Source organism: Protopterus annectens, chromosome 11.part0 (genome assembly GCF_019279795.1).
Source record: "Protopterus annectens isolate FY-2018-M chromosome 11.part0, PAN1.0, whole genome shotgun sequence".
NCBI classification, from domain to species: Eukaryota; Metazoa; Chordata; order Ceratodontiformes; family Protopteridae; genus Protopterus; species Protopterus annectens.
In genome coordinates this window covers 668,735,321-668,807,409 of record NC_056745.1, presented here as the reverse complement: position 1 = coordinate 668,807,409, position 72,089 = coordinate 668,735,321, and positions in this window count along the sequence as shown.

The following is a 72,089-nucleotide window of genomic DNA, read 5'->3' as shown; positions in this document are numbered from 1 at the left end:
AAAGGTATATTTTACAATATGTTAGCTTTTGAGGAATGGGTTAGTTACACAGCTGAATTAGTCCGTTACTTTAAAGTCTGAGGTTAATACAGAATTAGAAATGACACAAGACATCAAGGCTCAAACTTAATTTATTAAACAAAAAAACTTAATAAACGGGAAAACTAATACATCATGTATAACTAATAAATCATGTACTTACAAGCATATGCATAAACAAAATCATCTTTGCCACTGATAGGGAGACTTCAATCCTATTCAGTGCAGCCATCTGTTCAGTCAAGGCAGGGCCAACACTGGCAAAATGGTTCTATGCTCAGTTCAGGCTGATGCTGTGATCAAATCTGGATGATTATGATTTCAATTTTAGCCTTTGAGCTTTTTACAGTCTTGAACAAACAATAAGGTCAATAGGTTCAACTAATGACATATAGATCACAAGCTCATCATGAGTTGATGGAATATTTTAGAAAATTACAGTTAATTTCCTAAGTTGTTGTAATGTCTGGTCTTATGCCTTACTTCCCTTTTCTAAAGAACAGTTAGCTCACAAACTTGTGATATAGTTCCTCACTGGAATCCCCCATATTCTGGTAAACATCTTTTAAGCTGATACAGGTCAACAAAAGTTCAGTTACACCAGTAATCAGTGAGAAAGGCCTGCTCTTAAGCATATTGCATTGTTACAATATTAGCAGCATATAGTGAGGTAGATAATCAAACATACACAGTGGTATGTGGCTCGAGGCTTAGCAAAAACCAGGTAGACTGTGCGGATCCATCACAGACCACCCCTTGCATCGAGCAACATACGCTGTGTATCCCTTATGAGAGTTAAAACTGACATCAGTTTGTATCTTTTCATTACTTTACAGTAAATGCAACATGACACTAAGCAAAATAACACTGAAACTATTGTGGTCAATAGTAAGGGATGCAACAACAAATTAAATCACACTGAAGCTTTAGATGACCACATAAAATATCATACCAGTGTGAAACAGTTATATCCTGTATTTCGTTTGCAATTTTTACAATGGTACCTTTATCTTTAATAATTTTAATCACTGTTTGATGCGCATCATTTAGTGTTTTATTTAATAGTTGCAATACTATTTGTCCTCCATGCTTAATTTGTAGAAAGTCCGGGTGGACTAGAGATGGCTATCTAAAAGTGTGTAATGGTTCTATGCTAGCATTAAATGTGATGTCCATCCATCTAGTCAATCTAATAAGTTCTCCAGTACAAAAATCAATAATTGCATGGATATTACTTTTACAGTATGCTCCACCGTTTGTGATTATCCCATTACTCTAGGCTAATTTACAGGAGGATATCACACAAACTGTGGTATCATTATTTGGTAGATGTCCATACCATTTACTATATACCTGTGCCAGGCACATTCCCCAGATTCATTATGTAAGCATGGGTGAGGCTTTCTTTTCACCATCATGCATACCCACCCCCGGGGCCAGGTCTCACAACCTACCAAATCAATGGGTACATCATTATAATCAATCAAAGTAGACTCAATTTGAGGTACCCACCAATTATTTCCAAATTGCAAGGGCAATGTAACAAATGGACAGACCTGCTTTGTTCCTTTTTTACTAGCAAGATAGTCAAAAATCAGTATACAAGACTTACTTTCACATGCAAAGTCTATTGGCTTTAACCAATGATATAGCTGCAGTTCCCTTTGCCAATGGGCTGCCTTTTTAGCCCCCCCCAAGTTTGAGTAAATTGAAAATACTGTTGATTAGCAGCCAATTGAGATAGAATACAAAAGGTTTGATTTACTTCTGTTGTGAGGTTATTTAAAATCTGTTCTGTATATGTATTAGCATGTTTAATCCACCTCCACATGACAGTTTGAGCTAAAATACTGTCTACTGTTCTTTGTCCCAGTTTGGGATCATGATCTGCTAGTAGCTTAAAGGCCATATTTAGGTCAGTACCCAAACGGCCTAATTTGCTACGTAGGGTATCTATATCTACATTGTTTAAGAATCCAGTCCCTGTTCTGGCTGCACCTAGTGCAGTACCAAGAATACCTGTAACATCACGCGTGTTCCTTTTATATTTGTAATGTCTATATTTGATATGCAAGGAATTAACTGGCAATAATTTTACAATTTTACAATGTGGATACCTGGTAGTAATATCAACTGCTGTCATGTTAATTATCATTTTAATATGTTGTATAACTCTAGCACTACTTACAGTTTTACATCCTCTTGTATACCTTACCACATGTCCCAAACCATCAAATACAGTTGAGCTATTGTCCATGGCATATATCTCCAAACTTGGAGATTGGGTTTCCGCGGTGTCATTTTTCCTTTGAAATTTAGCTATGCAGGAGGAATCTAATGGAGACTTGGCCAGTGGAAATCCTGACACATTTAGTTTTTGGTATAAACCTCCAAAAGGTTTGGAAGCACACTTTTTAGGCTGTCTATCAAAGTTTAGTCTACATACAATTGTGATGTTCTCCATCTGAGTGATGCTCCAAGTTAGGGCAGGTTTTGGTGTCACCGCATATAGATCATCCCCCAATTTCTAATAAAAGTCACAGTCTGCCATTAGATTTGCAACATCTTCCTCATCAAATAGAGGGATAGGATCAAGACAGTCATATGGCCCATCTAAGTGTTGTCATTGGAAAAGGTTGGCACCTTCCCAAACAATGGCAGTAATCTATGGAGAGGAAAGTACAATTTTTTTAGCAGAATCAAGTAATACTAAAACAGTATCACCAGGTCCATCACAAATTACAGTCCCATGTTCATTTGGCTGATTGGGTGTGGTCACTATAACTTTTATTCCCAGCCATTTGCTTGGTTTAGTATCAGTCTTGTAGTAAAATAACAGCATCTTGATGTATACAAATTTCTACTAAAGGTTGTCCTTTTTGAACCATCTGTGTCTTGTTATCTAAATTGATAGCCTTCACTATCACTTCTCGTTCTGGCTCCCATAATGTAAAAACCTCCCAATTTTTCCCTAATAGTCCTTTTTGCCCCCAGTGCCAATTTTCTGGGAGATAGAGTTTCTAACCTGTCTCAACTAATACTATATTTTGTGCTGGCACTCTTTGTTCAGTCAATGCGCATAGCCAGGACCAGGTTTGATCAGCATTTATCAAAAGAGGGTATATGGCATTTGGGTTCAGCTTTTCTAATTTCAAAATACAACAGTTGGACCGAATGTCATTCATATGCATTTGCAAAGGGGTTTCTTGATGCTTTTGAGGCCTATTATTCAGCTGGCTCACAGCTAATTTTAATACCTTTGCCCAGCCTCTTAATGTTCCATTACTTGTATTCTTTTGGATTTGTTCTTTAAGGAGCCCATTATAACTTTCAATCAAACCAGCAGCTTGAGGATGATATGGGATATGCAGCACCCATCGAACTCCATTTTCCTTTGCCCATTCTTGAACTTTTGCTCTGGTAAAGTGACTGCCTTGGTCACTTTGGATTTCACTGGGAACCCCATATGTCACACACAATTTATTCAATCCTTTTAACACTGCTTGTTGGTTTGCCTTTTTGCATGGAGACACCATTGGTAATCCTGAATAAGTGTTCACCATCGTTAGGCAATATTGCTGATTTTGATCCAGTGGTAAAGGACTATTTGCCAGATTTGTGCTGAACGACTGCCTCGGTGAATGTATCCACATGCTTCTGCCTGCAGTTGCTTTTGTTTATTTCTTTGGCAGATTTCACACTGCTTTATAACATCTGTAGTTATTTCCTTATTCAACTGCATACCATGCCTTCATGCCCATTCTATTGTTGCATCTCTTCCCAAGTGCCCACTCCGATCATGGGCCCATCTTGCCATACTAGCACTTTTGATCTTCTCTTCGGAAACACGTACTGCAACCATCTTGTCTACTTGCTGGTTATGCTTCCTTTTATTTGTCACAAGTGATGCATGGGCATCTACATGTCCAACACTGATTCTGCATTGTTGAGCTTTTTCCCAAATCTGTTGCCAATCTTCTGAGCCTCCCCACAAAGGTCTGCCATGGATCTTCCAATTTTGTTGTTGCCAGGCAGGTAACCAGGTTGTCAGTCCTTTAAAAACTGCCCAGCTGTCAGTATAGATGCACGCTTCATCTCCAGGCGATATACTATCAATGACTAGGGCAACAGCTCGTAATTCTTCCTGATTATTTGAACCAGCAATACCTTCATCAAACAACATGATTTTTGTTCGTGGACAATAAGCCACCGCAGTCCAGGTCCTGCCATTTGATCCAATTTTAGCAGTATCATCAGTAAACCATGCATGTTTCTGTTTTTCTGCATCTAAATTATCAAATGGTGATGCTTCAATGATTGGTGACTTCGGAAGCTCATGTCGCTGTTGTTCTATCGCATCAGCATTATCCAAAATTACCAGTTCAGCCAACTGTTGTTGTACTTGAGATACACCAGGTATGATGTTGGCCCTTTCCTGTAAATACCATTTCCATTTTTGTACAGTTGAAGACCGTGCTATTAGAGTTTTCATTAAATTATTATCTCATAACCACCCCTGGATTGGGTAGTCTATCTTAACTGTCACTTTTTATTGTTTAGTTATTCCTTCCACATGAATCAATGCTGTGTACACTGCCAGCACATGTTGCTCAAGGAGGCTATATCTCACCTGCGCTCCAGTTAGGGATTTGGACCAAAATTCCAATGGTCTCTTTTTCCCAGTGTCATCCTTCTGCCACAGTCCCCAAGACATAACATTACTGGCAACAGTTAGTTCTAGAATAAAGGGTTGCTGTGAATCAACTGGGCCCAGCCCCACACTCTGCTGTAGGGCCTTTTTTGCTTCTTCAAAAGCCGTTTGCTGCTTGGGACCCCATTGAAAGTCACACTTTTTCCTCGTTACATAGTGAATGGGCCACAAAAATCAGTCCAAGGTGAGGTACAAATGCCCTCCAAAAGCCCATTGCTCCTAAGAAGGCCTGTGCCTGCTGTTTCATTTTTGGGACTGCAATTTTCTGAATATTCTCTAGTGCCGCTGCAGGAATTTCTCTTTTCGCTCCATTCCAAATCATACTAAGGAATTTTACTGATGTCCCTTGTTGTGTTTTATTTTCATTCATAGCCCATCCTCTGTTCTGAATGTGCTGAATTACAGTTTTTAATGTGATATCTACATCAGACTTTTCTCCAGTAATCATTATGTCATCAATGTAATGATAAACAGTCACTTTGTCCAGTTGTAACTTGGCTAGATCTCTAGCCACCAGTCCATGACACAGGGAAGGGCTGTGCAGATATCCCTGTGGTAACAGTTGGAAGGTGTTCTGCCTCCTCTCCAAGTAAAAGCAAATTGAGCTCTGCTTTTTTCTGCTATTGGAATGGAGAAGAAAGCATTTGCTAAGTCCACAACTGCATGATATGGCCCAGCAGATGACGACAATCTTTCCACGATCGTAGCAATATCTGGAACAGCTGCCACTAAAGATGGGGCCACCTTGTTCAAACCTTGATAATCTACAGTCATCTGCCATGACCCATCAGGTTTCTTTACTGGCCACACCAGACTGTTGAACGGACTCACAGTTGACTCAAGTATGCCAACCCAAAGCAGTTCTTGGATTGTTTCAGTGATCTCGGTGTGCCCACCTGGGATACGATACTGTTTGATGTTTACTATTGTTTTAGGTGTTGGAATATAAAGTGTTTCCCACTTAGCACTGCCTCGGACAACAGCCTTGACTGCATTGACTGAACAATGCCGCACTCCAAACCTAAACGGCCCTACAGTGGTTTCCAAAGTTTTGACTTTTAACACATCTATTCCTAAAATGTGTTCAGGTACTGGAGCTATTATTGCTTTAATGAAAATAGGAACACCATCCCGGAAAGCTATCTTAACCTTAGTTTTGGTACCTAGTGTTTTTGCCCCCCATAACCATCAATCTGTACATATTGCCCACGAAATTATGGGGGTTGCCTGCAAAAATGGTTATTTCTGATCCTGTGTCTACCAGAGCCATTACATGTAGTTGTCCTCCCCTCCAAAAAATGGTAAGAGGTATGTAAGGGCGTCAGTCCCCAGGTGTAATTTCTCTTACTGTACCCCTAGCTACTGGGGACCTCCCTACTAGTCAATTTGTCTCCATTTTTTTCAATCGGGGTCCTGCATTCCTTTTCTCCCCAATCTCTCTCATCACTAAATTTTCCCTTTTGCCACTGTGCTAGCTCCTCATCAGTAGGGATGTCAGGATATAATTTATTCCACCCTACCTTCCCTTCAGTGGTTCTTCTGGTTGGACTTTTTGTAGGGGTTTGCTTTTTGCCTGCAGAGCTTGAGCCTTTCTCTTTTTGTTTTTGTTTCCATTTTTTATATAATTCCTCGGTAGTTATCCAATCTATTTCTGCAACTTGTACCCCCCACCTTAATAGATCCAGAAACATTTGCTTTCTTGTGACCTTTTCACCAGATTTATCTTTCAGTTTCTCTGCCTTTGCTTTTCTAGCTCTTCTCTGTTCCTTTTCTTCCACTAATTCTAACATTTAATTTAGAGTAACTATTACACCCCATATTTGCTGACCTACACAGCCTGCCAGGGCAGCCAACAACTGCCCTTTCCATCACTGTGGTGCATTTCTGATCAACTTACTTCTCATATTGCTAGTCATTATTTGTGCATCTGGTCCTTTCGGAAGCACTAATGCCCCATTCCTTGATTCCAATGAATAAATGGCAGCCAACATAGCCATTTCTCTTAACTGCTGTATTGCCTCTGCTATAGTTTTCCAAGGCTTATGTTCATCAGCTACTGCTGTAGCATCAGGCCAAGTAGCTTGGAAAGCCGAAGCTAACCACACCACCAGTGTATTTACCTGGGGATCATCATGGTTCACATTGTTTACTATTTGCTTTAAACATGGGTGGAACACCAAGCATGCACATTGGTGCATCTCTTCAGCATTTAGAGACACTACTTCTCCCCCTGTGTCCCAAACCCAAAGAAACCATGCTAAAACAGTTTCCCCCAGCTTTTGCTTATAGATTTGGATTACATTTAATAATTCATCTTGGGTATAACTCCGCACTTCAGCCCATTGTTGTGGTGCCGCCGCCCCCCCCCCCCAGAGTATTTTCCCTTTCTCTCAATAACTGGACGTGCCTCCACTGATGGGGAATTTACTATTTCAAAATCACTATCACCATCGTCAGTTGGGGGAGATCACCTTCCCACTTCTCAGGGTCAAACTCTGCCTTACACAGCAAAGCACGAACCCGGGGCCTTGAGGGCAGACGGCGTAGTTTTCTCCCATTTTGTTGTCTATGCTGTTGAATTATTCAAGTAGCTAGAGTCACTAAATTATATTTCCAGTGTTCAGCTTCCTTTCCTACTTTAGCAAGTGTCATATCTGCCTTCTCCAAGGCATCTCTATCCAGTCTGTGTGTATGCATGTGTCCTTTACATTGCTCTTCTAACTCTAGGACTTTTTCTTTTAGTTTCTCTACATCTCTATCTAATTCCTGAATTGCCTCAAAGAACAGCCATCTGGCTGCTCCCACCCTTTCCTTCACCTTTTTCTCCTTATCATCCAATTTTAGCTCTGATAGGGCCTTAGCTAGACTATCAGGGTCTGCCTTAGGTCTTTCTTACAAAGGTTTTGGGGAAGGAGGGGGTGAAACTTGACTTAATACCTTAGCAAGAGGATTCCATTTCCCAAACAATGCTGGCATTATAGAACCAGCACCCACTTTATTTGGGGTACCTGACACAACATCCTTCTTGCCTATGCCTATATGTTTTAAAGGAAAAAACATTGGTTGTTGTTGTGACATTTCTACTGCAAACCTCAGACCCTGCTCGCTGTGCCAAATTGAACTAGTCCGTTACTTTAAAGTCTGAGGTTAATACAGAATTAGAAATGACACAAGACACCAAGACTCAAACTTAACAATTTATTAAACAAAAAAACTTACTAAATAAACAGGAAAACTAATAAATCATGTATACCTAATAAATCATGTACTTACAAGCATATGCATAAACAAAATCATCTTTGCCACTGATAGGGAGACTTCAATCCTATTCAGTGCAGCTATCTGTTCAGTCAAGGCAGGGCCAACACTGGCAAAATGGCTCTATGCTCAGTTCAGGCTGATGCTGTGATCAAATCCGGATGATGATGATTTCCATTTTAGCCTTTGAGCTTTTTATAGTCTTGAACAAACAATACGGTCAATAGATTCAACTAATGACATATAGGTCACAAGCTCATCATGAGTTGATGGAATATTTTAGAAAATTACAGTTCATTTTCTAAGTTGTCGTAATGTCTAGTCTTATGCCTTACTTCCCTTTTCTAAAGAACAGTTAGCTCACAAACTTGTGATATAGTTCCTCATTGGAATCCCTCATATTCTGGTAAACATCTTTTAAGCTGATACAGGTCAACAAAAGTTCAGTTACACCAGTAATCAGTGAGAAAGGCCTGCTGTTAAGCATATTGCATTGTTACAATATTAGCAGCATATAGTGAGGTAGATAATCAAACATACACAGTGGTATGTGGCTCGAGGCATAGCAAAAACCAGGTAGACTGTGCGGATCCATGACAATAGCAGGTGCAGATGCATGGAATGATTGTTTGACCAAGTGTTTTTGGACATTTATTCCTAAATGTTTCAAAACATTTATTCAGCTAAAGAACTATCCTCTTAACACTCAGCTGCAACGTAGCAACGTATAGCAGAAGTGTTACAGGCATATGCACAAGGACAACCGTTAACCACTCAGTTATTAGATCATTTCAATATTACCATTTCAGACAAAATGCTAGAACAGGCAGATCACTTTTAGCTGGATTATCAAGTAGTGTTTAATAAATTTGATGAAGATATGATGGATGAAAACACTCAAAAACAGCTTATTCGCTGTTTCTTAGAGCAAGTGAAGGGAGTTGCAGGTGACATTAAGTGCATTTATCAAGACACCTAAAAGGATTTGCATGATTTAGTGCAAAAATTAATGAGAGGCAAGACAATGTGTGATGATGGCAATCTTTTTTCTCATCATGTCTTCATGGTGGATGAAGACATGGGACCTTTAAAGTTGTAAAAATTCATTCAAAAGAGCAGGGTAGAAGTCGTTGGATAGACAAAGATCAATAATGGCAGCAGAGAGTAGCTTCCGCAACTCCAGCTCCAAAGTGCGCCAAGGAACAAGGGGGAGAAAGGAAAGGTCTACAGTGTTTCTGCTGTAAGCAAAATGGTCATATTAAAAAGGATTGTCCATATTACAGGAAATGGAGGGAAGCACAGGAAAGAAAGGGTAGATTTATTAAGCAAGTTACAGATGAAAACATGGCAAAACAACAAGTAAAGGTGCAAAGGCCCTATAACCAGGGAAAGGATAATTATAAGGTAAAACAAATTACATCACAGGGTGACATATGTCTGGTAGATTTTCAGGATCAAACACCTGTTAATCCACAGTATGCAGAAAGTTTGAAAGCAGAAGTTACAAAGTTTAAGTATGTAGATGATAGTGAAGGGGATGACAATGAGGGTAAAGAGGAGGCAATACAGTTACAGTTGTGTGCAGTTGCAAAATCCTCAGACATAGATGACTGGGAAAATATGTAATTGGGGTGTGCCCCCACTACCCAAGAAGTTTCTTTTTTGACATCTTTTATGAAGGGGCAGGATGGAAGGCCCCTAATTGATATTTGGGCAAAGGGATCCCCATGGAAAAATGTGTTATTGGATATGGAAGGAGCTGTTTTGATTACTAGCCAATCACTCCCATCAGATCCTAGGAAAAGAACATGCATTTCAGGTTTTACTGGTACTGGCTGCATAGAAGTGGGTAGTAAAAATGTGTCCATACAGTTTACACCAAATGATGCAGGCATACAGGGATCTTTTTTAATGCACCCTTCGTGTGCATCAACCATTATAGGTATGGATATAATGAACGAAATTGGATTGGTCATAGATGTGCCAAATGGCATAATATGGAAGGATGCAGAAGGATTTTCATGCTGCACCATACAAATAGACGAGACATTGAAGAGACCACAAGGGGTGGTACACACAGATGCACAGGATGCATGGCAGTCCTTACAGGCACAGTTTCCGCTTCTGTTGTCACAAGGACTGACAGAGTGTGGAAAACTAGAAATCCCATTAGGAACAGGAAATTAACAGGATTTTATGCCACATTTCCAAAAGCAATACCCAATACCTAAAGAAGCAGAGGAAAATATGTAAAAGTACATAGCAGATTGGGAAACAGCAGGTATCATAGTAAAAGGTGAAATTCTGACAAGCTCACCCATCTGGCCAGTTAGGAAAAAAGATGGTAGTTACATGTTAGTCATAGATCTGTGAAAAGTAAATCAATACACTACCTCTAGGGTGCATCTAATTCCAGGAGTTCCTGAATTAGCAGCTAATATAAAATCACAAAGCCAGTGGTTCACAGTCATTGATTTGGCAAATGGATTTTTTTGCAGTACCATTGAGAAAAAGGGATTGGCCATAATTTGCCTTTACCTTTAACAATCAGCAGTATCTTATGACATGATTACCGCAAGGGTTTCAAAACAGTCTGGTAATTTTACATCAGACAGTCGGCAAAATCTTGGAAGGGCTAGAAATGGATGGATTGGTGCTTCATTACGCAGATGACATTCTGATACAGTCTGAAACTGTAGAGCAGCACTTAAAAAAACTAAAAGAGGTTTTCACAACATGTAGGAGGCAGGATTTAAGGTAAAAAGAGGAAAAATACATTTTTTCACAAGAAGTCAAATTCTTAGGAACCATTATCAAGCCCACGGGGAGATCTCCATGTGCACAAAGAGTACAAGGTATTTTACAAATGCAAAAGCCAATGACTATTTTGAATTTGCATAAATTTGTGGGTATGATGAACTATAACAGAAAGTTCATTGAGGACTATGCACAAACAGCAGGACCTCTGTATAACATGCTGTCCATGCAAAAAAAATAGCACTCTAGAATGGGGCATGGTAGGGGAACAATCCTTTGCAGCTATGAAGGAGAAATTGGCAAGGGCTACAGAAGTGATAGTGCCAACTCCAAAGTTACCATTTGTTTTACAAGCAGTAGCAGGGAAAAACACACTGTCAGTGGTGTTGTTACAAGAATGGCCACATGGGGGCGATAAAATACCACAAAAGACTTTGAGACCAGTTAGCTTTTGTAGTAGCAAAATGACTCCGGTGGAGAAGGGATATCACCCCTGTATGCAGCAATTGTTGGCTATATATTGGGGAATCAAGCAGACAGAATATCTAACAGTCTTTTCATCCATAATAGTGCAGTCACCGCATCATGCAATGCAGGTACTAGTAGACAGTTTTGAAATGAACAAAATTACCAATTGGTATCAGTCAGGCAGTATTTGCTAGGTGGATGACTACTTTCAGTACAAAAAAAATAATTTTTCAAGCATGAAAAAAATATTATTTGCGTGTCTTGCTGGGATATGAGGGAAAACAACATAACTGCATTGACAATATGACTAAGCCAACAAAATTCCCGATATCACCAGACTACAATTATTTTTTGCCCTCTGTCTTTGTAGACATAGCCAGGTACTGGGAAAATGGATGGTATGTGACAGGATTTGCAGTGACACCAGAAAGGGAAGACTTGGAAGTTCCAGAGCTGGTACAGCATCCGGGTCACATGTCAGCCCAAAGAGTTGAAGTGGAAGGAGTACTGTACATACTACAGCACTATAATCCTGTCAATATTTACTCTGATAGTGCATATGTAGTAAACTCATTACATTTACACATGACTGTTTGGGCTCGTAGAGGTTTTGTAGACAGTACAGGAAAACCACTACAACATGCAGAGGTTTTGCAAAGTATATGGAAAACATATGGCAAATAAATGTAGAAGGCCAATTCAAATTCTTAAAGGTAAAAGCCCATCAAAAACCGACCTCAGAAGTGTTCAAATTAAAGGCAAAAGCAGATGCTTTAGCCAAACAGGCAGCAAAGACAGGATGGCAGTTATGTCCTAATTTAAAATCAATTGAAGCAGTACAACAAGTTAGCATATTAAACCAGGCCAGGGGATATCACTGAAGATTTGGTTAGAATACAAAAGCAGCAAGGTTTGGAAGAAGAAACTAGTCAATGCATGATAGAAGGGATCCCACCTAGACAATTCTGAGTTTATCCCACTACAAAAGGATTAAAATTACCTTATGTGCCATATCAACTAGCAAAACAGTTGATAAAATACAATCATCAGGTGCTAGGACATGTATGTAGTGAAAAATTATGGCCAGTTGTCAAAGAAAAGTATTGGAATCCAGTTTTTAAAAAGTTGTGTAAGCTAGTTTAGATGAGTGCTTTGACTGTTTACAGGTTAATGCCAAAAGTAAAAAATATCAGTTACACAGGATCATGCCAGCAGATGAACCACAGTATGCTGTTCAAATAGACTATGCAGGGTGATTACCACCAGCAAAAGGATAGTATCGCTACTTGTTAGTAGTGGTAGATATTTTTTCAAAGTGGGTAGAAGCAATTCCTACCAAAAAGACAACCACTAAGGCAACAGAAATAGCTTTATGGAAAAACATGTTTTGCCATTGGGGATGGCCACTGGTTATCGAGTCTGATAACGGGCCACAATTTGTCAGTCAGCTAATCAAACAAATGTGTAACTTGTTAGGAATACAACAAAGATTTCATGTACCCTACCATCCACAGTCCAACGGAATAGTTGAGAGAATGAACAGAACCATTAAGGAAAGACTAAAAAAGGTATGCTTGGAGAAGTGACAGGACTGGGTACAACATTTGCCAGGAATTTTGCTAAGGGTAAGAGCTACCCCAAATAGCAAGACAGGGATTTCACCATTTGAAATCATGACAGGCAGGAAAATGCCCACACAACTATCTTTTGATCTGGAGGGCATAATAGACCTTTATTAGAGGTAAAATAACATCAGAAATGGTTAAAAGATATCACAGAATGATGTGATTACTTGGCAAGGGAGCAAGCATTCCACCTATGGAAAAAGGTTCCAATACTGCCACAGGAACAATGCCTTCCCTCTGGAACAAAGGTATTAGTCAAAACATTCCAGATGGATGGTCCATGGGATAGTAATTGGCAAGGACCTTTCGAAGTAATGGAACAAATAGGCCCTTTAGTCTATAAGGTCAAACAAAGAAAAACAAAACATTGCTAGTTCACAGGGATCAAATGAGAATCATTGTTTTTAGTGATCATCAGCAAAATGCATCACCTTTAAATGAAAGGAGAGCAGATGCTCAATAAAGTTTCTGTTTCTGTTTTTAGAAGCAACGTACAAGACTCAACACCAAGCGTTGTGCAAAGTTTGTTGCAAGTACTCCCAAAGAAGTTTTTGGACAAACCTGTTTTAATAAAAATGAAAAACGTGATTGTTATTGTAAGTATTGTACTCAGTGGACTCCTTTTGGCAGAAGGAATCAAGGTTGTTTATTACAACATTTCACGAATGACACTTAGTTGGGAAAATGCTTCACAAAATAGAACACAAGACAGTTTCAGTTGTAAAATGCAAACAAAGCGTATCTTTGGAAGCATAACATTTAACACAAATATAACGGCATGGTTAGCTGAACAAGGTCAGGCATACATAAAAGTAGAAGAAGAATCAAAGACTGACATAAACATTTCAATAAATGGCTCAGTCTCTATTAGATGCTGTACATTATCTCCTGAAGCTGTAACAATTCTGACAAGGGAAGACATCATGCAAAAATGTTACAATGTGTAGATAATAACACAAAAATAAAAATAAATTCAACAGGGGAAGAAATGTGTATAATTTCTACCAATACTCTATTTGTATAAACAGCACAAAAATACAAGGAAAAGGACCATGGGTCGGAATGCTTACCATTTTGGGTAACAAGCCAGTACTTCATACTGATCAAGTGGTAAAATTACCATCCACTTTTACCATGCTAGGAGAGCAATACCAAAAAACAATATTTCATTTCAACATCACGTTTCCAAGTTTTAAACAAACGAAATGCAGATTTAAAAGAGCCTGGTATGACACACTTTTAAGGGAGTAGGAGCAGGAGTAGGAACCCTAAATGTTGTGGATATTGAAATTTTACAAAATAAACTAAAATTACTAGGACAAGACATATCACAAATCATACATTTGCAAGCACGATGGAATCCTACCATTTGGTATGTACATAAACAAAATGTATGGTATCAAGAGGTTTTTTAAATCATTACATATATCATTAATAAACAGATTGCAATTTGATAGTAATGTATCTATAGCTGTAGAATAGACAAAATGTACTTTACAGTCATTGTATGTTAAAATGCAACAAAATGAGTTACAGACAAAGCTAATGTTAAAAAATGAGTACATATGGCGACAACTATTCAGCAGGTGGATTCTGCCTACTAGTTGGATAAGACTGTTCACAGAACAGACTCAATGTGAGCACAATTATTGCACCGGAAAACTTATGTATTATAATGTAACAAAACAAACAGTGATGTGTCAGTTTATGGTATTACCCATAATATTCTTGTCTACATATAATAATACTGAACTTTGGTTACCTCAACTTGAGGGAAATTACATAGATATGGAAAACAAAATGCACATGTTAAAACATTGTGCAGAAACCATGAATGGTCTCATATGTGGGCAGCACTCTCCCATCTATTAACTATGTTTTTTACAACATTCTGCAAATTTGTGCAAATGGACAATATTACCTTCAAATTTTAAAATGTTTGTCAAAGTGGCACCACAATTTGTATGTGTGGTTTCAAATAAACCAGAGTTAAAATACAAGCAAACACCCTTTGTGGGATGTATCGGCAATATCATGCATTTAACCTGGGAAAATGAGACTTATGTGTTTTCTACCAGTACTAAAAGAATGGCACAATTTCAGTGGAAATATGAAATGATTCAGTTTCCTAATATTACCTTGTTCTTAGACAAGTTGAGAAGAATAATACAAGACACAGACAATCTTAAACCTTACTTGGATCATTGTAACCGCAACATATTATGGCATGAAGTAAAAAGTATAATAGTAAAAGACAAATTAGTAAAATTGGCTGAAAAAACAGAAGCTGACACTGTCAATAATTAGAGGGACATATTCATGGGATGGTCATCATCTGGAACCAAATTGTTAAAATGGTTAGTACATTCGGTATTGGTAGTTTTAGGGGTCATAATAATAATGACAGCTTGGAATTGTATATGCTGCAGGTTGTGAAGAGTTGCAATAACTCAACAAGTCATGATTGTAAACATGAATAAAGGTAAAAGAAAAAACATATTGGTCTGTGTTAATAATTCAGTAATTATTAAAGGACAACCATGTTTTTATTGTCATTAAGTGATGAGTACCTTCAACATGTACAGTAGTAAAACAAAAATACCAAAAATACATTTTAATGTTTCAAGTAATGTAATTAGCAAGCTTCAGTTTAATACTAAGTTTGTAAACTGAACTGAATGTATATTACAGCCATGTATGTAGAAATGCAAAAACAATCTGTACAAGTAAGCATATGCTGTACAGTATATAGTAAATGGTTAAATATGTAAACAACATTCTTCAGTATATACCATGTTTTCTATCTGTGTAAATAGACAATTTTGCATTCAAATTTTAAACTGTTCACAAAAATGGCTCATCAATTCATTTGTATGTATAGTAACAAGTCAAAGCTTAATATTTGTGACTTTTTTTAATTCAAAAAACAAACAAGACTGCAATGGCTTTGCAATAAAAGTCTCAAGCATTGTCAATGTAAAACTGTACAAAGCATCACTGTATAAAGTCATATTCAGCAATAGCAAAATACAGCTCATGAGTGTAAAACATTTTTACAAAATGGTCTACAAACAAAACCTTAGTTAAATTAAATAGTTCATCCAGTTCTAGTAGTAATGTTTGTTATCATTGTGTTGACAATAACTTGTTGCATCAAAAGGTATTTTTAAAATAAAACAGGGAATTGTTAGATATGTTTAGAAATGTATAAATGTATGTGCACATCTGTTTGCTAGTTAGATGCATATACACATCTGTTGCTATAATATATGTAGGAATAATATAGTCAGTTAGATGCAGGTATTTCTGTTTGCTAACATACATATATTAAAGGGTTAAACTGTTCTTAGCTGAGAAGCAAGGAAAAAATCAAATAAATAAGTGGCATTCATGCAATGTAACATAAAGTCTGATACAGCTTGACACAAGCTGAATGGTCAGTGTCTGGAACAGCTTCAAGGTTTAAAGATAAGGACCAAGTTGGAAAAAAGAACAGCTTACGGAACTGTCGCGTAATTCACCTTGAAACAAGAACACAAAGGAGCTTATTAACAGAATGCATGAAAGACTCCCTAACTACCAAAGTAATGACTTTGAAAGTTCCCAAAAGACTGCTTTCATAAGAATGTATATATGTGAGATGTAATCTGATTTTTGGGAGAAATGTTAGAGCTGTTTCATGGAGAACATAATTCATGTTATATTGAAAAGAAACCTGAATGCATTAAACCCTGCAAGCTGAACAGTATTGTACATCTTGTCTGTTATATAGACAGTTACTTTAATAGTTATTGTGCACAGTTTAAAGGGTTAATAATCTGCAAAGGTTATCTGCACTAACTAGACTTTGTATTTTTACAAGGCACGCAGCATTTAGCACACACATCTAACCATCTACAATTAATTTATCACTCCTTCTGCTTCTGTGAGGTAATATTGAAGCTAACCCAGGTCCGTCTCCACTCTCCTGTATCAAGGGTCTATCTATATTAAATCAGCGAATGCTTAAAAAAGCGAACGCTGATCTATCGACCCTCTTTAAACGAAAGCTGAAAATCCCCAACACTCAGAACAGAGATTTTTTTCACGGGAAAAAAATCACTGGGCCATTTTTGGGACTTTGGCATTTCCTCCACTGAGGTGTGATCTCGGATTTGGTATATTTAAGTAGGGGGGGGGGCGAAGCCCCTCACTTTATTTACTGTTTTGAAGTTTTTTTTTTTGTTTTGTTTTTTTTTTGTGGAACAGCAATTTTTTTCCTCAGAAAAATAAAAATTGCTGTTCTGAGTGTTTGGGATGTTAAACTTTCACATAAAGAGGGTCGATAAATCAGCATTCACTTTTTTAAGCATTCGCTGATTTAACATAGACCCTGTATCAATGCACAAAGTATAACAAACAAAACTAACTAGATTAATGCCTTCATTTCCTTACATCAGCCTGATTTACTTATTATCACAGAATCATGGGTTAAGGCTAACAATACTTCTTTGCATCTACTTATAGGTTCACAGGTAAGTACTATGCTAGCTCCCTTGGTGGGCCATTTTAAGCTTAGCCAATTTCTCTTCGTGAGAATCAAACCTTGCACCTCTTGTCTATGAGGTAAACACATTATCCATTATGCCAACCTCTAAGCACAAGACAAATAAGTGGAACTCTCCTTCTGTTCAAGTCACACTTAAATGTCCAATTACTTGCTCAAGGAAATGCTAACATAAATAATTACTCTAATTGGTAATTTTATCCATTCCTTCCTACTACAATACCAAACTACATCTTGCTGTGTCATATCTACTCCCCAAACTAAATAACCTACTAAAAGAAATAATGTCCTCCACAAAAAATATCAAAAATCTCATAATACTTGGAGACTTCAGTCTCAATCTGTTACATCATGTTTCCAATGACATGAATACTCTTCTAATGTAGTTCAGTCTCAACCAGCTCATATTTCAACTTACTTGACCCATCCTCAATACATTTCCCTCCTAAATATCAGATATCAGATTAACTAACGAACCTTCTCTTATCTCAGTCATCACCATCTATCCACCATCTTTTAGTAACCAAGGCACTATTAGTTTTCATATCTATTATCCATATGGAAATGTACTCCAATACTTAATATCTTTTTGTAACAAATCACAGAATAACATTAACAAACTTAAATCCACCCTGTCCTTAATTGAGTGGTCATCAGTTTTGAGCTCATCTGACCCTAATGCTGCTACAGAACTACTCACCTATATATTGACTGATATGCAAAACTCTTGCATTCTAGTAATCCAAAGAGAATACGAACCTAAAACTAATGACTGGTTAACCTATGAACTTTAAAGCACTTCTACAACTCAGAGACAAGGCATGACATTCTTGGAAAGCACTTTCTACTACCATAAACAGACAGTGTTACACCCAACTATACAACCTTACCAAGCATGTTATTAAACATCATAAAAGCCACCTAATAAAATCATATCAAACCTCACTTATAAAAATGTCTGAAAAGAGATCAACTGGCTTACTGGATAGAAGAGGTTTCCCACCATGAATTTCATATCATCTCAACTTTCTGCCTCTGATTTCCTTTCACATTTCAGCAATGCTCCTAGCCCTGTCTCTTACCAGTCCCAAACTGTATCTGGCAGTCCCACCTCCTCTCCATATATCCCTTCATTCTACTTCAGAACTATCACATCCAATGATATCTACCCTTTGTTTGAACAGATTAAACTGAATAGTCCCCCTGGTACTGACAACCTTCACCCATGGTTTATCACTGCAGAGACAGCATCATAACCTCACCGAAACACTTCTACAACCAGTGTATTTCACTTAATATTATCTGGAAGAATGCCATTGTAAAACCTTTCACTATGAAACCCAATCCCTCCAGTCCATCAGACTTTTAGCCCATTTCTATTTTCTATACCCTAGGAAAACTTCTGAAAAAAAAAATTATTTTAGTGTCATCTCACTCAATACATCAACCAATACTGCCTTCTCTCAAAAGCAACATAGATGTTGGCCTGGTCATAGTACATACACAGTTATCTGAACACTCAGTGACAAAATTCTTCTCGAAATGAAGAAAGGCCTTAATTACTGGAGAAATGTTTATTAAACTCACCAGAGCCTTTGATCTTCTTGATCCCTCAGCTCTCCTAGACCATCTCACTGAAACAGTCATTAATGATTGGCACACTGCTCTGGTTCAAAAACTACCTTTCTATCTGCCACTTCTCAATTCATTTTAATTCATTGACCTCTATATCAGTCTCTCTGCAGAAAGGTGTCCCTCAAGGATCTACTCTGTCACCTCTCCTCTTTTCTATCTACATTAACAACATTTATTTTGACTTATCCCATCTTCCTCTCTTATTTTATGATGATGACATGATCCTATTCCACTCCAGCTACTCTGTCTCTTCTCTTGAACTCAAATTTCAGGTTAATTTCCATACCCTTACTCAGTGGGTCAGTGATAAACAATTACTGCTAAGTTCCTTTAAAATAAAAGGAATGCTTTTCTGGCACTCAGCAAAAGCTCACTTCTATCTTCAGGCCTCTTAAAATCCTTGATCATCTTTATAACACTATTAAAAATGTCAATTCATTCAAATACCCAAGAGGTTTGGTTGGACTACTTAAATTTCCAACTCCAAATGGACTACACACCAAAAAAATCAACTCTCTCCTATTCTGGGATAATAGGATCTACCATTTTCTATCAAATCCCTGTAGAAATACTATAGGTAAAGTGATCTTACTGGCTGAGCTAGAATATTGTCTATAACTAATTGCTGCTACTTCTAAAATAAATGTATCCACCATTCAGTCCATTTCAAATGACATTTGTAGATTTATCACTCTTTTCCCAGGAAATGAACACCTCTGCAAAACCATTAAAAAAGGTAACTGGTTACCTGTGAAACAATGTGCCAACATTCTACTTGCCTTTCAGCTATTTAAATTTATCAAGAATGAAACATTCCCTCTACTAGCTTCCAGACTACTCAGAGATGCACTAACGTACAACCTTAGACATTTTAATCACTCATGTCCTCTCCTCCAAACTTACCAAACTAGGCTTCACTGTGCAGACCATGCTTTCTTAGTCCTTGGTTACAAACTGTGGAAATCTTTCCCTTCTTTTCTTAAAGTTCATTCCTCTTACCCCATTTTCCATAAACAAATGAATGCACATTTGAAGGCTCTAGGAAAATACAATTGCTATCTCTCTGGTCATAGAACTTAACATCTTCATTCCATTTTTCTGTCTACATACCTTGATATGACTCTATTTTTGATTGTGATCCTTTCACCATACCAACTCTGATGCCACTCTCTATATAATGCATATATATTTATTTTATTGTTCTTTTAATTTTGATTTATTTTTTCAGTCACTTTGTATACAATTTAATTTATCTATTGCCTTTATACCCTTAAGCCAACTCTGATATTCACTTAAGTGTATAATATATGTATATATTGCATTTTGTTATTCATTCTGTCATGTATCTATTGTGTTTTCCCTGGACTGTGACTGAAACAAGTTCAATGGAATCAGTGTTCTACCTCAATTAAAACATTCAAAATAAATAAAAATAAATGCTAAAAACTATACACCTGTAACCCCCAACAGCCTTATCCATTTATTTATTTATATATTTATTTATTTGAGTTAGTTATCTAGGGTAGCACACTGATCACAACAGACCACTTGCAGGCACAGCCTTATTTCCAAAGCAATGGAACACACCACTATGCAACTTATTAACAAGGATATAGGCAATCTACAAGGCCTGGACCATAGCCAGTTTGGGCTTGTTTAAAGGTAGAGAGTGCCTCTGGATCTTGGTGGTCTTCTTTGAACATCTCACTGATGCATTAGTCTCAGGCCAAGAGATTCACACCGACTACTTGGACCAGGCCAAAGCCTTTGATACCATCCCACACTATGGTATTATTGATCATACTAATTATAAACATTTATGTTACCCACTGGTCAGCAAACTGGCTGACAGATCACAATCTATTAGTGCTGGTAGCATGCTGTCTTCAAAGAGCTGTTACCAGTGGTGTCCCCAGGGGATCTGTCCTAGGAACAGTTTGGTCCTTGCTTTGATTCTCTCATGTCAAGCCTGATATCAAAGGCCTATGGCTGACAGAGTTTTGGAATTGTGATGAACTCCCCATCTGACTTATAGAGTCTTCAGGAGGGATTAGGATGCACAGATAAGTGGTGTCTGCACCAGAATCTATAACGAAATATAAAAATAAAAAAGTGATATTGCGTCCTTTGACAAAACTGTGCACCCATGTACCTATCACATAGATGACACCCCTCTGAGAGCTGACTCGGTGATTAAAGACATTGGTACTTTCATTGACAAAGTATACTTTGATCACCATGCATCCACTGTTATTAAGAAACCCTTTTACCCCGCCAGGCTAATCATCAAGGATATTCCTTCATGATCAAAAAAATGATCACCCCTCTATACTTTTCCCTCAAGTGCAAAATAGAGTATAATGGCCCATTTGATATGTACTTGTCAAAGCATATGACCCAGCTTGAGAGACTACAGAATTTTGTCAGTAAGGCAATAAAGGGCATGTCTAATCTGAGTTATCCAAACTGCCTTAAAGGACTCTCTTGCTTCTGTTTAATAGAGATTCTTGTGAGGTAAAGACTGCCAAGCCGTCAGAGCTTGGAAGGATCTAGTCCTGTGCAACCTCCTACAAATCTGCTAAACTAATGACACCATAAACAGCCATTCAAGAGATCTTAACTTCTACAGAAACATAAATAGGACCTGTTGGTGAGATAGATATATATCCTAATATCCCAAATAATACCTGTTGAATGGAATAGACGTCACATAAATATAAATCAGACCTGTTCTTTAACCCACTTTAAGAATAACATGGATGAATGGATAGGCAATCATAAATATACTTTGGGTCCCTCCCCTCAAGACCTCATTAACAGGGGTTGAAACTATATATAAATTCATAATGTTAATAGGTGCCTGTAATTCAGGATATTGTGTTTTGACTACTAATGGTCCTCTAGTAGATCAATAGCCTAGCATTAATTATGAATCCCTTTATATATGCTTATCACACACACACACACACACACACACACATATATATATATATATATATATATATATATATATATATATACATATACATACTTAGTATTTTCCTACAGTTGAGTGTCTGCTCCTATTCATTGTGTCAATAGTGATTGTTATCTGTATTATGTAGTTATGATAAATACTTTACCATACTGTAATGTTTAACTTCTTTTGTTTCTTTGCTTTCCCTATTTACTTCTTACTTCTCACCAGGCTGAGAATGAGTACCAAATTCCACAAAAAAAATAAATAAATAAATAAATAAATAATAATAATAATAAAAATTAAATAAAACATGCACATATGCGCATGCACACACACACACACACACACACACACACACACACACACACACACACACACACATATAAATTCAGATATGCAAATATAAAAAATCCCTTTGATTACAAAGGGTTCATAGGTTCATAGGTTCATAGGTTCATACTAGGCTATCTGCCCAAGGGCATTTATAAGCCTAGCCCATAGTTATGTGGCTTTCGCCACCCCTTTAGTTTGAATAAAAACTATGCCTATCATTTTTCTGTGCCTCTGTCAAGCAGTGACACTGAAGTAATCCCTGGGGTATATCTGCGATCTCCCATCCATTGGTCAAGATTCCTCTTGAACAAGGCCAGCGAGGTGCTCTGCCTCACATGTACCGGGATTTTGTTCCACAGCATAGGGAGTCTCTGGGTGATGAATCTGTCCCTCCAGCACGTTCTATTTATAACCGTGTCAAGGTTTAAGTCTCCGCCCTTGTGGTTCTGAGGGATCTAGATTTTTGAGGTGAAGCATATTCATCAAATCTGGGTTTGACATGGCCTTATATGTCAGGCACAGGTCACCTCTGAGCAAGCGGTATGAGACTGAATAAAGCTGGAGTTCTTTCAGTCGGGCAGCATAAGACATATTTTTGAGACCCTTTATCCTTTTGGTGAGGAACTTTTGGGGCCTTTCAAGCTGCATCAGGTGTCTGGTCAGATACATTCCGAACGGGCATTGTACTCAATCATAGGTCTAATGAGTGATGAGTACAGGGGACGATGACCTCCCTTGATCTAGATGTGAATCCCTTCATGATCAGGTGGGCGATATAGAAAGTTTTCCTAACTACTTTAGCAACATGAGTGTCAAAGCGAAAGACTACTGTCAACTTGGGTCCCCAGATCCCTGATGACTTTTCTGTGCTCAGTGGATTGTCACCTATATGGTAGCTAGGGGTAACCTTGTTTTTCCCGAAGGGTATGACTATGCATTTTTGGCGTTTAACTTCAGGCCATGGCTCTGGCACCAGTTATCCGTTTCTGTGAGGCCCTTCTGGAGGATATCTGTGTCAGATGTGTTTTCGACTATGGCCCAGTTTGCAGTCATCTGCAAACTTTGTCAGCCATAACCCTCCTGTGTTTGCTTGTACTTCAGAAAAGTAGATGCCGAACAAGAGTGGACCCAGGACTGAGCCCTGTGGGACACCACTTGTGACAGGCTTTGAGTCTGACATGGCTCCAGCAACTCTGACCCTGTGGGTTCTGTCGCTTAGCCAGTTTGCAACCCATCTTGTGATGTATGGGTTTACATTCAAGCTGATGAGTTTTTCGATGATACCTGAGTGGGGTATTGTGTCAAGGCCTTTGCCAGGTCGAGGTAGGCTGTATGGACTGCCTTTCCTCATCAATGGCCTTGGTGACTGTCTCGAAAAAGTCAACCAAGTTTAAGAGGCAGGATCTGCCTTTGACAAAGCCAAACTGGGTTGGATCCAAAGTCTGCAAGTTCCCTATGTCTTTATTTATGAGTTCCATTATGATCCTCTCCATGGCTTTGCAGATAAGGCTTGTCAAGCTAATGGGGCGGTAATTTCCAGGGTCTGTGGAGGCACCGCCCTTATGAAGTGGGACCACAGTCGCCGTGCGCCACTCCTTGGGTAATGATCCTGAGGTGAGGCTAAGATTAAACAGCTGTCCTAACTGTGGGTTTAATTCCTCGTTGAGTTCATGAAGCACACAGCCGGGGACACCATCCGGTCCCATGGATGCTGTGTTTTTGCCTTAGTGAGGGCAGTTCTCACCTGGGCGTTGGAGATGTTTGGGGGCTACAATCCTCTGGAATAGATATCTCTCCTTTTGGGGGAGGGGAGAAGTTTGCACTGAACCTGTCAGCCAGTATGTTAGCAATGTGTGTAGGTTCAGTAATTTTCACATCATTTTGAACTAATTCTGAGCATATCTGGGAGTTTCCTCCTAGGTTTCTAACATAGCTAAAGAAGGCCTTATGATTGTCTTTAGAGTCCTTGGCGATTTTTCTCTCAAAATTTGCCTTGGATGATTTTATGAGAGCTCTTAGTTTTTTACTTATAATGATCAAAGGTGTCTTACCTTTCAAGGATTTTGCTCTATCTTGTAGTAGCTTCCTCCTTTTGTTGTAGAGCTTGTTTATGGCTGGGGTCCACCAGACTGGACGCTTGCCTTTGGTACAGAGAGTCTTAGTTTTGTTTGGGATTGCCTGATCCATGCAGTCCTGTAGGTGCTGGTAGAAGGCATTTGTAAGTGATTCAGCGGTTTGAGTAATGTTTACCACTGGCTCAGGGGCCTTAAAGGAGACCACACTAGTTTTTAGAAGTGTGAAATCGGCTTTTGAGAAGTTTTTCACTGTAGAAAGCAAAAAGGAAACAATGAACGTAAAATGTTATCCACTAATAGCGAAGTAATCGCCCAGCAGCAAGTCACAGCAGAAGTACCAGCCCAAAAAATTCAAAATAGCAAAATACTTAAATCTTAATTTGATAAAACAAACCATTATTTAAACATCTGAGGCTTTGATATTTGCATACAGTAAGGACTAATTAGAAAATTTAAATAAAATGAATTGCCATAAAAGTCCACAATATCAGCTATCTTTAAGTCATGTTGCTTGCAGTAATAACATTTTGTTTAGGGAAACTGTGCCAAGTAAAAATCAGTAAGTACTTTTGATATAATACATCCAATAAATGCTACACATTGCTTGAAATATTTCAAGTGTTACCGACATTATAAAAAAAGCAGTGTATTATATAACCATCTGAGGGGTATTGATATCTACATACAATACAGGTTAATTAGAGGAAAAATTATTTCCAAAAAAATGAATTGCCATAAAACTTCCACACCTCCTTAAATGTCCACATCGCCAGCTATCCTTACGCCATTCTGCCTGCAGTAAAAACATTCTCTTTACGGGAAATGTGACAAGTAAAAATCAATAACTACTTTTGATAAAAATCACCCAGTAATTGGGACACATTGCTTGAAATATTTTATATGTTACTACCATTATAAAACACGCACACACACACACACACACACACACACACACACACACACACACACACACACACACACACACACACACACACACACAAAATGAGACTGTAATACAGACTGTCCATACATAGTTGATATTTCCTGTTAGAAACAGAAAGACTGTCCCTGCATTATGATGTACATCAGGGAAAAAGGAAAGCAGCTCTGTGATTTTTACCTATTAGCAGAATTTGTTTAGGTCTAAGTGTTCTATGGGTGTATCACTAAACATCCATGTCTCTATCTACACCAACTGTGCAGTACTGCCACAATGCGCTAGTACATTATTTTTGTGTAAAACGCAAAAATTAAACACGCATTATTTACTTCTACAACCTTCTTCTTCATTGAGTTGCATCATTTACTACTGACATCCTACTCAAGTATACTTAATTGTGACTGCTGCTTCTTTCATCTACCTCTATATCCAAACAATTTATATCTACTTTTTAAATTTCACTGGCTGAAACCCTTCCCAAGATGTTTAGCCTGTCTGTCCAACTTGTTTGCACCATCCTATTCTTCTCTTTCACTAATTCTCATTCTACATACATGTTTCTTCCTTAATAATAGTTATGGTCACTTCATTCATTAACAAGGATGGCTACATAATCCTCCAATACCTCCTTTTTTAATGAAACATGCTAAAAGTTCTTTATGTGCTCCTCAACATGACTCCATAACTTCTCTATAGACTAGATTATTTCCAAACAACAATATATGAATTATCAGATGACTGTAGGTTCAAATTTGGAGACTGAAACTGTGAGTAAGGTTGTTGGACCTTTATTTGATGTGTTTGTCTCTGAGAGAGCTAAACGCATTGCTAATCCATTCTTATCAGTGGGGCAAGTTTTAGCAAATATTCCATTAGAAAAAAAGAGAACTATGTGATACATTTGAAAAACTTCTGGAAAAAGAGACCCTTATGCATCATAATATTTTGGGCCCGAAAAGGTATATTGAACTGAACATTACAACCAGGGGTATCCGTTTTGTGAAGAATCCTAGTACTCTGTTCGAAGAAAAGTGCCCCATAGATAAACAGTTTAGGGAACGGTGGTTAGCAGCTTCCCATAAATGTGTTATGGACTGGCTACAAATTTTGCTTGAAAAGGATGAGTTGAAACACAAAAACTCAAACAGGAATTGGTTGCATTGTCTAACACTATCACCAATTCTATTGATATTACTAATGCCAACAATTTTCTTAGCAAAGTGAATAGCAAGTTGGGCACATTGGAGACTGAACTTAGTTATGAAAAGAAGAAATTGATAAGGAATGTCAATGACTATGAAGGGGGCCGTGCCTTTGTAGCATCATCCAATCAACGGAAAGCCAGAGCTGGAAGACAATATGGTGACCGGAAAAAGAGGCAGACGGTTTCCTTTACATCTACGGATGGTTCTAACTTGAGCGACAACCAGGGAAGCAGCAATGAAGATTATCCCCCTCTGCCTCACCCTGAACAGCCACAGGAACATCAGAATCGGTTTCAGGGGAATGGAGGGTGGCAACAACATAAACAGGGACAAAAAAGGAACTGGAATAACTCCCATAATGGGAATGGCCCATACAACAGAGACCACAGAAATGAACAATACAATAGTAAGAGATTTAAACACTAATGTTACTGGTAATGATGTAGTTTTAAATGTTTCAAATTTAGTACATTTGTTGGGGTATGCTTTGACACAAGAGCAGTGCACAGTATTAAGTTTGGGACTAAAATTTATCTCAACAGTTGTTCCACGGATTCATGTTTTCCAACAGGAACTTTTTAGATTTGTTTATAAATTACATTTGAAATGTTTTTTTTTTCTTGTAAAGTGGATAAGAGTGAGAGTAACAATGAGTTGGCTGATGAATCATCTAAAGAAAGTTTCTTTTCATGTGAGGAAGAAAATGAGCAGCAAAATTGTGATGAATGGTTATTGGACTCGAATTCATATTGTTTATTGGATACGTCTAGCACATTTCCATTCCATAACTAGTTTCGAGGGAAGCAATATATGTGAGGAATTAAATAAGAAGTCCATATAATCTAACTTATAGAGAATGGAGGGCTTTGTTAGAACTGCAGAATAACAAAGGGCTGATAATTAAACCAGCTGACAAGGGCAGTAAAATTGTTATAATGAATGCCATACAATATTATCGAATGTGTATGGAACATTTAGAAAATCAAAAATATATGAATGTAGCATTGATGTAAGCTTGACAAGGGCAATGGAGAGGTATAATATTTTGTCACAGAAAGGCCTACGTTTAGGCTATTTTTCTAAAAAAGATGTGGAAACTAAATTTTCTGTTAATAACAAATTTATTTATGTCATATTTTGAAATAACATTTCTGTTTAAACAGGAATTTATGAAAAAATATGTCAAAAAATATTTTTGTTATATTGACAATTTAATTTTTATACGTGAAGGAGGCAGAGAAAATATTTAAAAAATTATACTTGATTTACACCAAAACCCTTTTGACCTGAGTTTTGATGGTTTGCAACAGAGAACTAAAGTTCATTTTTTGGATTTAGAGTTAGAAGGGAAAATAAATGGTACCATTGTATCAGGGGTACATAGGAAGTTTGAGGATGGCAATAATTTTTTACATGCATCCAGTTGCCATCCTCCCCACACAATAGATGCACTCCCTTATAATGAGTTTTTAAGGTTGCCCAGGATATGTAATGAAACAGAGATTATGGAAAAGGAAATTTGCAAGTCTACAGATTTTTATAAAGAGAGGATATGATGTTAACAGAATAAGGGAGGCTAGTCATAAAGTGTATAATAAGAATAAAAATTCTAATGGGAAAAATAAAGGAAGAAAAAAGTTAAAGAAGTTTGAGTCAGACGGAATTCAACAGATCTATTTTGTAACAATGTGACCAAATTCAACAGATCTATTTTGTAACAATGTACAACATAAAAAGTTTTGAAATATTTGAGATGTTAACTCATTATTGGAAGTTTTTGTTGAAGGATGATTTTTTATCTGATGTGCTACCGAAACACTTCTCTATAGCATACCAAAGGGGTAGAAGTATAAAAGATATGCTAGTACGGGGACATTTCAGTATGTAATACCTAGTTGTATATTTCAGACATGTACCTTTAAATGTGGCATATGTTTGGTGTGTCCACATATAGTTAACTGTTTTAAATATATCAACAATGTACCCTTTACATCTAAAGAAATTTTTTCATGTGAAACTAAGGGGGGGTAGTGTATGTTTTAAGCTGCCCCTGTAATGTGTTTTATGTGGGGGAAACAAAGAGGATGTTCCGCTCACGTTTTATGGAACATATTAGAGACATTAAAAATGGGAGGAAAGAAAAAATTATTGCTGCTCATTTTATAAAATCATAAAACAGTGACTATTCATTGTTAAAAGGATGTGTTTTGGAACAAATCGTTTCTTTTTGTGGAGACAATAATATTTTAAAAGATAAACTTTTATATAAAGAAAGTATTTATATCTTGAAATTCAATACTATGGTCCCTAAAGGACAGAATGGTAAAATTAACTGGAGATGTTTGCTTTAAGAAATAATTCAATTTATTTAATTATTTTATTGTTTTATTGTTTAATCATTTTTAAAATGTGTATTTAAGCAGTATCTGTGATTGGAGCTGTATTCCATGAAGGTGTTTCTACACCAAGGCGCTAGAATAAATCTGTGCTTTTTTTATCTTGTGAAGTTTATTCCATTTGGATTTTGGTTGTTTATTATTTCCAAACAACTGTTCACTGTTTCCTGAGTTGATGTTGTCCTTATAATTCCAAGCATCTGCTCCTGACCATATTCAGAATTTCTCTGCATGTTTATGTTTTAGAAAAGTAAGCTAGAACATGAAGTGGTGACTATACTAACCCATTTCTTAGTCTTCAGTTCCAAACCCTTTCATGAATGATTGATTGAACTATGAAGAATGACAGCTTTTTTATTAGATTCCACTCTCTGTCAAAATTGCAATGTATAACTGTTGAGTTAAAGCTGCAATCACTATAGCTGTCCTCTTTCTTGCAAACTGTAAACAAGAACTAATGCAACTTTCTTTCATGGGGAAAATTGTTAGTTCCATTCAGTAACTGTAATCTCTGTAGCAACCTGACCTATGTATGTCAGTGGTGGTGCAGGCTGTGTGTGATGGGAACAAGGTAAATGTTTAATTATGGTGAAATACAGATCATCTCCTGTAACTTTAATGTAGTAGAATGAAAAGAAACAGACTGCACAATTGAGTAAATTAAGTTAAACTAATTGTGTTCTGTTTGGGTGAGTTGTCTTATCAATGTTCAGTAGTCATATGCAAGCCAACAAAATACATTTCATTTCAGTCCAATTTCTCATACAGCTTTCACAGCCAAGCTGGTTCCCTATTCTTTCAGAAAAGAAAAACAAAAATGTATTCAGTGGTGCAGAAGATCGTTCTTTCAAAGACAACGACAAGAAGGTAAATTACATTTACTCCAGCATAAAGAAAAATTTACACTCATTAATGCAGCATCCTATTACTAATAAAAGTATGATGCACAGTAGTATGATACTGTGCGCTGCAATCAGTGGAGATCAATAAAAGGAACAAGGTAAAAACAAACAACAATAGTGGTACTGACTAAACCACTTTCATGTGCAGTAGAAGCAGTAATGCAGCTGTTGTAAGGAAGAGGCAAAACTGAACTTTATAAAAAGAGAAGCTGAGTGTAATGCCAAAACAGATGCTGACTCATGACTTAGCTGGGAAACACTTTGTGCTCCAGCAAGAAAATACAAATGACCAGCAACTGTAAACTTTCAACAATAGTTCCTGAACCTGGACGAGGGCATTTTAATACAGGTTAGTAAACAGGAAGAAGGGCAAGATTAGATACATAATTTAAGAAGGTGTATATTTGGACAAAATGAACGAAGGAGTGTATGCCTCAGGCTAAAGAGCTTATAATTCTTTGGGCAACATTAGCAAATCTTTAATGGTAACTGCAGGGATTCCAAGATGGCCGCTGACAACTAGACATGCATTAAGCTGCAGCTCCAAAAATTAAAAGTTTAATCTACAACAAAGTCTCAACATCCTATGTCTAAATGGTAAAATCTGCACAACCCCAGCACAAACAACATCTAAGAAGCAATGAAACAGCTTTATCTAAAAATATAAAGCTAAATTTCAACTTTTAAAGTACCTTCTAAGCCAGCAAGGAAGCAGTGACTCAGACCGTGTGGCAAGGCCTACTCAAATTTACAGCTCAGCAGCATCTGAAAAAGATTTCAAAACAAAAAGAAAAATCACTATGGCTAGCACCCAGGATCAAAATAAGGAACTAATGGAAATGCAAACTTCTCCCCCCCTCCCCACCAAAGGGGCAAATATCTATCCCAGCAGAGTGCTGCCCCCCTGACATCTCAGATGCTCAGGTAAGAGCCGCCCTCTCCAAAGCAAAAAACACAGCATCAATGGGATCAGACGGTGTCCCGGGCTGCGTCCTACATGAACTCCAAGAAGAGCTAAACCCAAATATAAAACTACTGTTCAATCTCAGCCTTACTACAGGATATGTGCCCAAAGAGTGGTGTACAGCAACAGTGGTCCCTCTCCATAAAGGTGGTGCCTCAACGGATCCTGGAAACTATTGCCCCATAAGCCTGACTAGCTTGGTCTGCAAAGCTATGGAAAGGATCATCATGGACCTCATAAATAAAGATATTGGGGACCTACAGACACTGTATCCTACCCAGTTCAGCTTTGTTAAGGGCAGATCCTGCCTCTTAGACCTGGTTGATTTCTTTGAAACAGTCACCAAGGCCATTGACGAGGGGAAGGTGGTCCACACAGCCTACCTGGACCTTGCAAAAGCCTTTGATACAATACCCCACTCGGGCATTATAGATAAGCTCACCAGCTTAAATAGAAACCCCTATGTCACTAGATGGATTGCAAACTGGCTCAAGGACAGAACCCACATGGTTAGAATTGCTGGAGCCATGTCAGACTCCAAACCAGTTACAAGTGGTGTCCCACAAGGCTCAGTCCTGGGACCTCTCTTGTTCGGTATATATTTCTCGGAGGTACAGGCCAACATGGAAGGACTGCGGCTGACCAGGTTTGCAGAAGACTGCAAACTGGGCACCATAATCGACTCTCCAGCTGACACAAGCATCCTCCAAAAGGGCCTCATAGAAACAGACAACTGGTGCCAGAGCCATGGCCTCAAGCTAAATGCCAAAAAGTGTATAGTCATCCCCTTTCGCAAAAACAAAGTGCCCACAAATTACCACATAGGTGGTAATCCATTAAGTACAGAAGAAGTAATTAGGGACCTGGAGACCCAAGTTGATAGCAATCTCTCATTTGACAACCATGTGGCCAAAGTGGTTAGAAAAACATTTTATATAGCCCACCTAATCATGAAGGGATTCACATCTAGATCACGGGAGGTCATCGTGCCTGTTTACTCTTCCCTCATCAGGCCCATAATTGAGTACAATGCCCCTTTTGGGATGTACCTTACCAGACACCTGCAGCAACTGGAAAGACCCCAAAAGTACCTCACCAAGAGGATCAAAGGGCTCAAACAGATGCCATATGCTGCCCGGTTAAAGAAACTCCAGCTCTACTCAGTGGCATACCGCCTGTTCAGAGGCGATCTGTGCCTAACATATAAAGCCATGTCCAACCCGGAATTAATGGACATGCTGCACCTCAGAAAATCCAAATCCCATCGAGCTACGCGCTGGAGAGACTTGAACCTCAGCACTGACTTGAACCTCAGCACTGAAATAAATAGGACATGCTGGAGGGACAGATTCATAACACAGAGGCTCTCTTCATTCTGGAATAAAATCCCAGTCCAGGTTAGGCAGAGTCCCTCATTGACTCTCTTCAAGAGGAATCTTGATGAGTGGATGGGAGATCGTAGGTTTACCCCGGGTATCACTTCTGTGTCACTGTTAGACAGAGGCACAGTATACTAACCTCAAAAAAGGGCATAGCAAAATAAATTTAAAATGGGTGGCGAAAGCCAAACACATTCTGGCTAGGCTTATAAATGCCCTAGGGCAGATAGCCTAGTATGAACCTATGAACCTATGAACCTATAAACGTCTAAATCAAAATTATCTGCAATTGTGACTCCTGAAGTCACAACAGGAAACTAATAAAGTTTCTTTGAGAGCAAAAAATGAAAACTCATACTCAGTAGAAGATATAAAAATAGCCCTGCAACCACTCCAGAATGACATTCATGAGTTTTCTGAAAAGCTTAGTTTTGTGGGAAACATCATTGAACAAATTGTGGCAAGACTAACTTTAAATGAAACTAAGACTGAGGAAAACACATCTGAAATCAAAGCCCTGAAGACTATACTTAAAACCAACAAACAGACCATAAGAGAACTCCAATCAAAAATGATAGACCTTGAAGCAAGAAGCAGAAGGAACAATATAATTATAAGAGGGGTACCTGAAGTACACAGGATGAAACTGTACCAAGACAAATCTATGTAAAAATACTCAATGCTGCACACACCTACATGATCCTAATGGCTGCTAAACAGAAAGGAAACATAATATGGACGAGTCATAAAATAAGCATTGCACAAGACCTACCTCTGCCCATCAAGCAAGAATGCCAAGAACTAGCCCCTTCCTGTCCTTATCTAATTAAGAAAAATATCAGATTTCAAATGCATTACCCTGCAAAACTTATGTTCAGCTATAAAGATAAAAAATACTGTGTACAAAATAAAACAGGAGCTAAAATCACATTCATCAAAGCATTCGGACATTCCCCCTGAGGAAAAGAAATAGCACAGCAACATAGTCGACAAACTAAAGCCTAAACCAGCTTTTTTAAAAGCTATGCTTTAAGGTAAGGCTATAAAACATTAATATAATGTTCTGCATCTGTGAATATTCGTTTCTGCATTCCAATTACAAAAACGCGGTGTGTAAACAGCAAATGTCATGGTCAAATCTCTGTTTAAATAAAAAATGCAGTCCTACGGTCAAAAACCCCATATCAAATGCATTACCATGTAAAATCTATTTTTTTATCCCTAAATACTCAGCAAACAGTAAAACTCTTAAATAAAGTTAAATCTAACTACATAAGAAGCCTGCACAAGCTCTGCACATTTTACTTAATAAACCTAAATATACTGTTAAGCCAAAAATCACAAATAAACAAAAACGAAGCAAGAAAAAATATATGGATCACCCCCAGCCACAGAAATTATCCAAACAAGTTAACTAAAAGAAATTCACCATTTTTGTTGATCCAGAGAGCTGTCTGTGCGACCGAAAAAACGAAAATAACAATACCCAAATCCATGCAGTGATAGGAGGTCAAATGACAACTTCCCCTGAAGGTCAGGAGCCGCAAAGCACTACTGGGAACTGCAAGGCTCAACGTATAGTACTAAAAGTAACCAGAATCAACAGATCTATGCAAACCTATGAAGAAAAAGGCTTTTGAGGTAACAAAAAAAGACTTTTACAAATACAATTAAAGGATTCTAAACAAGTGCAATGTAAATGTCTCAGAAAATGCAGTTTTATTTTTGTTACAAGTTTCTAAAAGGATTTTTGTGCTATAATGAAAATGTATCTTGTAACTGTAAAATGTGAAATGATAAGGAAGAATGTATGTTTATCCACCAAACTTTGCATGAAAGATATGTCTGTTTAGAATACAACAAGGTATTGAAGGACTTTAGTTGATATCTATTTTAGTTCTTTTCTTGTCTGTAAGTTAGGTATATAAAGCTCTTTAGTACTAAGCAATGTTAAAAAGCTGCCCTATGCAGGGGTCATTTCATGTAGATTCAGCAAGATTTTTTTTTTTCTAAAAAAGGAGAAAATGCTTTAAAATGTCCTCCTCTAGCTCTTAAAAGCAATGTTAACTAAATGTCTTCATGTTCTGTATTTACTTTGTTATCTAAAAATGTGGCTGTTTAGTAAGGAAGACTTACAGTTCTAGTACAATTATTACAGCCTACAAACCAATTGTTTTCCATGCAGCATTGCATTGCAGTTACAATGTGGTTAGGAGGTCTGCTAGAATTGCACTAGGTGTAATTTACATAATAAACACTTGCAATAGCTGAGTTTTGTTCCCCTTCAACTGTTTCTGAATGTCATAATACTGCAAAAAGGGGTTCATTGTAAAAATACTTTAACGCCATTTATGTCTGATTAGATAAACTTTGTTAATTGTGCACAAGCTAGTCTTTTTAGTTAACAATAAAAGGGGGGGGTGCAACTTTTTAACGATTTCTCTACAAATAATCCTCAAATGGAAGCTAGTCTTAAAAACTGTAATTAATGAAAACATAATGCAGCCTTTACAAAATGTTTTTCTTTTCATTTATAAAGTTATTTAAACACAAAGGTTAAAAATCTAATACTATTGGGCATGAATATAAACTACAAGTCTGTTTGAGAATTGATCTCCACTAAATAGTATGGTGTGAAGTTAGTTCTTGCCCTTTTGGTCCTACTGCAAATAGGCTCAAACACGTGAATAGAAAACCTTTATCACCTTAACTGTAGTCAAAAACTTAGATACCTATGTAAATGGTTAAACTACTATACAACCATAACTGATAGCAGATTTTAAACCTCTCAACAACACCAGAAATATTTTAAAACCAGAAAATACTCACTATTGTGAAATAACCTGTAATAGTTCAAACGTGTTTTTAGAGCACACACTCCATTAAGGAGCAAGTAATTGTGTGTCAGGTATGATTAGCATCACTTGGAATGAAGTAAAGTTCCTAGTTAATATTTTCCTTTACCAGCACTACAACAGCGTTCCCAGATAGTATACAAACAACACACTAAATATAAAACATAATACCACAAAAAGAAAGGGAGATAGGTGGGCAGGCACTGTCGGAGGTGTAAAAAGATTGGAAGCCATCCTGTTTAAATGTATGCTACCCAAAAACAATTTCCTTCATCACAACAAATACTTAATTCATCACAAATATAAATACAACCTAAGGCCATAAATTAATCTGTATACAAAGGATATATAGCTAGGCATGTATATAGTAGACACTTGGAATGTTAATGGGTTAGGTGATAGTAAAAAGCTAAATCTAATCCTTCACTTAGTCTATCAAGCTAAGTCCAATATCATATTCTTACAAGAAACACACCTAAATAAAGAACAATGGTTAAAAATTAGCTCAAGAAAATGGATCAGGCAAATCATTTCATCAGGGGACAGCTCTGCTACAAAAGGAACAGCTATTATTATCAAATAATCCTTTCAAGAGAATATAACTAATAGCAACTATGATACAAAAGGAAGATGGTGTTTTTTCACTAGCATGCATCTACAAACAAAAAACAATACTCTCTTCTTGAATATATATGGCCCCCATGTTCAAACCAGCATTTCTTTTTATATGAAATCCATAACTTGCTCTTAAACTTTCCCAATCACTCTATCATTAAAGGGGGGATTGGAATTGCCTAATTAACCCACTTACCAATAGCTAATACGAATAAAAACAGAAAGCAGCCAGCCCAAGTCACATCAGCTCTAAATGATCTTATACAAAATCACAACCTTGTTGACCCTTACCTTAATTTGAATCATGACAGATCAATAAACAAATATACTTTTTATTCCCCTCCACATAAAGTATGGTCAAGAATAGATTATTTCCTGATCTCCTTGAACCTCTCTAGGTTTTGTCAAAATTATCTAATTAATAATAGAATAATCTCAGATCACTCCAGAATCACATTTACTCTCAACGAAAATTTCCAATCTCCTAAATAGCGAGACCTCTACAACTGGTACTTAAACAATAACCTTTTAAACCATAAAGAGTTAATTGAGGAGTTAGGTAAAACTATAAAACAATTAGACCGAAATACATCACAAAGCCAAATTCCACTAGACATTCAATGGACAGCCGCCAAAACTGTATTAAGGGGAATTTTAATACAGAAAGCTTCACTGTATAAAAAACAACAGCAAGAACAGATTAGCCTGCTTGAATCACAATACACAAGCACTGAATTACAATTACAAACCCATCACTCACAAGAACTAGAAAGGAAATTACAACATATTCAAAAAGAACTTTACTCTATACAACTACATAAACACACAATAAATGAGTTGAAACTCATATATAATTACTCTGAATGGGCACAACCCCCTTCTAAGGTACTAGCAAGTATGATAAACATAAAAAAACTCTTCATAATATCCCAGAAACACACTGTAAAGAGAGAAATCTGCACAACAACGAAGATATATTTAACTCGTTCTGGGACATATACAACAAGATATATAACCCTGAAAAACATAAACATTTGTCTAATCTACAAGAGAAGTTCTTAAATAATTTAAAATTCCCAAAACTTGATGAAGAACAATATAACTTACTGAACAGTTCCTTATCAATCAGTGAAATGAAAATTGTGATTAAAAAACTAAAGGTCAACAAATCCCCAGGCCCTGACAGATTTACAGCTATGTTCTACAAAAAACTTAGCCACACGCTAGCTCCAATACTGTTAAGAATTTATAACTTTATTATAGAATATGGCTTTACAGACAAATACTTAAATAACTCAAAAGACAATTTTAATATCAAAACCTGATACAGCAAACTAAATCCTATGAATTACATGCCCATTGCCCTTATAAATCTTGACATAAAGATATTTACTTCACTGTTAGCTAACAGATTACAAAAAACCTTGGGCAAAATTATTTCCCCAGAACAACTGGGCTTTATGAAAAAAAGACAATTAAGTGATAATACCTATATGTTAGACACCTTAATTTCTCTCATAGCTAAAGACAAATATCCAAGATATGCACTTAAAATAGACGCCTCAAAAGCATTTGATAATGTCGACCAAGATTTCCTTTTCTTAACAATGTTGCACTTTAACTTTCCCACATCATTTATAAATGCCATGAAGATGATTTACAACAATGCTACAACCATGCAAAGCATTAACAAGAGGTACTCTAAACCCATCAAAATCACAAACGGAACTCGCCAAGGTTGCCCATTGTCTCCATTCCTTTTCAATATATATTTAGAACCGCTACTACTCCACATTTCCAAAACACCTATCACCATTTCCCAAAGGTCTATAACACAATAGTAAAATACTCAGCTTTTGCTGACAACCTAAATTTATACTTCAAACTCCCAAATACAGACTTATCAAAAATACTTTCCTCAATTAAACAATTTTTTACAATAGCAAATTACAACATGAACCCCCAAAAATCCTCCATACTCCATCTCAAACCCATAAATCATAATGCATCATACTTCCCTTTAGTTGATATACATTTAACATACAAGCTAAACTACCTAGGCATAAACTTTTCTCACACCTACAAGGAAATGCATAGTTCAAATCTCCTAAAAACTTGGGATAAAATTAGGCAAGACATCTTAAGATGGGAAAACTGAAATGTATCTCTTCTCTCTAAATCTGCCATTATTAAAATAGATAATCTTCCCAAAATGCTATTTCAGCTAAACTCTATTAATCTCAAAATACCAAAAAACTATTTACAGTAATGGAAAAGGCCCCCTCCAAATTCCTATGGTACCCTAAAACAACAAGAATAAGCTACCAAAATCTTACAATACCAAAAATAAAATGTAGGCTGGGGCTACTAGATTTTAGTTTGTATTACCTTATCATAAAAGCAAACAGGTTGATCCAAATTTCGGAATATGATAGTTCAAAAGAGACCTGGTACCCAATATGGGTCAAAATATGGGTAAATTTACTAAGTTCCCTAAACATAAATCCCAAACTGTTCCTTTCCTCCAACTCAAACAAAAAAACTTTTTGCAAGCTACACCCAATAATCAAACATGAAATTACTGCATTCCAATATATATTTCTAGCCATCAATCTGCAGAATTCATTATTACTGTTACAACCTACACATATGAACCCGAATATTAAGTTAAATAACAAAATGATTGATCTCAAAACATTCCCATTAATTAAAGAATTAACAGTATGGCATATCTTACAGTATAAGGAAGAAATACTTGATAAACTAAGAGAAAATTTCAAGATGCCAGCTAGCTATAATTACACTCTTCGACAAATTATATCAATAGTAAACCTAAATTATTCAAACCACAAAATAGAAATACAAAGTATAGAAAATAACCAAAGCATAATCAAAGCACTAACAGCTAAGGAAAAATTATTTAAAAATCCTATAAATTAATAAATGAGTTAAAACACAAATCTGCGCTACTTTACTCAAGATACTGGGAAAAATTAAATAATAATATCACAATATTACAAAAACAAGAAGCCATAAACAATACCTTAAAACTTACACATTTCAAAAACCTCACATACACACAAATGATGATTTAACAACAACAGATATTATACCCCAGCTGTTCTCAAAACAATTGGTTATAAAAAAAGCTCACTGTGCCTTTTCTGCTCTAGGGAAGATGTAGATATTCTCCACATCTTCTGGAGCTGTAAGAAAATCTCTAAGCTCTGGTGTTCCTTAAGAGTGCAACTAGAGAAAGTTGGATACACAGAAACCACTCTCTCTTGAGAAACAATGATTCTGCATATAATTCCTAGTTCAATCAATGGAATGCGCAAGCATATTTTAGTTACAGTATGTGCATTACTTAAATTCTATATTTCCAAAAATTGGGTTAATAATAAAATTATCTCATGGAACAATTTTAAAGACATGGCAGTTAAATATATCACCTCCCACAAACTAGCTACTAAAAGTATTTAAAAAATAATTTACTTTCAAACATGCTGGAACTCTCTCCTAGAGACAATTTTGACAAGCATACAGAATACATAAAACTAAATGACAAGCAGGTGGCTGATATAAAAATAAAAACCTCTATGTTACTGAACACAAATAGTTGTATCACCAATGTATAAAACACACATCTAGGATAACAACAAATGGATGACTTCCAACACTGTACATACTGTAAATATGTATTCAGTTTTGTAAGTTTTTAAGTTTTTTTTTTCTTTATTGTTTTGTTTTTCTTCCATTCTGGGCAATAAAGGTACCCTGCATATACAAACCCAATACTCAACTTTTTACCATAACTTTGCTCTATTGTAACACTTAGATATGTTGAAATCACATCAATTATTAGTCTCAAAGTTTCTTGCAAATGTTTAAATGTTTTTTTTTCTCTGAAACGTTTGGTTACCTTTACTCATCTATGTTTTATATGCTGAATTGTCTGTATAACTTTGTACTTTTACTTTGTATTTGTAGAAAACAATAAAATAAAAATAAATTTTCAAAATAAATGGTAACTGCAGGACCACAAGATCAAAGTTTTAGGAAATATGACTAGCTTTATTGCTAGCAATGAAACTGAGATCAGCAGAAACAGTAAAATAAATGTTTCACCCTCCCTGGATCATACTTTTGAGTGAAGGAATCAACAGCTGGGGGAAAAACACATTGCAGGGGAGTAAACAGTGTTATTATCTCATAGTTGTCCTTTAAGTATTAAATGTGTTTTAAATCATGTAGAATAAGTATTATTTTAATGGACATGGTTAATATAATTGAGGTTGTTATATAAATGACTTGCTGTTTAGAAATAATATTGTTTTACTATTGAGGGTCAGTGCACTTGGTATTACATGTTACATAATGTTATAAGTATTAATTTAACAGATAAGCCTCATCCTGATGAAGATTAGGAAAGATAAAAGAGGTTCACAGAGGTTCAGTACAATAAAGGAAACTGATTCCTAATATTTTTCCCTTATTATTTTTACCAGACCTTAAAGACCAATCTAGCTTGTGGTAACTACAATGAGACATTTTATTTACTTTCTGAGTCTTCTATGACTCAAGATTTAAGCATTTTCTGTATCTCTTTCTTCATTGCTTGGTGATAGGATTCTGGTATTTGGTGCAGTTTCAATTTTATTTTCTCACTAGGCAATAGCTGGATTATACTGGCTTTGTCAGACAATTCTGAAAACATGTCTGTTGCTGAGTAGAAATTTCTTTACTTTTTGTTTGTTGAGCTATTGATAAGGTCTCACCTATTCTGACTTCATGAAATCTGTGAGGCCTTAACTTATTGTGCAAACATACTTGACTATAGAAACTTCTGTCTCATTCAAACATTTCAGAATATTTATGTAGTACACATGTTCTGTTTTTCTTTTTCTCAGTTGTCTCACACTATAACTTAGTTAAATTTTTCTACAGTTTCAAAAGATCATTGACTTTTTGCAAGGCATTTATTTTTAGTTGATGTTACTAACAGAAGTACTTTACTCATGCAATGAATTATTTGAGATGAGCATTTTTGTTATATACTCTCTTTTCCTTCCTGTACTATCTCCATGTGTTATCTTATTACAGGCATAATGTTTCATAACCTGTCCTTCAGGTCTTTAAAATACATTACCACACTTTTAAAGTGGAAATTTTCCTCCTGCCTTGTTCCTTTTTTGCTAAATTTAGCAAAAAATTTCAGTGATGTCTAATCATTTAACAGCTCAATTAGTGTTAATCTAGCTGGGGTTTGGGGTGCTTCTTTTACAACAAAGAGAAGATATGGAAGCAGATAGTCCTAGTCAATCCCATACATTTCTATTGCCTTTCATAACAAGCTTTAATGTTTTATTAAATCAGTCAACTAGCACACCAGTTTGAGTGTGATGTATAGATGTCCTTTTGACAACATACATGCATTTTTGAGCATGAATGCAGTTCCTCAGTCAGCAGGAACTTTTTAGAACATCCTTGTTATAGAAAAGAGCATTGCTAATTTATTTACTATGGAATTTCTATTAACTCTTTATACTCTGATATTTTTTCCCATAATCTGTAATTACCAGAACTGCACATTTTTTCTGTGCACTTAACAATGTCAATCCTATAAAAGCAAGCTAAAATCCTAGGTTATGTCTCATGCATTTCTAAAAGGCCTGACAAAATGTGGTTATGTATCTGCTTCATCACAGATCTTCCAAAAGGCCTTTTTGAACTACTAAATGTCTCAATAAAGGTTCATAAGTAAGCAGAAGGCAATCAGGCTGCCAATCATTACAACCCGAGCCAAAAAACTATATTCAAAAGTTACTTCTGGCCTTAGCACTGGTTGTCTATGTTTAGCTTGTACAACAAGGTAATTTCATCATTGAAAGTATGGGACCGTTTTTTCATTTGGTTCATCTACTTGTGCTACATTCTGTCTAGTTTTGTTTAGTGTATTGCCTTCTTTAAAGTGACAAGGCTTAGCTGAAGGCCAGCCAATGCAGTTGTGGCTCCTTCTGTAAATACAGGCAGGGATTTCCCTTTCATTTAGTGCATCCCTTCTAAAAGGTAAATCACAAAAATATTTTCCATCAAGGAACTGGTAGTTTCTTTACTCCAAACGTGGTGGTTCTGTTTCTGGATGTCTGTCTGTCTGTCTGCTTTGGTGAAGCAGAAAGAAGGTAAAAACAAAATAAAGTTCAAGTTCCCAATTTGCCTATCTCTTTCTCCATTTCTGCACTTTCTTACCTTAGTGCATTATTATTAAATATGGTCTCTTCCCTGTTGGTCTTCACAGTAAATTATTCTGGCATTCATTGCTAGAAACTCTTTCTGTTCTGATGAGAGTGCTTCTCAAACAATTTGAAATATAAAGCTGATAAGTATATTTTTTGGCACTTCTTTTCTGCACTGTCCTAATTTTTGCTTGATTGATTTAGATATATATTTGCTGGCTTCTGGTCTGTGCTGAAATTGCTGTTTTTCTCCCACCTTATTCCTGCTGTGTTAAATACTGGTCTAACAGCTTTTGTGTTTTATCTGATTGTCTCAAGGCTTGCTGGTATAAATAATATTCCTTGTTTGTAAATCTGTGCATTCATTGCTAGAAACACCTTGTGTTCTGACTGAGAGTGCTTCTCAAACTGTTGATTTTGCAGTTGCCCACCCCTACTGTATATTTGATCTGGGACACTCCTCACAGTCTAGTGTCATTGGCTCATTCTACCTAATACAGAGAGAACATTTGAGAAGGCCAAACCACTTTCTCCCTTTCCATGTTACTAAAAAAAAAAAAAAAAAACTTGGCAAAAATCTTGTGTTCTGACTAAGTGTGTTTCTCAGCTGATAGTGTCCTAGCTTGCACTGCACTTGAATTGTTTTAGTGCTGTTTTAGCAGCTTTTTTGTATATAAAAAAAATCTATGCCTTTCCTGAAACTAATCTAGTCCAGATACAGATTTGCTGTATCCAGGACTGTTTGCAGACTTCTCAGTCCCCCAAGCCTTTCTGTATTGGAGGGAAACCTTCTAGCTTATCAGTGGGAGTGGTAAGCACTAGGTAGCCTATCTACACAAGAGGAGTGGTTTCTGGCCCAGAAATTGTAGTTTATAGGCCGTTTGGGCAGTTTTTCCATTTCTTTCAACTCTCTGGTTTAAAAATCCGCATTTGCGCTTGTTTCCCATCTTTCATGTAACTAGTCTAGTCCAGATACAGATTTGATGCATTCAGGACTGTTTGTAAGTTTCTGAGCCCCCCCCCCCAAGTCTTTCTGTGTTGAGGGAAGCCTTCTAGCTTATCAGTGGGAGTGGTAAGCACTAGGCAGCTTATCTACCACAAGAGGAGTGGTTTCTGGCCCAGAAATTTTAGTTTATAGTTCTTTTGGTCAGTTCTTCCATATCTTTCAACTTTCTGGTTTAAAAGTCTGCATTTGCACTTGTTTCCCATCTTTCCTGTAACTAGGCTAGTCCAGATACAGATTTGATGTATCCAGGACTGTTTGTAAGTTTCTGAGCCCCCCAAGTCTTTCTGGGTTGGAGGGAAGCCTTCTAGCTTGTCAGTGGGAGTAGTAAGCACTTAGGTAGCCTATCTACTACAAGAGGAGTGGTTTCTGGCCCAGAAATTGTAGTTTGGCATTTGGGCAGTTCTTCCATCTCTTTCAACTTTCTGGTTTAAAAGACCGCGTTTGCACTTTTCCCACCTTTCCTGTAACTAGCCTAGTCCAGATACAGATTTGCTGTATCCAGGACTGTATGTAAGCTTCTGAGGACTGTATGTGAGCTTCTGAGCCCCCAATCCTTTCTGTGTTTTAGGAAGCCTACTAGCATATCAGTGCAAGTGGTAAGCACTAGGTAGCCTATCTACCACAAGAGGAGTGGTTTCTGGCCCAGAAATTGTGGTTTATTGGCTGTTTGGGCAGTTTTCCATCTCTTTCAACTTTCTGGTTTAAAAGCCTTTTCTGTAACTAGTCTAGTCCTGATACAAACAGTCCTCGATACAGCAAAAGTGTGAGCTTCTGAGTGGTGCCAAAGACTGCTGTTCAATTTTTTTCCTTAAATCAGCTAGTTCCTTCCTCTCCTGCACTTTTACTAGCTTATTAGTCTAGCACTTTACCACACTTCTTGTAGCAATTATAGTAGCACACAAAAGTGCTACCAGCACTAAACGTTCTACAAGGAAACAGCTCCAGTACTTATTATTAATGCCCACCCCTCCAGGCATATCTAAATGTCAGTTCCCTGTGCTTTCTCCTATCAACCTGGTGAACTTGGGAATCCAGAGGCAATGTAGCAACTGCCTCATGTACAATGACAACCTTCTCCTCTTACCTCCCAACACTCAGACTTGCGAGAGATGCACTTAATTATCCAGATTGGAAGTCACGCACTCTCCAGTCAAGATGGGAATAGCTAGTCAAGAGTAGAAGGTCAAAACTTGCACCACACACACCACATGGAACACATAGCCCTCCAGAGCACACACCAGCACTGCCTTCACATAAAAACACAAACCACATATCCACCTTCATGGAGGATCTCAATAAAAATCTACCCAAACAGCAGAGACCTCCATGGCAGAAATACACTCAACCACCACAACTCAACACTAATCATGAGACACATGACTCTCCTAAACAGTGTGCCATTCAACCAAAGCCCTTAAGGCAAAACAGCATGCCCAACACACTAGTCATAGGTGACTTGATCGTGAGGCACACTGATGTCCCACTCACTAAGTTGAATAAGGAGAAAGTAACAGTCAGCTGCCTGTCAGGTGCCAGGATCCACCACATAATGCACGCACTCGGGTCCCTCAACAAGTACAAATATGACTCTGTCATTGTACATGTGGGCGTGAATGACCTAAGATGTACCACCCTGGACTACATGAAGAGAGACATGGAGGAGCTTTCGTATTATGTAGCCCAGGCAGATATGACCCTAGCCCATAGTAGCATCCTACATCAAACAACCCCCCCCCTTTAACAAAAAGACCTATTTTTGTATTATTTTGAAACAACCTACCTAAAATGTTAAAGGTTTTTTTTGTCTGTTGTTTTGTATGATAATGGGAATTGCTTAGATAGCCTTGCTGTTACTCTTTCACAATTTTTTACCACACACTGCTTGACATTTTATTTTAATTGTTGTTTCTCAAAGTTAAGCAGTAATAGAGTCTAAACACACACTGATTGTGGTCTGATTTTTGTTACATTAACCCTGTTTACCTGGCTGCAACAGAGCTAGTCACGTTGATTGGCTCTGGGTCTTCTGAGCTTGCACAAAGTGATTAAATTATGCTCAGCATGTTTCTCTTTCCTCTTCACTCCCCTCCCACTCCCAATTCCCCAGCCATGCTTCCAGACTCATTCATTTATTTGGACTGTTCCACCCAGAATGATACCACAGTACAAGCAGAAAATGATTGATTTCAACAATTGGCTAGGTTTCTGGTGTCATTCTAAGGAGGTCCAGTATTTGTCTGCCTGGGATAACATGATTGACAGACCTCAATGTTTTGCTAGAGATGGCCTGCATCTGCCACTCCCTGGGCTTCCAGATACTGGTGAGGCTCATGCCACTGCTATAGTGCCTTTATTTAGGCAGTGTTCCAAAGACCAAATTACCACCATAACAGCTACAAACAAATGTAATCTGAGGATTATGCTGCTCAACGCTAGAAGTCTAAATCTCAAAACGCACTCACTCGAAGCACTCCTTAAAATGGAGAACATTGACATTTGTGTCGTAACAGAGACATGGTTCAAGGCAGCAGAAAGCACTGCTGCACTACCAGGCTACAACTCACTCCACACTTTTCAGCCCCAGAACTTGGACTGAAGTGTTGTTTCCATATTCATAAGGGATGTGAACACCTCCAGACTGGTAGCCAACATAACGCATCTGAGATACTTCAGATGCAGCTAACACTGGGTAAGACAGCAATTCAATGCATAGCCTGCTATAGGTCCTGAAACATGTCCCAAGACTCACACTCCACGTTCCTAAGCACCCTGGAGAATATTAGAGTCCAACATAACACCCTCATACTGGGTTACTTCAACTACCCCTCCATTAACTGGGATAGGTACTCATGTACCAATACACTTGCCCAATGTTTCCTGGAATTCATTAATTCCAATGCCCTTACCCCCACTAGAGGTAGCAATATCCTTGACCTGGTCATTACCAACAGGGGTGACTGCTCCTCTACACCAAAAGTCAACTTCTCCCCCCTGGTTACATCCGACCACAAACTAATCACCTTAGATATCCACATTCCTCCCACCCCCCACCCCCACCCCCACCCCCTCCAAAGGAAGCCACCATGAAAAACTTCTCCAAAGCTAACTTTGGGCTCCTAAAAACAGAGGTGGCTAACTTCATGGCACCCATGCAAATGGAGAATAGTTGCATGATTGCTGAATCATACACCAATGCACTGTACAAACATGTACACAAATGCATGGATCTCATCATATCCAATAGAACCAAGACGCTCTCTTCCAAAAAAAGGAAGCCAATCTGGTGGTCCCCTGCCATAAACAAACTCTACAACAGAAGGAGGAAACTGATGCAGAATAAGATGCAATCCCAAGACTGGAAAAACTCCCTTATCAGCCTCAACAAAAAGTTGAGATCCCTCATCAAATTCTCCAAAGCTAGCTATGAAAACAGAATTGTAGCAGATAGTAAAGACAACCACAAGGCCTTCTATAGTTATGTAAGGAATCTCCACAGCAATACCCAGATTTGCTCTGAGCTACTGCTCAATGGTACCTCTTATACCGAGCCAACAGATATTGCCAGTATACTGGCTGACAGATTCAGTGCAAACTTTACCCCCCCCCAAGAACCAATCACAATACCAGTAGATTGTCAGGCACCCAGTATTACTGCTGCACAGGTTAAAACAGCATTGTCCAAGGCCAAGAATTCAGCTTCTATGGGACCGGGCAATATCCTTGGCTGTGCTCTACATGAACTACAGAGTGAACTGGCATCTCACATGTGTGCCCTGTTCAGTCACAGCCTCACCTCAGGCTTTGTCCCTACTGAATGGCGCACTGCTACAGTCATCCCTCTCCATAAAGGAGGAGCGACTACAGACCTTGGCAACTATCGCCCCATTAGCCTGACGAGTCTGATATGCAAAGCTATGGAATGCATCATCATGAACCTAATAAACAAGGATATAGGGAATCTCCAAACTCTGGATCCCACACAGTTTGGTTTTATGAAGGTTAGATCATGCCTGCTCAACTTGGTCAACTTTTTTGAGTCAGTCACCAGAGTTGTGGATGAAGGCAAGGTGGTTCATACAGCCTACCTTGATCTGGCCAAGGTCTTTGATACCATTTCCCACTCAGGAATCATACAAAAACTCACTAAGCTAGGCATCAACCCCTATATCACTAGGTGGGTTGCAAACTGTCTCACAGACAGAATCCACAGTGTGAAAGTAGATGACTCCAAGTCAGACTGCCAACCAGTCACGAGTGAAGTCCCACAGGGTTCGGTCCTGGGTCCTCTCCTGTTTGGTATCTACTTCTCTAAAGTCCAGGGCAACACGAAAGGTCTCTGATTGACAAAGTTCACAGACAATTGCAAGTTGGGAACTATTATTAGCTCTCCAAGTGATGTTGACATCCTACAGAAAGGCCTCACTGGGACCAACAACTGGTGTCAGAACCATGGCCTTAAGCTTAATGCCAAAAAATCTGTAATCTTCCCCTTTGAGAAAAACCCAGTTCCCATGAATTACCACATCAATGGTAGTCCACTAAACACAAAAGGAGTTATAAGAGATCTGGGAACACAGGTTGATAGCAACCTCTCTTTTGGCCACCACATTGCCACAGTAGTCAGAAAGTCCTTCTATGTGGCACATCTCATTACTAAGGGTTTTTGCAGAGGTCATTGTCTCCCTCTACTCTTCCTCATTATGCTAATCATCGACTACAATGCCCCATTTGGCATGCACCTCACTAGACACCTGCAACAACTGGAGAGGCCGCAAAAGTACCTAGCAAAGAGAATCCTAGGCCTTAAACACTTGTCCTATATGGACAGACTCAAAAAACTCCAACTATTCTCTGTCTCATATCACCTACTTAGAGGTGATCTCTATTTAACTTACAAAGCCATGTCTGACCCAGCTCTGTTAGAAATGCTACATCTAAAGAAATCCCAATCTTTCCGCACCACATGCTCAGGAGACCTCAACCTCATTACCACAATCAACAGAACATGCTGGAGGGACATGTTCATAACCCAGAGACTGCCCATGCTATGGAACAGACTTCCCATACATGTCAAGCAGAGCATCTCACTGGCCCTCTTCAAGAGAAATCTTGATGAGTGGATGGAAAATAGAAAATTCACCCCAGGGATCACTCCAGTGGCTCTGCTCGACAGAGGCACTGGGAACTAAGGTCGGGTGGCACGATGCCAGGGTAATCCTATGGGCTAGGCTTGTAAAGGCTCCAGGGCCATTAGCATAGTACACACCTATGAACCTATGTTATGCTAATTACAGTATGTGGCAAGATTCAGTATTAACTGTATCTAACGTTCCATCTAGAGCCATATATTTATTCTTATGTGTCTTCCAGTCCTACATACTTTTCTTTTCTGAGGCTATGTATTTATATCCAGTTTAACTTTTTCCATATCTTCCACAACTGTTTAAACTGGAAAAGCCACGAACAGTTATTACATCATGTGCTAGGCCAATCACTAACATCACTAGGTATAGCACTTTGCCTAAAAGTGTTTATATTTCTGCTGGTATTATAGGGTATTCTTCTTTGGTCTCTCTGTATCCATATTATTTTAGTTTTCTTGGCACTAGTTTTTTTTATATTTACAAATGTATTGTTATCATTTGCTCCATGATCCCAACAACTCCTCCATCTCCTTCCGTTTCCCCGTGATATTATATTAAACAATTTTAGGGACAGCACAGTAACAAAAAAAACAGACTTTACTGTACTTTTGGTGAAGGTTCACTTCCAGCCAGAATTGTTTCAGTGTCTACTGGTTGTTTCAGCATCATCAAGGTCCACGGATACTTTCAGTGACACTTTGGCCTACAATGCTTGAGGTCAGCTTTCTCTAGATGTACATCTCTCAGATATAACCCAGCTCCTCATTATTTCCTGTTCAGATTTGTTCTCAGGGGCATACTGACTTTTGGAATTCCCAGCAAGGTAAACAACTGGTTCATCATCATTTATATCTGTTGCCAGAGGATGAGCAGTTGTTGGTCCATGGCTACATATTTTTCCTGAAACATGTACTAGAGTTTATCAAACCTCAGTTATTGTTTGTTTTTTGTTTTTTTTTTTTCCCTTTTTGAGCAGGATACAACAAATACAGTCTCAGTACACATAAGTTTTAGATTCGCAAAAATAAAAAATCTTCAAAAATCATCTTTCATTGTCATGAGGAACTCTTTAGTCAGAGTAAATCCGTGTTGCCAAAATGTTTTTATATTTCTCAAACATTTTTATATTTCACAAACTGACAGATGCCAATGTTCTAAAGGCATCAGTAACTGCCATTTTATGAACTGCATTCCTTTTCGAGCTGGGGAGAACAACTTAGGCAGAACATTTGTTTCCAGATATCCAGTTTGGAAACTCATAATTTATAATAACTATATTTCTGTCCACAGCATTTACAAATGCAGAATCTGGCAGTGCTCCCAGTAATAGCAACAATCTTCGAAGAAGTTTTGTAGTGCTTAAATGGAGGTTTATTTTCAAGAAAAACATAAATTGGGAGTGCCATAAAATAAACAGCCAATCATGCACTACTAGATTATTGACCAGAGTTCTGTTGAACTATCCCAGTATTCCAGAGTGCACAGAATTTGGCCAGTAAACAAATGGCACTTACAGATCTCAATCTTTTCCCTTCAAGACTTTTTACCTTACAGGCAGGGTTAGAACCATCAGTTCCTATTTATAAAGCAACAGCTCCTGTTCCTGTTCCATTTTTCAGAGACACCCTTGATTGGCTTTGCCATTCATATGTAGGTCTGTGGACTCCACTTCTGATCCTTTACTAGACCTAGAGGTCAGGAAACTGACTTCCTCCAGTAGTAGTGGCCATCATGTATTCTCAAAGGCAGCTGCTCCATATTAGTTGTAAAGCAAACCTTCCTCTCTCTGATTTGTGTGCCTGCTCTTTACTTTCCTTCCTTGACCCACTTTCTGGTAAAAACAACCTGAGTAGACACAACCCCACAATGATACATGCTTTTGCCAGGCTTGGAAGTCACTATGCCACAATGGCTGTAAATATATATATATATATATATATATATATATATATATATATATATATATATATATATACATGTATGTATTTGTGTGTGTGTGTGTGTGTGTGTGTGTGTGTGTGTGTGTGTGTGTGTAGTGGTGATAATAAGCATGTAAATACCACCTACTGCTACCAAGTTATCTGTGGTAGTCAGAGGTTATAGCCTTGTCTTCGTGATTTGTATAGCTTACCACTAGATAATATGAGAAGGGTGACTAGTCTTAAAACTTTATGTGTTGCTTTTGGTAATAACTAATGCCTGACACATCTAGATAAGCTTTACAGTGCTCCATGCATACATACACACACACACACACACACACACACACACACACACACACACACACACACACACACACACACACATACACATACATATAGGTTCATTGCGAGCCATGCAGTCCAGGAAACCGTTATTTTTCTTGTAAATAAACCTCCATTTTCAGAGTAATGTTATAATCACTGGTCCTCTAGAATATTACCTATCTATGGCTGACACCAGGCCAGTGTATTTCAGTGCAGTATTAACTGCAGTAATTAAAATTTGACCAAACTTATTTTGCACATAAACACTCAACTTTTTCCAGGAGTTAGTGGTTCCTCTACAGACCCCCCCCCCCCTCGTCTTTAAAATAATATTGCTACTAGCCAGACCAGTTATAGCACACCAAACACATATCAGTACATTATTCTCAAAAAAATTAGCTAACCATTACAGCTTGAGCAGTACTGCTTCAGAGTGAAAGCTAACAGTTATTAGTATACCATTCTAATACACATACCCTTAACCTAATAAATAAATTACAAGTCACAAGTATTTAAAACTGCATAATATAACTTTTTAAATAAATAAAGGGTACTGTCACTATCTTCCCTCATAGAGCAGAACCTGTGGTCACTATATCTGATCTCAATATTGCAGGAGCTCTTCCACAAGGCCATACACCTACATGTTTACTGAGAACTTTGTCAGTGTTTACTGTAAGCATACTAATCATAAATAACCTTGCTGTGTATTACCTTTAATCAGTTAAATACATTCCTGCTCTGTGATTGAAAGTCTTTGTGAGACATTTAGTGCACTCTAAGGACCTCTGACTAAGTTGACCACTGTCCCCTTTTGTTTGACCAGTAAACTAAACTGCATATGCCAGTTATTTAATCTCAGGAAATGACAGACAACCTATTTTATTTGCATCTCTTTGTTAATGGCCTTGCTCTGGCTATAAACTGATTGCTTTCAGTTATAAATCTACCTGAGTGTGCCTATCCTGTCTCAATCCTTATAAACAGGTCAGTCCAGGTATCCCATATTCCCTCTCTCTGTACAGAGGAGGAAATTAAACAGACCTTACTAACTTTAGCCGTATAGCAATCTTATCTCCCTTCACCAAAATACTTGAAAAATGTGTTCAAAAATAATTGCTAGACTATCTCCTGAAGGAAGAACTCCTATCGCCAAAACAACATGGCTTCCATCCTTTCCATAGTACTAGCACTGCCCTTCTAACCTATACAAATACTGTCAATAAAGCTAGAGATAATGGCACACTAGTCTCTTCCTTATTTCTAGACTTCTGTAAAGCCTTCAACACAGTTTGTCACCTCACCCTTCTGTGGTTTAAAAGCTCTCTGTCCAATAGGCATCAGTCAGTAAAATGGCACTCCACACTCTCTCCTTACATCCTAGTCAACACTGGCATATCACAAGGCTCTGTCCTTGGCCCCCTCCTCTTTAACATTTTCACCAATGTCCTCTATACTTCCACACAACAGACACCCTAATACAAAATGCAGATGATTCCACTATCATTTACACATCTGATAAGGTGGTACACCTTCAAAAAATTACACAGGAAGCTTTAACAGCCACTGAAACATGGCTTCATAACTCACAACTCATGCTCAAATCAAAAAGGACCAAACTATAACTTTTCTTCCCCAAATTCCTCTCTCATGAAAAAATAAAATTTAAAGTCCTCTCATTTAATAATACAACCATTGAAGTCACTTCTCATAGCAAACTGTTAGGAGTGATGGCAGATGATAATCTTACATTTGACCTGCATATACAAAATTGCATAAGGAAAAACATGAAAAACTAGGGATGCTTTACAGACCCAAAAACTTTCTCACCGATGCAATTTAAACTACACTTGCCACTACTTATCTCCTCCCCACTAATCTTTATGGCACTCCCATCCTTACTAACCTCCAGGTTTCACAAAAATTAAAACTTCAGCAATGCTATAACAAAGTTGCTCAATTTGCAGCACATGCCCCTTTCAGAACCACCACTGCATACAAATGAAAAGACTTAATTGGTTAGAAATGTCACATCAACTAACATATACACAGCCTCTTGCCACCTATAACATTATCCAACATCCATCTGCCTGTCAAGCACTAAAAAACATTCTACACAACTATGTTCCCAGTTGGTCAGTGCCATCCAGTGACGAAAAACTCCTGTCTGTCTACAGACCTAGCAGATCTGGTGGGCATTGTCTGTAATCATATAAGGTTACTATGGCCTGGAACTCCTTACCTGTATCCATCAGGTCTATACTCTCCATCCCCACATTCAAAGCCCCTCTGAAAAACCTCCTAGCTAAAATCTGGCACTGTTCTTGTTCAAAACCAGGATAAACTATATCCCTAAATGTGAACAAGTAACTTTTTATTTCTTATACCTCCTTACTCTCCCTTCTTCACTTACTTCCTTACTGCTGTCTAATTTTCTTCCCTGACTTTCTATCTAATTGTACCATAAGCCTGTTTTTCCCTCACTTCATATTGCAATTCCTATTTGTATTAGACTAACTTATCTTTAATTTCTCTACAAACTGTCTAAAATTCTTTAAATATTAAATGATTGCCATATACCTTGCATTCTTAATAAATATTTTACATTATGTCTTATTTGTTAAACTACAGATGTTTTGTTTAATTTTTGAAGATTGTAAAATTATTGCTCTTAAAATGCTTTTTAATAATTTGGAGCTTTTCTCCCTAGGCCTCCGCTAAAAATGGGGTTCTACCCAGTTGGACTTTCCTGGTAATCAAATGTCAATAAATAAATAAATAAATAAGTAAAGATTAAGTAATGATCTGTGTAAAATCAAAAATAAAAACAGATATACCCAAAGAAAGAAGAAAATAAATGGTTTTAAACAGACAGCTGGCATATAGTATACCTTGGACCTATGTCTCTGAAAGTAGCTAATGGTATACTTGATTTTCTATTTAAAATTCTGCCTTGAAAGCCCAAACAGTAGTTGTAAAACTTCACAAGCCATATATTCCAGCATTTGCTCTGTCCTGAAATGTAATATATCTCCAATGATCAGAAGCAATACACTAACTCCAACTAACAGTGCTATTTAAAGAGCCCCAGGTAGAATTCCATGTTTTTCTTCCAATTTGGCTGATGCTTACCCCAGGAGAGAGGTTAAATCTAACAAGCTAGTGTCCAAAGAAAGAAAATCCATGTGCACTTGAGAAGCAGATTTAGTTTAATTTATAATATTTCTACTGCATTTCTACTGAAACCAGTAATACATTCTGCAATATTCAAATTTGTATACGTTATTCCCTTTTTAAATGATGTTGGATTTACAAGTTTGTTTTTTCTAAGAGCTTTTTATTTCCTTTTATGTCAGTTGTCAAGCCCTTCTTCTGTAGGTCTATTGTCCATTCATTATCAAAGACAAGAGGCCCTATCTGCTAAGAAAGAGAGAGAGAGCAGACTGGAGGTGTCTGACTCCATCCCTCAGACTGAAGCAGTCTGTGATTCAGGATGAATCATAACTGTTACTATGTCAGGGATCTGCCCCTCTCCTCTTGCAGCCATCTGTCACTTAAATCTTTGGTTATAAAGGCATTTTTGTTATGACACTACCCACTCCAATGATGGCAGAATTCAGCAGGCACTTCACTGTCTTAACTCTTAATGCTCTGCCAGGATACATATGTACCTACAAACATGTCACAAGGGCTAACATCACTGACCAGTTGTATCAAGCTCATGTTCTCCCAGTAACACTTCTTTGTTGCTGTCATGAAAGTTTCCATTTACAAGAGAGCAACTGTAACCACTGTGAAACATTTCATAGGTTCATAGGTTAGTACTAAGCTAACTGCCCTTTCGAGCCATTTTAAGCTTAGCCAATTATCTCTTGTGAGACTCAAACCCTGCACCTTGTGTTTGTAAGGCAAACACCTTAAACATTAGGTCACCCTCCCAACCCCTTACATCATCCTGCTAGGATGAGATAGCTGTAAGCTGTTCATTTACCCATCTTTCCCCACCTAACTCAAACTTGGGTCAGCTGGGACATTTTTTTTTTATGAAAAAACATGGCTACATTTTCCTTAGTACAGCCAATGGCAGCACTTTACTGATTCCCACAATCCAGTAGATCAGGGGTTACATATCAAATTCTGCTCTGAGTAAATTTGTTCAGAAAAGAGTTCTGCATCCCATCTCTCCTGTGGCTACCACACAGCTGTGTATTTACCCTCAGTGAAGTGCCTCCTGCATCTACTCATTTAAGTACTATGATCTGATCTGCAACGTGACCTGAAGTATGTTTGACTCTGGTACAACTTTTTTAACAAGACATGTACTCCCCACCTCTATTAACATGCTTGTTTCAAGCAAACAACCCCCCCTTTTAACAAAAAGGCCTACTTTTGTATTATTTTGAAACAACCTACCTAAAATGTTAAAGGTTTTTTTTGTCTGTTGTTGTTTTGTATGATCATGGGAATTGCTTAGATAGCCTTGCTGTTACTCTTTCACAATTTTTTACCACACACTGCTTGACATTTTATTTTAATTATTGTTTCTCAAAGTTAAGCAGTAATATAGTCTAAACACACACTGATTGTGGTCTGATTTTTGTTATATTAACACTGTTTGCCTGGCTGCAACAGAGCTAGTCACGTTGATTGGCTCTGGGTCTTGTGAGCTTGTACAAAGTGATTAAATTATGCGCAGCATGTTTCTCTTTCCACTTCACTCCCCTCCCACTCCCAATTCCCCAGCCATGCTTCCAGACTCATTCATTTATTTGGACTGTTCCCCACCCCTTCCTTCCACTTAACTCCTCTCACTTGAAGACACATATCACTCTTTCCTCAGTAACAGGAACACATTCAGAAATTCCACACAGTGATATTTGTTGTTAAAAAATATCAAATAAAATGTCTTTCTGTCATGTTTTCCTTTTTTCTACTACTGTCCATCTCATCCAAGCACTCACCACTCTCAAAATTCTTCACCACAAACAGATGCATTTCAACACCTTTTACCCTAAAAACATTATCCTCTCTACAACTTCCTCCTCACTTGACCCTCCAGTACTACTGCTACAAATCCCATCTACTCCTCCCCTAAACAGCTATGCTATAGACTCCCCAACCTATTCTTCATATGCACAATTCTGCCACTACAACTGTCATCCATGAACCATTAAACACCCCCTAACCCTTCCCACTTCCTCATAAAGATCACACCCGTACTCCTGTTCTTACTCTTATGCAGTAACATCGAGTCAAATCCAGTCCCAAATGCCTTAGCCTGCTTCCTTATAAATGAACAATGCATCCAAAATAAAACAGAGCAGCTAAACTCACTTATTTCTATTCACAGTGCTCAAATTATTGCTATGACACAACCCTGGCTTAGGCTACAACATGCCTCCATACGCCACTTATTTCAAGCTATGATTGCTTTCTTGGTGTCAGGTCAGAATTAAGGCAAGCAGGAGGCCCTCTCCCTCTTTTCAAGTCAGATAGCAACATCTCCTTGCTCAAAGTAATACCTTCCCTGATTTTCTTCTAAATTAGTCACTAACACAAATCCATTCTCCATTTAGCTCCCCAATTCTTCCAACTGTTACCTATTTCCCTTCCTTGCTTCATTACAAAAGCTTAATAACCTACCTAAGGACTTAACCTCTTCTGTTCTGAGCATCAAAAATATTACTTTTCTTCTTCACCATTTTAACCTCAGTCTCCTTGGCCCTTCACAAAATTGCATTCTTGAGCTTCTCAATGCATGTATCTCACACAACTTGTCTCTGAACCCACCAGACCCAATCCTTTCTCATCGCATCACTCACTGCTTGATCTCAGACCACCCCTCACTTATTTCTCATATCTCTATCCACCCCCCAACCTAAGTGATCACTGTCCTACAAGCTTCAACATCAATTTTCATGGCAAAATGTCTTCTCCAAAACTCATTACACTCCACCATAAATCTCAAGTAAACATTACCAAACTAAAAACATATCTATCCTCTCGCAACTGGGCCCCTATTCTGTCCTCATCAGACCCTAACAATGCTGCCCAACTCTTCACTCAATTTCTTTACAATCTACAAAACACACTATTCTTTATAGTCACAAGCCCAAGAAAAAAACACCTGGCACGCTTACAAACTCAAAACATTTCTGTCTCACAGAGGCAAGGCATAGAACCCCTGGAAATCTGACCCAACTTCTTCTACCAAGCAACACTATACCCACTTCAGAAACCTGTCCAAAGAGTCAATTAGACATCATGAGAGCCATCATACAAATCTGTTTCACTCCACTAAACAATTATGGGTAGAGGTCAACCAGTTAACAGTTTATAAAACGTCTATTGCTCACTTTTTCTTCACTTCTCTCTCATCCTCGGATTTTGGTACTCACTTCTCCAACCACCCCTCCATCAGCTCACATACTTCACTAATAACTACTAACACATAGAAAACACAACATAATCCAAAAGCAGCAAGGAACACCACAGACAAACTCAAACAGCTTTTAATAGTAGAAAATAAACCTGAGCACTGTTGTCTTGAAAGACTTCTTCAAAGTGACAAACTTAAGAAGTCACTCATTTTATACAAATGATGAACCAATCACAATGAAGTAACAATTAACACTTATTGATGGAAATGCTGAGACTTATTTAAAGTGCAAAATGGTAGAGGAAACTACCATACTTATGTATAAGTGAATGTCGAAAGAGTCCAAATAACAATCCCAGCACATGAACACATAAAAATATATATGTAAAAATACAAGCATTAAAATGTATATATATATATATATATATATATATATATATAGACACATATACACACACACACACACACACAGTGGAAAAACAGTAAAAAATACTTGCTTTGACTTTGAAATACCTACATAAATCGAATAATATCTCATTTAACTTTTAAAATACTAGAAATAGAAATTGCATCATTAATGCCAGGAGCACACGAGGCATTAATTCTTAGCTGTCAACTTAGCTCTTTACACTCTAACAAAGTTTCAATGGCCCCCCACAAAGGAGTCACCAGGACCAGATCAACAGCAAAAAAAGGGGAATTTTCTGAAATCATAACATAAAACAGAATGGCTGTATAAAGCATTAGTGGTTTTCTTCTTGTTGATTTCATAACTGTGTTCCATTATCCTGTTTCTTATTCTTCTGTTATTTTTCCCCACATAAAATGCATTGCATGAGCTGCACAAAGCCAAATAAACTATATGGGTTGTATTACAATTTACTTTCCTTGGACATCAAATAATTCTATGGTATTTATAGACTGCAGCATATGGACCTTTGTGTGCATATATCTGCACCATTTGCAAGAACTGCATTTGTGCATATAACTGTGGCTCCAAACATTTTTCCTGATCCAAAATTCACTAGATCCTTAACATTCTTTCCTCGGGAAGAGGTGATTGAAGGAAATTAACTGGGACATTCTTTCATGTCTTTTCTGAAAACTATATCCCAATATTTCCTAATGATATTAACATAGTACAGTATGATATTACTAAAGGGAATAATAAATAAAGGTTGTTTTTAGTCACATTTAAGGTAGTTTTGGTATAAATGCTGGCAGAACTATTGGTACATATAGTATATACAGTGTGTTAACTACTAAGAATTGGAGCAAAGTAGTCTTGCAGATGCCCTACCACTTCAGCTTTAATTTTGTTTAAAAATTGAATAGGATACCCCCTGTCAAGAACTAAACAGATTGGATGGTGTAATTCAAGGTCGAAAGTTGAATAATCAGAAATAAGGCAAGAAAGCCTAACCATATGACCCCACCACTGACTTCTTCTGAAACAGGGTGTGACAACTCTCCTAATGAAAGTATGTATTTGAGAAAGTCTCTTTTCTGTAAATGGTAGAGGTATAACAACCTTTGACCGCATTTTTACCAAGGGAAATGTCCAAATAATTAATGCTGTTGGCATTAATAGCGTATGTGAATTTTAGGAAGCTGATGGAGTTCTGCCATAACCTAAAGAAGTGTTCTCATTACTCCACATTTCCACTCCATAAAATCGACACATCATCCACATATCTATAATACCTGTGTGTCAGTGCAAGAAACTCATGGGTAAATACAATGGCCTTCTCCTACATAGCAAGCACAATATTGACATAAATTGGGGTGCACACAGTGCCCGTGGCAATCCAGAAATCTGATGATAAAATTCCATCTTAAAAAAATAAAAAAATATTGTTGAGGGTCAAATCCAGAAGGGAGATAATGAAGCAAATGTCCTGACATGACATGGACATGTGAACTGCTAAATAAGAAGAAAACCACTCTAGACCAGTATCATGGGGGATCACTGTGAACAAATCCACTACATGAACAGTAATGAACATGACACTATCCAGATAATTTAATAAATTTAACATTTCCAAAAAGTGCCACAAATCTCGTAAAATATATTGTTCCAAATTTAGCAAAGATTTACATTTATAGTCTACAAACTTAGCCAAAGGCACTGTTTTTGAGACCTTGGCTAAGACTATCAGTCCATGATCCACCATTAAGACTGACAGTCTCAGCCAACAAGAAAAAATCTAATCTTATAGGTTCATAGGTTGGTACTAGGCTATCAGCCCTAGGGCCTATACAAGCCTAGCCACAACAATTCCCTGGCTATTTCTTCCCACACTATTTACTTCCCTGGACTCCTGTCTAGCAGGGCGACTGACATGATCCCCGGGGTGAATTTCCTTTCTCCCATCCAATCATCAAAGTTCCTTTTGAAGAGGGCCAAAGAGGCACTCTGCTTGACATGTATGGGCAATCTATTCCAGAGTCTGGGGAGTCTCTGGGTCAGGAACCTATCCCTCCAGCATGTTTTGTTTATTGTGATGACAAGGTTTAGATCCCTGGAGCGTGTGGATCTGAGGGATTGGGATTTCTTTAAGTGTAGCATGTCCAAAAGCTCTGGGTTTGACATGGCCTTGTATGTTAAGCAGAGATCACCTCTGAGTAGACGATATATGACAGAGTATACCTAGAGTTTTTTAAGGTGGCCAGCATAGGGCATCTGCTTTAGGCCTGTGATTCTTTTAGTGAGACATTTCTGCAGCCTTTCTAATCTAGCATAGGCAGTGTTAATTTGGTATAAAGCCACCCTCTGATAAGCATTGTCTCTTGACAAAATAAATTAAGCCAATTATCAAAATCTATCATTTTCTGTGCATATTTGTGGCATTATCTTTGGTGGAGGTAGAATGCTGCTCAATGCAAGGCATGTACCCGTCTGTGACACATATTCAGAGAGATCCATAATGTCTCCTTTCATATCGTCCAATGAGGTACATCACAGGTTATTTACACCCTTGTGGCCTATGATAGAATCATATCAGTAAATGTAGTGCAGTGACCAGGGTCCATGCATGGTTTTGTGGATCAAAGCTCAAGATCAGTAACTACCTGTTATCGTCTCCTTGTCCAGTCTGGTAAGAGGGGTATCTCTGCATGATTCAGTAGAATCCCCTATGACAAGAGTTCTAGGTAAAGTGTTTGCTTGTCTTAAGAGCTTTGTTCTTGAGGGATCATTGGGTGTAGGCTTTTGTGTGGTGTTAGATGCTGCTTTTGTGTATGTGGTTTACTGATTGCTGATAGGTGTTACCATCTGATGGCTTAGGAGGTCTTTGAGGTTTGGAGAGTTTTTGTTAAGCACCTCAGCATAAGAAGGTCTGTGTGTGTGGTGAGCAGTTTGTGTGAGAGATGTAGTGTGTGTGTTCATGACAATTTTGTTTGTAAACAAGATTTGTGCCTCCAAGGAAGTTATGTTTGTACATCTCCCACATACTGAGTTACTTTCTTTAAGGATTATAAGGTTATCTGAGTACATGAGACAATTGCTACATTGTCTTAGGAAGCCTATATCTATCAAGCTGACTAGAGAGACATTAGGAAATTGCAAATCTATGTTGTCAGGACCTGTATTAGGTTTGGGCTATTATGGTTTAGGGACTTGGTTTTACAGGTGTCACCTGAGTGGCATGTAGGGTTAAGGCTAGATGTTAGATAATGCTATGATCTGATATTAGTTCTATTTGATGTGCTAACTAGTTGGCGTACGCTTATCTCCACTCAAAGCCTTTCTATATTACTGGTTAAAGTCCTAAGTACCAGCTTTATAGGTTTGCTACTATACAGGGCACTACTTACCACCACTGGGAAATGACCAGCTCCAGAAAAATGCACCCATTTTATAATAGAAAAAAGCTGAAGATTACCCCCCCCACCCCACCCACCCTCTAGACAATAAATAACTACACTTTGAGCTCCCTGGATTGCTTCCCAACATAGAGAGAGAGACCACATAAACACCTTCTACTACAAGGTGGATGACTGTGGAACTTCTACATATAAAAGCAGAGCAAAAATAGTTCTCAAGTGCAGATTAACACCAAAGACCTAAGTTCCTAAAAAGCCCTCTGTCTGATGAAATAATCTCACTTTAAGTCTCTCTGTGGGTTTCCCAACTTGGACTGTCCAGGCTACTTTACTACTGCCACTAGAATGGCAGTCCCAGTCTTCTTAATGTAAAAACACACTTTAATTATCTAAATGTGAAAAAGTATCAGAAACAGTAACTAGTTACAAGTAATTATCATTTAAGCCTACCTGTGTATATCCCAACTCAAGCAGACCAATCTACCTTTCTTCTGCCGCTAGAGTTGTAGTCCCAGCCTTCTTAATATAAAAACACATTTAATTAGCCACAAGTGAAAAGGTACCAGAAACAAATCTAATAACTAGCTACAATTAATTACAAGGTAATTCAAAGGCAGACAAGCTAACAATCAGGAACACACATTTTAAGTCAATTTCAGAGTACACTAACAGCTTAAGGAAGGGCCTCCACAGTTTCCTCTGTCAGTAACTATCAGGATGAGCAGAGGAGATGAGACTGGGAGGAGCTTCTAGGGTCATATATATAGAAGATGACACAAAGCAGGGACAGATAGCTCTAAAAACTCCAAATACAAAAAGCATGACAGGAATAGGGTAGATGGGGGAAGAACAAGTTCAGAAGAGATCCAGTAATAATGCAATAAAAATGAGGGTTCACTCAGGGCACCTATGCTCAGCACAGAAACCAAAAAGTCCTGAAGACTATAACAATGCCTTAAATGAATATCTTTAACTTCAGATAAAGTGTAACACAACACAGAAAACTGATCTAAAGGGTAAGATAAGTGCAATATTTTAAATGTAGTTTAAATGTAATTCCTTGGGTGCAAAATGTAGACCAAATGCTTAGTTTTGAGGCTTCCAGGATTGCAACAGTCCCATGACTAATGTAATGTATAATACCAGGGGGGCTGAGTTACTTACCACATACTCTCATTACAATTCACATAGCTGGCCAATGCTGGCTTTTTGTTTTAAGTTTGAAAAGTGACTACAACACAGAATTAGATAAGCTATGTTCATAATCCCCTTAAGAGCTCAGAAAAATAACAGATACTGTTTGTACAGAGTAAAACACAGAACTAGATGAGCGGTGCTGATAATCCACTTAAGAGCTCAGAGGAATAACAATGTATACTGTAAAACCTAAATCAATTTATAGTTGTAGCCTCAGATTTAGTAGCACTCTTTTAAATGTGCAATAAAATGAGGGTCAATATAAAAGATCTAGGTCCAGTACAGAAACCAAAAAGCACTGCAGACTATAAAAATACATTAAAATTAATAGCTTTAACTTCATATGAAGAGCAAACACAACACACAAACCTGATTTAAAAGGTAAGATAAGTGCAATATTTTACATATAGTCTAAATGCACTTCCCTGGATGCAAAATATAGTCCAAATGGTTTGCTTTCAAGCTTTCAGGTTTTTAGCAGTACCAAGACTGCTGGAAGCTGCTATTCTTCTGCTACATACCACAACTTTTGCTTAACTCAAAACAGTATGCCCAATGTATGGAAAATGGTAAAAATCATACCTCCCAAATAACCTATCCCCAAGTTGCCAAGTGATTATTGCCCAATCTTCATTGTACCTACCCTTGTGAAGTTCTAAAAAAAATAGTCAATAATCAACTCTCAAATTATATGTCAATACTGCCTTCTCTCTTCCAAATAATATGTTTTTTGGCCCAGCTGCAGCACTTCCACTGCACTTTGGGCCTTCACTGATAACGCCCTTTTATCTACCTACAAAGGACTCCTTTATGGAACCATATTTACAGACCTTACTGGAACCTTTAACATAGTTGTCCACCAAATCACCTCACTGACATTGGGATTAGCCATGACACTATTCCCTGGTTCCAAAATTACCTATCCAACTGACATTTCTCAGTAAGTTTTAATAAGAGTGCATCAGCCACCACTCTCTTATTTAAAGGAGTCACTTAAGATTCCATACTGGCCCCCTCTTCTTTTCTTTATTTTCATAAATCAGCTTAAACTTGACCTTATCCAGCTTCCAATCTTACTGCATGCTGATAGCATAGATATCTTCTACTCCAAGTACAGAACTCACTCAATTCAACAAGATCTGCAAAAAGACTTCTTTTTCTCATTAACTGGCTCAACAGAAAAAACAAATATTACTTAACCCCCTCAAAGACTAAAACTATGCTCCTTGGGACCTCCACTAAAAGGCAAAAGAACCCCAACTCAGTTCTTATTCTTGACCACCTTAACAATGCCATTGTGCAGATAAACACCTTAATATACCTAGGAGTCTGTTTTATCCCCTCACTTAACTTCCACCATCACCTTGAAAACACACGGTTAAAAGATAAAGTCCCTACTCTTCTGGACCAACAAAATCTCCTCTTTCCTCTTTGGCTCACAAAGAAATGCTATTGGCAAATAGATTCTTCTAGCCCAACGTTAGTACTGCCCACATATTGTAGCATCTGATTCCAAATGAAACTCTATCAGCATCCAACAATCTCTAACTCCAGGTGTTTCATTACCCTTTCTCCAAAGTATGAGCACCACTGTCTTACACTAACCAAAGACAACTGGCTGCTGGTTCAGCAACAAGTCAATCTATTACTTGGCTCCCAAATTTTCTGGCTTCTAAAAGAAAACTTCTGCCTTTGTCTTTCCCCTAGCTTAGTTAGACAGCCTACATAATATAATCTTAAATCTCATAGTCATTCAGTGCCTCTCATGCAAGCACCTAAAACCAGACTTCAGTGCTCTTATCACTCACTTTCCACCTTTAGACCTAAGTTCTGGTGAGAACTTCCCTCAGTTCCTAAAGATTACTCTAACTACTGCTCCTTTTGAGCACAACTTAAGGAACATCTTACAGCATAAGCTGCTTGCAAATGCTCTTCTTCAGGTCACATAGCCTAGTCTCCCTAATTTGTGACACATGCCTATAATTTTCACTACAACATCTCTTTTCTAACTCCTAACATGTCACTGCTTTAAGTGATGTAAATATTATACATAGTGATTTCTGCTGACTACATTCTTCATTTATTCTGTTGTATATTCACTATTCATTTGTTTTAATCAAGCTCTTTTATTGTATGTTATTTTTATTTTTTCCAGTTGTTCTGCATTCACATTCTGGGCTTTGACTGAAATCAGTCCAATGGTATCTACCCAAGTTACCAAATTGTGTATATATATATATATATATATATATATATATATATATATATATATATATATATATATGTGTCAATAAATATAAATAAGTTGAACATAGCTTCCTATTACACACACAAGCACAAACATACACAGAGATATATATTCAATAATCTATAATATACTATCTGCCAGAGCAGAGAATTAAGGCTATGAGGGTTTAATGAGCTGCATCCTACAGACCAGGGTTTCATTCTATCTACATCCATTTATTAATGTGTCACTCCGAGCAAGTCCACAATCTTAAGTAACTGGACTAGGCACATCAATGGTATCCTGGACTGCATGCCTAACAATGAACCTATATGTATATGTGGCTCAGAAGTTGTGTGTGTGTGTGTGTGTGTGTGTGTGTGTGTGTGTGTGTGTGTGTGTGTGTGTGTGTGTGTGTGTGTGTGTAATCATAATTTTAAACAGCAGACACACAAACATTTTATTTAAAAAAAGTTTTTATTTAACTAAAGAGAAAACAAGCTGATTTTGCCCAGAGAAGAACAAAAATGTAGCAAAAAGTGAAACTAAAACAGTAACTCAGTAGTTCAGTGCTGTAGCATAGCTAGGCTAGGGCGATGGGGCAGCAACCCCCAAGGGCAGAATACGAGGGTGTGTTTTGCAAATGTCTATTAGTCACCAATGCAGTGCATTACTGGCATTTATATGCTGGGATTACATTTGGTGTTAGAACTGAAGAGCTTAGCTCTCCTTGTGTAGCATAAACCGTAGCAGCTGCTTGCAGGCAATTTTGCAAATTTGTTTAAGAATTAAAGTGCTTAGCCCTCCATATGTGGCATAAACTGTAGGAGTTGCCTTTAGCAAGTATTTTCTTTAATAGAAAAGAAGAGTTTAAGATGCTTTTTTAGAACTGACTGATGCAATTTAATGCCCCATGCAAACTGCTTGATACAAATGTAGTAAATGGTTTGCTGCAGCTTAAAAAAGTAGAGCATTTTTTTAGAACTAAAGAGATTTGCACTCCACGTGGCATAAATTGTAGCAACCGCTTGGTACAAATTTAACAAGCAGTTGCTACAGTTTAAAAAGAAGGAAGAAGGCCTCCATATTTTTTTTTTTGTTCCTTAACTAAGAATTCAGGGGGATGCCAAATAGGGAAACAGCACAGGACACCAGAATAGCTACCTGGTTCAATGTTCATTACTGCAAATAGTTCAGTTTGTTGGCTGCTCTGGCATCAACACTCACTTAAAGGACATCTCCTCCTTCACCCCAGCTTAAATCAACCCTTAGGTTACTTTGCTCCCTGCAATATGGTTCCAGTATTATTTAGGCACCAGAAACCCTCTCCTACTTTATAATACCAAAATAAATCCAGGCCAAACAGCAAAAATAGGTGACCCTGGTGGACGCCCTAGTATTAATAGATTTTACAACAAAAGAAAGAAAATCCTGCCAAGAAGTAAGTGGGAATGTATACAACAGAGCAAAAAGTCCCTCATTAATCTAAACAAGTGAATGAGGGAACTAGTCAAGTCTCTAAAAGTAGATTTTGAGATACAAATACCCTCCAAGGCTAAAGATAACCATAAGACATATTAAGTTATGTCTACAATCTTAAGGCCAGCACCCAACAATGTGCGGAATTATCATCTATATGCAGCCAGAAGATATAGCAAATCTGCTGGTTGACAAATTCTGCTCAAATTACACCACCCCATCATCCCCAGTACTCCCCAAGGAAATATCTTCCTCCACTCCACCACTAATTATCACCAAAGAACAGGTTGCCACTGTGTTCTCTAAAGCTAAAAATATAGTTTCAATGGGGCCTGAATTATCAGGCCCGTTAAGATCTCTATTTAACCACAGCTTCTGGACTGGTTTTGTCCTGACAGAGTGGAGGACAGCAACAGTCATTCTTCTGCATAAAGTGGGACCATATTGATACTATATTTAAGTAATTTTATTATCATTAAAAATAGCATAAACAGCCATCATTGCACATCACAATGTCATTCTTTTGTTAATAAGATGAACATAATTGCGTTTTTGTCCAGCACAATCTCAAGTTTCAATAAGATCATCCAACTCTGTGCATCTTAAAAGATGCAGCCGTTGTTGCTAACCATGTGTTATGTATAAATATCCACTTGTAAAAGCTAATTTCTGTAACTGCAGCAATTTTATAGACAGTAGTGTTATTCTTCTGCACAGAACTATTTATTAGTTATGCTCAAGGATTATGGTTTTGATGAAACATTGGTATTTATTTACTGGTACTTGTTTTCCAGGGTAGAACATTAATCTGCATGGGCCTTTTTTCAGACTCAGCCCATGAACGGTGTATGGTTAAATGACTTGCTTAGCATCACAAAGTTAGGCAATAGGGGGAGAGGCAATCAAACCTTGCACCATGGAACCACAGGAAACAACTCCTTAATCCTCTAAGCCAACTGCTGGACAGCATACTGTAATATAACAAATCAAGTGACAGATTCATAACCCAGAGGCTCCCTACACTCTGGAATAAAATCCCAGTCCAGGTTAGGCAGAGTCCCTCATTGACTCTCTTCAAGAGGAATCTTGATGAGTGGATGGGGGATCTTAGGTTTACCCCGAGTATCACTTCTGTGTCACTGTTAGACAGAGACACAGTATACTAACCTCGAAAAAGGGCATAGCAAAATTAATTTAAAATGGGTGGCGAAAGCCAAACACACTCTGGCTAGGCTTATAAATGCCCTAGGGCAGATAGCCTAGTAAGAACCTATGAACCTATAAGGGGTAAGCAATGCAGCAGTAGGAAAATGTATGTAGGCATTTGTGTCTTGTTTAAAAAAATCTAAGATAAATTCAAGAACTAATAGTTGTGCATGTTTGAAATATATTTGTAAAATACTTTGAAACAAAACATGAAGCACATTAAAACATTTCCCCAACATTCAGGATAAAGAAAAAAATTCTTCCCACTACTGCAGACACTAAAACAATGAGTCAAAAGGTCACACAGGAAAACCAATTGGTTAAAAAACACAAAAAGAAAACTCTAGCAAAGCTAGACTTTCTACTGTGTGATACCTTAAACCTCTTGTATCAGAGGAAACATGGGATATATGCAAATTACCCTTTAAGGATATCAGGTGTTTCAGCTAAACGGCAATTCTGAATGTCTGAAATTTTTCTTTTACTTTTACTTTCAAGTCTATTTATGGACAATTTCAGGCTAATAAAGCCAAACCCTCTAGCTGTGGACATGCACTCAAACCCAACTGATATCCATACACTGGTAACTAGCAGATCAAGTCATTGCAGTGTTGATTAACAGCTTTTGGATTGCAGTGCTGGTCTGACACCTCAGGAAGAGTGTGGGGGAGAGTCTGTCAGTACTCAAAGCACAGGATTACAAAATATCAATTGTTACAAATACCTGGAATTTAGCTACATCCTTTTGCTGGAGATTGGAGTTCTAAAATTGTTCTGAATGCCTTATAATAAATGAAAGAAAAGTGTATGATGGTCGTTCAGGAATAATATGTAATATATAATTTTCCTTCATTTTTGTAATAATATATGGATATGTAAAATATATTTTTAAAAAAGCATTTTAATATGGACAGTTGGCATATATCATCTTTTCAATTTTTTAACGATGGTTTTCAGGCGGGGATTCTTGTTTGTAAGGGATTTTATGGTATTTACTATTGATTTAGTTGGTGATTCTGATTCTGAATCAAATGATTAATTGTTTTGAATTTGTATTAGTGTTCTTAATGATTTGATATTTTTCTAATTAGGCAATTACCCAATAGTGTTTTAGTATTCATTAACCAAATGCATATATATATATATATATATATATATATATATATATATATATATATGTGTGTGTGTATATATATACTGGCTTTTTTTTCCACAGTGGTGAACAAAAGGGCTAAATTTTCTATAAAAAAATTTGTTTTGCTGTGCATTAGTACGGTAGACCATTGCCTTACATTTGTTCATTGTTTCAATCTTTGATGTTAGCCAGAAGTGCTCTTCACAGCACCCATAGTTTGCCCAGTAATGACTCCTTCTGCAATTCGTACAGTTACATGTACCCATAACATATCTAAGCACGATTGTAAATTATTTTTTGTAGGACCCGTTGCTCCTACTACTATTGGAACTGTCTGGATATCCTTCTTCCACATTGCCCTCATTTCTGCCTGCAAATCCTTATATTGTATGACTTTGTGTCTCTCTGTATGTAAGACACTGTAGCCACTGGGTGTAGCAATTTCAAAGATCATTGCTACTTTTATCTTCTTTTCATTCGCCACTATATCTGGTTTTCGCGCATCTATTTTTTTTAACTGTTGATAATGGGTGATCCCATGTGATATAAAATTTATCATTTTCTAAAATGCTTTGTGGCTCATGTTTCCACTGTTTTTCAGCTACTTCTATATTATAATGTTTGCACAATCCCCAGTGCAATAGTCTTGCCACATTATTATACCTTTCAGTATACAATCCTTCTGCCATTAGTATGTCACAACCAGGAACAAGATGTGCGACTGTTTCCAATTCTGTTTTACAAAATCTATGTTTGTCTGTTTCTCCTACATGTTCAATGGAGTTTGTAAACCAACATGTGTGTAGTTCATTATCTTGGGCCACCAATATTAACCTTCTGTCTTTTGGTTTAAATTCACCTCTCCTTAACCATTTCTGCATTCGATCCTGATCAACATGAGGTCATTCCAAGAGTTTTCTATACTTGCAACTATATTTATACATTTTCCACATTTCTTGCCTTTTCATCTGATCCTTCACTTTATATTCTTTCTTTTGTTTTTTGCCACATTCAATTGTTGCCTGATTTTTATCTATGTCTGGTTTGATTTCCATTCCTGCTTGACACCGATATGCTTCTGCTAAGCTATGCAGGAAAGTCATCTTAGACTTATTCTCCTCATGTTTCAAAACTTTCACTACATTTGGGTCTTGTGAGGTCATCAGATATGTATGCTGTCCCACAACTGCAGATCTATACATGTAATCAGTTTTGAGGAGACCCATACCTCCTTCAGAATGGGGAATATATAGTCTTGTATACAATGATTTTTATAAATCATTTGATGAGCATGAAGCATCCTTCTTATTTTCCTGTTCAACCTATCCAACACCTTTTGGCTAAAGTCAGTCACCCCAAAACTGTAAGATAGGACAGGAAGAGCAAATTGGTTTATAGCTTGCAATTTGTTCCTATATGTCAATGCTGTTTTCAGTATTAATGTAAGTCTTCTAAAATATTCCTTACTAAGTTTTATTCGCATCTGTTCATGTTTATTGTTGACCCGTCATCAGTTCTCAAATATTGATACACTCCCTCTTGCTTAACTCCTTTTATATCACATTCCTGTCCCAAGCTGATGTTTTCTAGGTGCTGCAGCTTTCCTGCTTTAAAGGTTTCCTCTGCACATTTACCAAGACCAAATAACATTCTTATATCATCTGAAAAAGTTTTGACCACTTGCAGTTGTTCTTTTAGTGCCTCATCTGATGAACTATAGTTTTAAATCACCTACAGAAAGAAAATGAGAAGTCTTTACACTTTGTTGTTTTCAGGGAGCCAAATTGTAGCCATGACCTAATTTGTTAAGTAGACAACTTAATGAGTTAAGTGCAAGACAAAAGAACAGTGGTGACAGACTCACTCTGTAATATCCCTCTTTGAATTGTTATCCCTGGAATAATAATTTGGCCTTTATATTGAGTTTTCTTCCAAATGACTATAACTCTGTTGGCATCAATTTCAGTGTATAGTTTATACATTTTTGGAAGGCAAGTTACTGGTCTATAGTCTTTAGGATAGCTTATAGGTTCAGTCTTATGTAGGAGTATTGATTTTCCTGTTGTTAACCAGACTGGTGTCTGTTCGGGGTATGCATATACATAGTTCTTACTCATGGCTAAACCTCCATGTAAAGATGTTAATACTTTTAGCCAGAAGTTAGGTACTGCATCTGGGCCTGAAGTTTTCCAATTAAGAGCTTTTCTTAACCTTGTTTCACTCTCTCTGGCCATTACTTCATCCCATTTCCTATCCTGTACATTTGAACTTTTGGTTCTTTCTTTCACGTCTTCTATCCATTTAGCATAATTGTTATGTTCATCTGTGTTATGATCTTCATAGATTTCTGACTGCTTTGGTGTAACAGGAAGAAGTTTAAAACAAAGTACTGTTCATGTTCCCATTCCCCTTTTATTCAGCATGGGATTCATTCTTTTTCACTTTATACACTTCCTTCCCTATTCTTAACTCTTTCTCTTCCCTGTCTGTCTTCACAATTGAATTATTCTATTATTCTAACTAGAGTATGTAGCAAGATTCAGTATCAAATTTATCTAACCTTCCTTCTATGGCCATATATTTGCTATATTTGCTCTTTTGTCTCTAAATCCTACATGCTTTTCTTTACAGTGGCTATGTATTTATATCCAATTGAATATTTCCTGTATAGTCCACAGCTATTTAAAAGTGGGAAAGTCTTGAACAATTATTACATTGTGTGCTAAGTCATTCATTAAAGCTACTAGGTGTTGCATTTTGCCTAAAAGGGTATATATTTTTACTGATGTTATGGGATACTCTTATTTCTCCAAATCCATATTATTTCATTTTTTCTGGGTACTAGTTGTTTTATGTTTACAGATGTACAGTGATGATTTTCTCCCTGAGTCTAACAACTCCTGCATTACTTTTCCTTCCACCACAATTTTACATTAAACAATTTTAGTGATGGCACAGTAGGAAAAAGCAGACTTTATACTGTTTCTAATGAAGGCCCATATCTAGTCAGAATTGTTTCAGTATCTAATGGTTGTTTCAGCATCATCAAGGGCCATGCATACTTTCAGTGACACTTTGTTTAAGGACTGCATCCTGGCCTACTCAGATTGAGCTCAGCTTACTCTAGCTGCACATCTCTCAGATGTAACCAAATTACTGATTTTTTTATTCAGAAGCAGACTGAATTTTGGAATTCCTAGCAAGGGAACAGCTGGTTCATCATCATATAGGTTCATAGGTAGGTACTAGGCTATTGGCTGCAGGGCCTACGTAAGCCTAGCCAGCAAGGCACCATAGCTTACGCCACCCAAGAAAGTTATTTTCCTGTGCCACTGTCCAGCAGAGACACAGAAGTGATCTCCATGGTGTATTTGCTATTTCCCATCCATATAGAATGCTAATGAAGAACTTTGTTTGACATAGATGGGTAGCTTGTTCCACAGTATAGGAAGTGTCTGGGACAGGAATCTATCCCTCCAGCATGTCCTGTTTATTGTTGTGAAAAGGTTTAGGTCCCTAGAGCGTATAGCTTGGAGGGATTGGGATTTCTTTAGGTGTAGCATGTCCAACAGCTCTGGGTTTGACATAGCTTTATATGTTAGGCAGAGATCACCTCGGAGTAGGCGATATGCTATGGAGGAAAGATGGAGTTTTTTGAGGCAGTCAGTGTAGGGCATTTGTTTGAGGCCAGTAATCCTCTTTGTGAGGTACTTCTGTGCCCTTTCCAACTGCTGCAGATGTCTTGTGAGATACATTCTAAAAGGGGCGTTGTACTCTATAATGGGTCTAATAAGTGACGAGTAGAGGGGAACAATGACCTCTTTTTTCCTGGATGAGAACCCTTTTATGATGAGGTGTGCCACGTAGAAGGACTTCCTGACTACTGTGGTGATGTGACTATCAAAGGAGAGACTACTGTCCACCTATTTCTCAAGGTCTCTTATCACACATTCGGTGTTAAGTAGATTGCTGCCTATGTGGTAGTACATGGGTACAGAGTTTTTACCAAAGGGGTAACACTGCACTTTTTGGCATTGAGCTTGAGGCCATGGCTCTGACACCAGGCATCTGTCTCAATGAGGCCCTTCTGTAGGATGTCCACATCATTTGGGGACTTGACTATGGCTCCTAGTTTGCAGTCATCTGCGAACTTCGTCAGCCAGAGGTCTTCTGTGTTATCCTGTACTTCAGAGAAGTAGATACCAAACAGGAGAGGTCCCAGGATGGAACCTTGTGGCACTCCACTTGTCACTGCCTTGAGGTCAGATTTGGAGTCTGCAACTTTTACAGTGTGGGTTCTGTCAGTGAGCCAGTTGGCAACACATCTTGTGATGTAGGGATTTATAC